We start from the raw sequence: 72,089 nt of genomic DNA, 5'->3' as shown, positions 1-72,089 counted from the left end.
CTAAACTCAAAGACCTGCTGCTGATTCCGACTCCAGCCATGCCTGCCCCTGCCTCCCACCTATTTCATAATTTATCATTTCACTGGCATGCCTGTGAGAAGTTTACAGAAAATCGGCAGTGTCATGATTCTGTAATACATTAAAATGTTGCTGGTTGAAACCAGCCAATGTTGGATTAGTGTTGTTGTATCATTGCATTATTAAAGTTAATGATTTATTGTGGCCTTACAGTAGTTCATTTTAGTTGGCCTATGAGCTGTTCTTCTCCCCACTTTCATTGTTTTTTCTTTAATAGCTGTAGGACACATAATACAATCTTTTAAAAAATGGTGCTATCTAGAACCTAAAATGGTTCTTCAGCTATCCCCATAGGAGGAACCTTTGAAGAACCATTTTTGGTTCCAGGTAGAACACCTTTGGGTTCCATGAAAAAACCTTTCCACAGAGGGTTCTACGTGGAACCCAAAAGGGTTCTACAGTACCTAAAACCAAAAATGGTTCTACCTGGAACCAAAAAGGGTCATCCCATGGGGCCAGCCAAAGAACCCTTTTAGAACCCTTTTACCTAAGAGTGTAGTAACGAGAGAGAAAGTCTTCAGATCTCATGTCGCCAAGAAAATGTACCTTTTAGGCAGTTCTCTGATGTCATTGTCCTATTGTGACAAAGGCACCCTAAATAGGCTACTTTGCTTCAGATGTTTATTGGGAGAAAAAAGACAGTTGTGAGTGGTCCATTGACTGACTGCGCGCCTGGCTGCATGGCTGGCTGCTTGGTCGTACAGTATGTGCTCTTCAGTGGAAAGCTGTTGTTTAACCAAGATATACTGAGAAAGTCCCTCACAGGGCACCATTTATCATTGTTCAGCCACTGAATGAGGAAGTGAGGAACTGAAGGGTGTCAATCCAACTTGAGCAATAGTTCATTTAGGAAAATTAATTCAGAGCGTGTATGCAACGTTTGTCCATTTGACAGTATGCCAAAATAGCTCAAGCTTAGCAGGTGATGTCTTGTCTTGTTCACAACATAGAAACATATCCATCATAAATGGTACATTGTCCTCCTCACAAAGTTGATATAGAGATAGCTAGAATCATGTAGTGATTTACAAATCTGTGGCAAGGAGGTAAAGCGCGTGCCTAAGTGTTGTCCATGTGCGTTTGAGAACCATGGCTGACGTCTATGAGTGAGAAGATGACAGACAGGATTCTCAGGGAGAGTATATAGTATACTCTGCCATGGGTATTATGGTACTTGGAAACAGGGGAGCGCTTCTTGGTGAAAGCTAGCTTAATTCAGTGTTTTTTTAGCTCGCTTTGGGTATTGTCTTCCATTATTTGCTTCAGTGGCAGAGTCCAACGGCAGATACTGCTCAGGTGCATTACAAATAATAGTTTGCTCTGTGAAGGAAATTATCCCCACAGGCATCACACACTTACTCTACATGTATGAAATCCTCCGTGTCATGCAGTACTCTATTTTAGCCTACATTAGCATGTCACTCATACAGTAACTGATTTGCCATAACTTGTTTTTTAAGTAATTTGTCATCCGTGAAGGAGTTAATCTTTCTTGGGGAGGAAGAGGGGATTTCCCAGCTCTAGTTCCTTCTAAACTATCAATATGAACATCCTCCTCAGTGTCCTCTCGTTGGGCATCATGACCATATAACACATTACAGAACACCTACTGATTAACTGTTGATCAAAAAGAATGCAGGTCTCAGACAGCCACACAGAGATTCAAACTGGTTTATCGAGCAATTAAACAAACCATAAACTCTATGTCTAAAAACAGCTCTCACTTTTAAGTAAGCAAGGCAAAAAGGTAGTGCATTACAGTGAATATCAAAACGTAGTGGGAAACTAGAATTTTTTTTGCAGTTAATGTATTTGGCATAGTGTGGAGCAATTTATGTAATTCATGTCATTTGGTTAAAGTCCACTGTTACCTGTCTTGTATAGCTACTTGTAGGAGTAGTTTTACAGCTGTGTTTCTGTATTATCAGTACAATTTGGTTATCAGAATATGTACTGTATATTGATTGATATCAGCTTACTTCCTGCAGAACCGGTTCCTTTGAACCCTTTTTTCGGTATTTGCAAAGTATTTACTCACTCAGACCGAGTGTATAGCCTTCCCACACTGGGAAGAACCAGGACAGTTGAAGACCAAAACTCTACAGATCTATTAACATATTCCACCCCAAATCTCCTGTTGCTGACCATTATATGAAGACTAACAGCTGTGCAAGCCTTTTTACAAACATTACTAAGTGATTCATTCAAAATCTCCAAAGTAACCCAAGTTTTACTTCTGGAGATGGGGCTATATAGTGTCTTATATCCTTACCCGTGTTAGACCCTAGACTTGTTGATCTCGTGGCAGTGGGATTGAGTGGGGAGTAGAAGTGCAAGGGAAGTGCACAGCCACTGGAGCAGGCAGCTCATGTTTGTTTTAGCAGGTCCTGGCCTGCTGCTGTTCTCTGGAAAGGTGGCATGTACACACAGGCCGTAGGAACTAGCACAGCCCTCACTTGGCCTGGCACACACACACACACACACCACACACACACACACACACACACACACACACACACACACACACACACACACACACACACACACACACACACACACACACACACACACACACACACACACACACACACACTGCTCCGGGTAATCTCATGATACTGCCCTCACACCTCACAAACATGTGCACACACACACTCACTCACACTTACACACACACACACACACTCCGTCCCATCTAGAACATATGTTAATATTATCACATTCATTACCTCCTGTCTAGACAGAGGTACTATCTTGATCAGATATGTTCATCAATGTCTGAGGAAAACTTGACTGAATCCTGATGTACACATTGAATTCTGATGCCACTGAATTTGGGAATGTTTCCTCATACAGTATTTAGATACAGAATGATAAGGTAGAGACAGTCAATCATTTTTGTTTCAACGACTGCTTGTCCATTTTGATATTAGCTTTTTGATCTAAGTGTGCTGGCTTCTCATGGTGCTTTGGTTGCCTCCTTGTGGTCGTACGGAGAAAATAGATCATACTGATGTTGCTTGCCAAATTTAGATTGGCTCAACCACCTGATATTGTATGTTTAAAGCCCCTTATACAATTTACACTTCCACTAATGGCATTGACTACAACCTTTGGGCTGAAACAGATACATTAGCTTTACCTTGTGGCAGTGGCGGTTCTAGACCATTTCAACTGGGGGGGCCAAGTTGTACTGTTAGAGGGGACAGTTACATAAGACGTTATTGTTGTCATATCGTTTTCTTCACTGCATTGCAGGCATCAGCAGGCAGAAGACCATGTTCATAATCATTAGTGTTCCGCGTTGCCACTGTCTAATAACGGATGTAAAAAAAGAACCATAGCAAAAATGAGTTATATAAAAATTATTTCATACTCCACATTTAGGGGGCCCAAAATTGTTGTCACAGAACGCCTCTCCAGCAAGTGTGTGCATGTGACATGGAGACAGGGGCTGAAAGCGGGATTAAGATGGTGGATGAGAGAGAGAGAGAGAGAGAGAGAGAGAGAGAGAGAGTGCACACGCACCCACCAGTTCATGTCTGTGTAATTGACATAGTAAATTACGATGTTAAGAGTTACATTTTTCTCACGGTTCGTACTTTTCCCATGTCATCCTCATTTCTGATACCATCACAAAAAAAATCTGTGCTGTCCAAATTTCATTTATATTTCTCTCTCAGAAATTATATTAATCTGTTGTTCATATCTTGAACCATCCGTTCCAGTAAACTCCTCTGCTTTGTTGAGGGTGTAAGGATTTCTAAATGGAGATTTTACATGTGAGAGAGGAATAAAGCACATTGTCCTAGACCTACAGAGTGATTCTAATGAGGTGTCATGTTAAATGGACTTGACATTGACTAGTAGAGATACAGGAAGATAAGTATCACATTCTTTGTTTTTTCCAGTCATCAGTATCCCTACACAGGAGCAGTGCCTTCAGAAAGTATTAATCATCCTTAACTTATTCTACATGTTACAGCCTGAATTCAAAATGGATTAAATAGATTTTGTTTTCAACCATCTACACACTATACCCCATAATGACAAAGTGAAAACATGTTTTTATACATTTTAGCAAATTTATTGAAAATTAAATCAATAAATATCTAATTCATATAAGTATTCACATGCCTGAGTCAATTCTTTGTAAAAGCACCATTGACAGCGATTACAGCTGTGAGTCTTTCTGGGTAAGACTCTAAGAGCTTTCCACTCCTGGATTGTGCAATATTTGCCCATTATTATTCTTTTTTTTTATCAAGCTCTGTTAAATTGGTTGTTGATCATTGCCATAGATTTTCAAGCGGATTTAAGTCAAAACTTGAATTCAGCCACTCAGGAACGTTCACTGTCTTCTTGGTAAGCAAGTCCAGTGTAGATTTGGCCTTGTGTTTTCGGTTATTGTCCTGCTGAAAGGTGAATTCATTTACCAGTGTCAGATGGAAAGCAGACTGAACCAGGTTTTCCTCTAGGATTTGCTGTGCTTAGTTCCATTCTATTTATTTTTTATCCTGAAAAACTCCCCAGTCCTTAACTATTACAAGCATACCCATAACATGACGCAGCCACCACTATGCTTGAAAATATGGAGAGTGGTCCTCAGTAATGTGTTGTATTGGATTTGCCCCAAACATAAAATGTTGTATTCAGGACAAAAAGTGAATTGCTTGCCACATTTAGTTTTTTATTATTTTAGTGCCTTGTTGCAAATAGGATGCATGTTTTCAAATATATTTGTTCTGTACAGGCGTCCTTCTTTTCACTCTGTCAGTTTCTTTATAGTTACTGGGTTCATTGATACACCACCCAAAGTGTAATTAATTTCTTCACCATGCTCAAAGGGGTATTCCATTTGTTTACATTTTTTTTACCCTTCTAGCAATAGGAGCCCTTCTTTGCAAGGTATTGGAAAACTTCCCTTTGTGGTTGGATCTGTGTTTAAAATGCACTGCTCGATGCAGGGACCTTACCACACACTCTGTTCCACACACATACACTCTTTGTGGACAACAGTATCACACCAATATCACCTGCTGAATGCTTTTCTTTTTTAAAACATAATTCTTGCTTAGGCCTTATTCGTAAAGCTGTGTTCTTAAACGTGTGTGTGCCTGTACATAGTTTTTACCTTATGTGTGTGGAACAGAGATAAGGTAGTCATTAAAAAATGTTATGTTAAACACTATTATTGCACACAGAATGAGTCCATGCAACTTATGTGATTTGATAAGCACATTTTTACTCCTGAACTTATTTAGGCTTGCCATAACAAAGGGGTTGCATACTTACTGACTCAAGACATTTCAACTTTTTATTTTTATTAATTTGTAAACATTTTGAAAATGTGTGTGTGCATGCGTGTGTTTGTGTGTGTGTGTATGTGTGTGCATCTGTGTGTGCGTGTCTGGGTATGTATGTCCATGTGTCAGTCTAAGAGGCCAATGAGCATCTTCCTTAGTGAAAACAGAAAGCTACTTCTGAGAGACACAACCTCAGTGTTACAATACAGTTATACTCAAAATACATAATGGTGAATATAAATGTTCATTGTAATCAAAGCGCCTCATTTTGCTTAAAGCCACAGAACACCTCTGTGATCATTTGAAATCCCCTCTACAACAGCGTCTTTGCATCAGCTATCTAAATGAAGCCATACTTTGCATCAGTCAGTGCACTCATTCAAAAGCCATGGGAAGAAAAGAAAATGAACAGTGATAACTTTTAGACAAGAGCGTAGTAGTAGCTGGAACTACATAATTATCCCACCATGACAATGTAAGTTAAAACGTATTCATTATGTTCTAGTTCTGGTAAACAATAATAGCTATAGGTAACATATCAGGAAGATTACAATGGATATCTCAAAGCCTGGAAATGTTGATTATATGTGTCTTTTAGACACTATTGCATGTGTAGCCTATTGATCTGTCTGCCTTTGCAGGCAGAAAGGCAAAGTGTTAGTCATAACTTTCTACTACAAATTACAGATAATTGAAAATGTGTTTACTCTGTTGTTTTCATCAGTCTAGCTAGCGATGGAATTTAATTGTATTTAAATAGAAAAAATAAGAACTCCCAAATTAAGGTAATGCTGATGGATGCAGACATTATACGATTGATCATCACATTTTTAAGAGAACAAAGTGCTAAGAAAAGGAACATGAGGTCTCGTACTGCATTAGTGGTCAGTCAACCTCTAAGTATATGCAGGTGTTTCCTATGCATTTCCTGATATATCTAGTAGACTTGCTTAGTTCAGTTTCAGGGTTGGTTTTGAAAGGCCTAATTTAGGAATCAGATTTGTTCAGATTTGCTTTATGCTATTTTGGTGTGACGGCTGCAAAGAAGAAATCTTTACTTGTCAGTGTTCCAAACGGGAAATTATTTGGCTTTTTACCTAAACCTGCAAACACCATCAGATAGAATTCATAACAAGCAGTGCACTGGGTTAGTCAGATTTTATGAAATATGAAATAGAACAGATTAACTTGAATGACATTCACTCTCATGGGATGGGTTGCCAAAAATAACTAACTGAATGCCACACTCTAATAAGCCACGAGTATGTCAAAATGTGTAGAATTGCAGGAAATTAGCTTTAGAACAGCAACAGTTTCTCTCAGCCTCATGGCAAAATGTGTACAATAGCATGAGATTAGCAGTAAAACTGCACATTTTTATCTTTGCCCCATGCATTAACATTTCTACAGGCTTTACGAGGGGAAGAACTGTTTCATGTTCAATATTGTGCAGCAATACTTACTCTGTTGTAATCTTGTTTGAATATAAAGAATGTAAAAAAAATAGTAACTATTAATAGTTACTATTTGAATTGTGTGGATAATAAAACATTTATCGCAAATTCTCATAGTCCTTATGTAGGTACCATTCAAGTAAAATACATCTCATCTAATGGATCTTGGTGAACACTGACATGTTTAGAGTGTAAAAGAGTGTAGTAATCAAGCTCTCAGTCAATGTCAGTGGAGCGTTGGTGACACTGGGACCACTCAGGGAAACCTGTGGATGGAAGAGATGTGACATCACTTGAGGTTTTGTTGCGGCTGTTATAAAGCAAGTCACTGAAGTCCATCACTCACTATGGTCCTGTTTCAAACTCAGATCCTATTAAGAAAAGTCAAGTAATTCAGCAAATGACTCAGAGCTTGAGATATCTGACAGGCGTAGAGCATGCCCTGGGAGAAATGTAAGTACATGATCCTTTCAAAAATCGAATCGAAATTGAAATTAGAAATGTTGACACATCAACTCATGAATGAATGAATTTATCTGACCAAACGTTGTGCTATATTCCAAAACATGATATTGTACTTTTTATCAATTTATCAAATGTTGCCTAACAGAATAATTTCATTTTTTTTTACTACAGCATGCTAACATACTATTGCATGGAAAGTAATAGCAAGTGACTCAGTGTCAATTAGCCTACCTCCTCCAACTGACCAGCCATCATACAGTACGTACTGAATGTGGGCGCTGTGGAAATGTGCACAGTGTTGAACAAGTCCATATGATTACTACAAGATAACAGCACTGAGAACTATGGCATGAGAATGAGCATTTTGCACATTGTCATTGAGGGTCAAAAGTTGGGGTCAGAGGTTGAGGGTCATAATTGATACAACATGCCCTACAGAAAAAAGGATTTTCTGCTTAGTTGCTGAGTCAACTGTTCAGGTCGTGTGGCGACATGTTTCAGGTCAGTCTTGATGGATAGTTTTCTCCAAGCTTCCTCACCGTTTTGCACTCTAGTGTCATGGTTAAGATGATTTACAGTGGTTTTCGACTAAGAAAGTCTTTATAAAGCAGCAATACGTTAGGAGATGTAATACTTCGGCCAGTATAAAAGGAACAGAAGGATTTTTACATTATTTAATGAGAGACAGGGATGGTGTTTAAGTAGCACTTCAAACTTAAATCCTAATTTGAGATCCACAATTTTAACTAGAGTAACTGTCTACTTCAGCATATTGACGTGTGGTAAAAGTGCTAAAATCAATGTTGTCAGAATCACTGGAGAAAGTGTTATGTTGAAGCCCCTTTGGAAACAGGAAGGCAATCATTTGGAGGTTGGTCTTCATGTTGCCTACAATCTTGATATCCAAACGGCACAAGTGCCACACCACTGTAAAACACATCCCAGCTGCGTTGCTTCCTCTTTTGTACAGCTCAGAATTGTGTGTGTGCATGCGTGTCTGAGTGCGTTTGGCGTGCGTGCATGCGTTTGAGTGTTTGTGTTTATGAGGAATAGGACTGCATTCATGAAGTTTTTTATGTTCTCTTAGATCGCTGTATTTCATATCAATTAAATATATAATTACAACTGCTCTTTTTCATATTAAATGTGGACACCCCCTCACACACTCACACAATCTAATTTCCATTTGTACAGTTTCTGGTTGCTCCAGTTACATTGAGAATTTATATTCACCAATAGGTAGTGCAATATTATAATGCATTATTGAAAAAAAGAATGAAGGTCCTCCAAACGTATCAAACGCAGCATTTTACAGTGCATTCGGAAAGTATTCAGACCCCTTGACTTTTTCAACATTTTGTTTCGTTACAGCCTTATTCTAAAACGGATTAAATCGTTTTTTCCCTCATTAATCTACACACAGTCCACCAATACTGTCAAAGCAAAAACAGTTTTTTAGACGTTTTTACAAATGTATATTAAAAAAAACTATTGGCAGGGATTACATTCTCGAGTCTTCATGGGTATGACACTACAAGTTTGGCACACCTGTATTTGGGGAGTTTCTCCCATTCTTCTCTGCAGATTCTCTCAAGCTCTGTCAGGTTTGATGGGGAGCGTTCCTGCACAGCTATTTTCAGTTTCTCCCCAGAGATTTTCAATCAGGTACAAGTCTGGGCTCTGGCTGGGCCACTCAAGGACATTCAAAGACTTGTCCCGAAGCCACTCCTCTGGAGCAGGTTTTCATCAAGGGTCTCTCTGTACTTTGCTCCATTCATCTTTCCCCCGATCCTGACTAGTCTCCTAGTCCCTGCCACCACCATGCTTCACCATAGAGATGGTGCTAGGTTTCCTCCAGACATGGCACTTGGCATTCAGGCCAAAGAGTTCAATCTTGTTTCATCAGACCAGAGAATCTTGTTTCTCATGGACTGAGAGTCCTTTAGGTCCCTTTTGGCTAACTCCAAACGGGCTGTCATGTGCCTTTTACTGCAGAGTTGCTACAGTAAAGGCCTGATTGGTGGAGTGCTGCAGAGATGGTTGTCCTTCTGGAAGGTTTTCCCATCTCCACAGAGGAACTCGGGTTCTTGGTCACCTCCCCGACCCTTCTCCCCTGATTGCTCAGTTTGGCCAGGCGGCCAGCTCTAGGTGGTTCCAAACTTCTTCTATTTAATAATGATGGAGGCCACTGTGTTCTCGGGGACCTTCAATGATTCAGATTTTTTTTTTGTACCCTTCCCTAGATCACACAATCCTGTCTCTGAGTTCTACGGACAATTCCTTCGACCTCATGGCTTGGTTTTTGATCTGACGTGCAATGTCAACTGTGGGACCTTATATAGACAGGTGTGTACCTTTCCAAATCATGTCCAATCAATTGAATTTACCACAGGTGGACTCCAATCAAGATGTAGAAACAATTCAAGGATGATCAATGGAAACAGGATGCACCTGAGCTCAATTTAGTCTCATAGCAAAGGGTCTGAATACTTATGAAAAGAAGGTATTTCTGTTTTCTTTTTTTTAATACACTGCAAAAACTTCTAAAAACCTGTTTTCGCATTGTCATTATGGGCTATTGTGTGTAGATTGATGAGTGAAAAACATAATTGTATCAATTTTAGAATAATTTTACGAATGCACTGTATTCTGTTTCACAGCTTTAATGCTTAACCTTCTGTTGGTTGGTTCTAACGGTTTGACCACTGAGTAATGCTGCATGCCGTAGCTTCCTTTCCCACTGACAAGCATGCTATACATGTGGTTACTGCTTGTCAGAGCCCACAGCTTTCTCGGGGGCTGCATGAGGGCTGTTTGACTACAGTACAGACACACTTAGTGTAATTGAAGTGATAGTTCACTTTTTAAGTTTATGCTTATCATTTGACTTGCCTAAGGTTTTACTGTAAGTTAATTAGCTGGTTATTTAGTATAGTTTCACTGTTTGGATGAAACAATAACTCCATACTGTAATTAATGTGGAAAATAATCAACAATTCAGTAATATGAAGTTACTCATTGATCCTACTCCAGGTGAAACAACACATTCAGAATTATCTACTACAATGGGATGTGTTAGAGTCTTTTGCACCACAGTAAGTTAAGTGTAAAAAATATATAATTTAACTAGGCAAGTCAGTTAAGAACAAATTCTTATTTACAATGACAGCCTCCCGGGGAACAGTGGTTTAAATGCCTGACAGATTTTTCCCTTGTCAGCTCAGGAATTAGATCCAGCAACCTTTTGATTACTGGGCCAACGCTCTAACCACACTGCTACCTGCCGCCCCTTGGTAGATATAGGAGGACATTTAGTGCAGGGTTGATGGGCTCATTGAGTGATATGTAGGAATGCGGCAGGGGTAGGGGGGGGGTGGGGGGGGGGTGGTAATTGGTATTACAGTATTGTCTGCTAGTAATTGGGCCTTATAGAGTTGAATGATAATGTGAATGTAATTTAAAATTGTTATTTGGTTAAAAAGTTAAATCAGCTGACTGCTCCTGGAGTCAGTGTAATTTACTGTGCTGGGGGGTAAATCAATAATGTTTTGATTTAGATTTGGAGAGGAAAGTGGCAGGACTCGATCCAGCTAACAACACAGGCCAAGTGCTTACAGTATACAGCCAGATCTGAAACCATAGGGCCTTCCTCTCTGCATTATAGATCATCATCAGTCTCTAGACACTTGAAAACAGGAAAAGGGTTCCCACGGTTTCACACACCTTGGTCACACACGTGCACAGACAAACAGTGTCTTATTGTATGTGACGGTGATTTTTAAAGGCACAGTGTAAAAAATATATTCAAACCTGGGGAAATGTATAAGTCAAAGGCAAGGTATGATATTCCTTTCCGGTGTCAACCAAATTTGTATTAAATAAGTTACATTTTTATGGACCAATTTCCTGAGCCTAAAGACCATGATTTTTCATCTGCAGATGCCTTGCCTTAGTTGAGTGATGTCTAACTTTTGAACCTTTGATTAATTATGTCACTGAGAAAGATCAGGGAGTGTGTCTGATAGTGAGTCAAAGTTATCATAAATGTGAATTAAATATCTACTGGTTCATATCATTAAGAGAAGAGTATTCATTAAAAACAAATTCATTAAGTGGGAGTTGATGAAGGGAATAGATGTGAACTGGTAACATTTAAACTTCCAAAATATCCTTTTCAACAATGACAACAGACCTGCTCACAATTTATGACTCATAAGTATTTTTCATTCACGCTTAGTCCATCAATCAAATTCTGAATAGGTTGTCATTAATGACATGCCTATGGGAAAATGCCTCCCTCTATTTACAATGTCTCAACATTAAATTCTCTATAGCCTATTCTAGTCTATCTAATTGACAAGTAAATTGTTTGTAAAAAGATTACAGTTTATATAGCAAGTGAGTATGTGCTGTTCTCATGTTGTTGAAAATATTTGTTTCATAATAGAAGTGCGTTTCAAATTCCAACTTGGCCTACTTAAAGAGGCCACCACACTAATTTCAAGCTAATACATGTAGAATGTCTGAGGTAGCATGCGTTTCGGTCTGTCTTAGTGCCAACAGACATACGGTTTTCTGGGTGTAGCACACTTGAGCTTGAGTTTCAACTTTTGTTTCTATTATGTTCCTTCCTGTTCACTTACCCAATCAGAACCACTATCAGTGGAGCAAATCACATCTATGACACCTCTTATTAAAGAGTTTTTACATAATGTTTGTTTCTAGGGGTGCTCTTGAGTCAAAAGCTGTCTCCTAAATGGACAAAAATACTGTCTTGAAATTACCTCAGGACAGAAAGGGGCACACCTCCCCACCACACCCATGAAGCAAGCAATAAAATATTGAACCTTAATATTGCATTTTTAAAGAGCAATCAATTAATAATATTTTATGTTTTATTTATAGGGGACAATGCACATTAATCAACATCAATATTACAGTAACGCACCATCCATGTAAATGTGCCGGTGTTAGCTAAAAGCTAATTTGCACCCGTAGTACCAGGGCAGCTAACTACAGGTCTGTAGTTGCAGACTCAACCCTTTGCTGCCCTGATGACACACCAATATAAGCTAACTGCCAGTTTCTCCTTTCTGTAATCGGCTCTATAGCTCCGTCCTCAGGGCTGCCTGATGAAAAAGCCATACCAAGGGGTGTGAGTCTGAGACCCAGTCAAAGAGTTGCTGACGAGGAAACAAGGACTTTATCTCCACAATGCCAAGACAGTGCCCCCTAGAGTGGAGGGGGAAACATAACATAACATGGACTCTGACAGCATATCCCCAGCTAGCCATGTTTCCATGAAACAGAGTATGTTACAATCCCGGATGTCTCTTTGGAAAGCAAAATCAGTTCAAATGCACTGGGAGGTGCAGGCAAAGGATCCGCTTTGGGAATGTCGTATTCCTGGTCGTAGCGCTGGTTGTGCTGGTAAGTTGACGTCTCTCTGATATCCAATACTTCTTCCCGGTTGTATGTAATAACACTTAAGGTGTTCTGGGCTAACAATGTAATAAATAATACATAAAAAAACTAAATACTGCACAGTTTCCTAAGGACTAGAAGTGAAGCTGCCATCTCTATCGGTGCCATCTTGTCCAGGTACGACCAAACTAGGGCCTGCAGGACCTGCCTTGTTGATAGTGCTGTTAAGAAGGCAGAGCAACGCTTTATTATGGACAGACTTCTCCCCGTCTTAGCTACTGTTGTATCAATGTTATGACCATGACAATTTACAATCTAGGTTTATTCCAAGCTGTTTAGTCACCTCAACTTGCTCAATTTCCACATTATTCATCACAAGATTTAGTTGAGGTTTAGGGTTTAGTGAAGGATTTGTCCCCAATACAATGCTTTAAGTTTTTTTTATATTTAGGACTAATTTATTCCTTGCCACCCGTTTTGAAACTAACTGCAGCTCTTTGTTAAGTGTTGCTGTCATTTCACTAGCTGTAGTAGCTGATGTGTATACTGTTGAGTCATCCGCATACAAAGACACACTGGCTTTACTGAGTGGCATGTCGTTAGTAAAGTTTAAAAAAGTAAGGGTCCTAGACAGCTTCCCTGGGGAATTCCTGATTCTACCTGGAATACGTTGGAGAGGCTTCCATTAAAGAACACCCTCTGTGTTCTGTTGGACAGGTAACTCTTTATCCACAATATAGCTGGGTGTGTAAAGCCATAACACATACGTTCTTCCAGCAGCAGACTATGATCGATTATGTCAAAAACCGCACTGAAGTCTAACAAGACAGACCCCACAATCTTTTTTTCATCAGTTACTCTCAGCGAATCATCGGTCATTTGTGTAAGTGCTGTGCTTGTTAAATTTCCTTCCCTATAAGCGTGCTGAAAGTCTGTTGTCAATTTGTTTACTGTAAAGTAGCGTTGTATCTAGCCAAACATCGTTTTTTCCAAAAGTTTACTAAGGGTTTGTAACAGGATGATTGGTCGGCTATTTGAGGTAGTAAAGTTTTTTTTTTTTTACTATTCTTAGGTAGCGGAATGATTTTTGCTTCCCTCCATGCCTGAGGGCACACACTTTCTAGTAGGCTTAAATTGAAGATATGGCAAATAGGAGTGGCAATATAATCCGCTATTAACCTAAGTCATTTTCCATCCAAGTTGTCAGACCCCGGTGGCTTGTCATTGTTGATAGATAGTAATAATTGTTTCACGTTTTCCACACTCACTTTACGGATTTCAAAATTACAACGCTTTTGAGCCTGTCATTCTATAATAGAGGATTGAACAAGACAGAGCAGGAGACAAAAGAGAACAGAGGCCGAGCCACAGGAATGCAATTGGAAACATTTTAGATAAGTGTCAACCTGTCAACCTGAAGCGTCAAAACAGAATCTTCAGAATTTCTTCTTATCTTTACAACATGCCCTAAAAAATGGGAGAGATGGCCTTTCGTTTGGCTGGACATGCAGAACGTCAACTGAAAGGAGCCTGGAGAAGATCAGATCAGATTCCTACAGCAAGGTAGAAAAGGGGGATTTTCTCCTTATATAATGCAGGTGTTTTTCCATGACAGTTACTACCTGGCTGCAAGGCTGGGCACAGGGCCTATGCAAATCAGCTCAGCTCAGCCATGCCAACGAGCCCTCTTACCAACCTCTCAACCTATTACAGTTTTTTCCAACTGCTTACACACAAAATCTTTTCATGTCACACGATTTTTGAAACCTCTCACTCAAAGTGCAAAACCTCACACCAAATATCCAAAACCATAAGCTATTTCTCAGCCTTTGACTCAGTTGTCAATTGCATAAAACACTTTTTTCAAAACACTACACACAATTCTCTACCTAAAACTCAAAAATCTAACAGGAAGTGACTTGCTTTCCTTTTCCAAACACAACCAATCAAAATGCTACACTTATTCACCAGGTCACACACATACTCCTCACATGTGCAAACACTAATTGCTTAACTGATCACTAACCAATCACTGCTTTACTGTAGTATAGGCCTATAAATAGGTCAAAGGTCAGATTACCTGTTTTGAACAATGGATGCCAACAATGGACAGAGAGCAAGAGGAATAGGAGGGAGAGGCAGGGGACAACAACGAGGACAAATTCAAAGACGAATAGTTGGAAGAGGAAGAGTAGGAGGAAGAGGAAGAAGAGGACGAGGGCAAAGAAGAGAAGGAAGGAGAGCCATCTCTGATGAGATTAGGGCAACACTTGTTGATCATATGATCAACCACGGTTTGACCATGAGAGAGGCTGGACTGAGAGTCAACCTCACCCAAACCAGGCACTGCGGAAGAAATGTAATAGGACAGAGGGCAATTACCAATGTCCCTGGACAGCGTGGGGGTAATATAACTATGTGTGCTGCCATCACTCAAAACGGGGTCCTCCATCACAATGCCACACTGGGTCCGTACAACACCGGCCATATGCTCACTTTTCTGGGACAATGTTAGTTTTCACCAGGCTGTTCTGGTCCAAAACTGGTTTGCCACCCATCCACAATTTGTAGTTTTGTACCTACCCCCATATTCACCTTTTCTAAATCCCATAGAGGAATTCTTCTCAGCCCGGCGCTGGAAAGTGTATGATCGCCAACACTATGCCCGCATGCCGCTTCTCCAGGCAATGGAGGACACATGTGGGGACATAGAGGCTGCCTCTGTCCAAGGTTGGATACGCCATGCTAGAGAAAATGTATCTTGTGATGTGGACGAAGTATTGTGGCCAGACCCAGCCCGGAGAAGAGATGAAGCGTAGCTTAGCACTGGTGACTCCCCCCCCCCCCCTGGGACCCCACACACACAATTGTGTTCTTTACTGTATTCTAAAGAATATACTTTTGGTTTAAATATGTTTATGGTTTTGTTGTATGCTACTGTATACAACAGTAATGTTTGGCCTAATAAATATTTGATGTTCCTACATTGCATTGGTGTTCACAGTGTACTTGTTACCCCTCTCAGCAGATTACTTTCACTGTAGAACATTGTATTGAAATGTAGATATAAGCCTATGAAAGACCAAATTGCTTTAGAACAAGTGTTTACATGGTATATCCAAAAATGTACTATTATGAAAGCAGTGTTTGCCATTTGATGCAAATGCTTCATTCTGACATGTGTTTATGGCATTTTGAATGCAGTGTTACATTTTGAAGGAGATGTGAGGCATTTTGCATTTTGTGTGTGCAGTTTTGGGAATTGTGTGTAGAGTTTTGAAAAAAGGAGACAGTTTTGAAAACGTGTGTAAGCAGTTGGAAAAAACTGTAATACATTGTTCTACACACAGGGAACATGCCTATATAAACCAGTGGATTTGTAGCTACTGTTGAAATTATGTTGGCATTTAAAAGGATTAAAATCACTCACCACGTGGGGTTCACCATTGATAATGCACATACAGCATTTGAATGTAAACTCCTGAGCTTTAAAGCTCAAATACCATTGTAACTCAGCTTAAATAATAAATACTTTGAGTGAATTTAGATTCCCTTCAGGTAGATTTCTCAGTACATATTTTTCACAGGTTGGGATCACAAACAACAACTTGCCTTCATATGCACATCTTGGTAAGTGAATTGGAGTATATATTCCCATCATTTATTTGGATAAGTTAAAACTTTACGTTACTATTGTAACTAGTGCTAACCCAGTATGGTATATCCATAGAGACTTCCAGGTTTGAAGTGGCTAGTAGCCTATCCGATGACTCCTCCACAGTCAATGACGTCGGCCTCTGTGCAGGTTGGATAGCCCAGACTGCAGCTACTGCTCTCTAGCCCATGAACCATTGGTCCAAACCAGAGTACCTCCAACAACATGACCCCACCACCACCACCCTGCCCCTCACCACTGACATGTACATGGTGGGCCCATCCTTCATGCTCACCTACATTTTACCAACTTTGGGGTCAGTGAAAGAGCAACAAATATTGATGCCAACTGAATTAGTGTCTTAACGACCGTTCCACAGGTGCATTTTTCATTTATTTAACCAGGTAGGCAAGTTGAGAACAAGTTCTCATTTACAATTGCGACCTGGCCAAGATAAAGCAAAGCAGTTCGACAACCACAGAGTTTCACATGGAGTAAAACAAATATACAGTCAATAATACAGTAGAAAAATAAGTCTATATACAATGTGAGCAAATGAGGTGAGATAAGGGAGGTAAAGGCAAAAAAAAGTCCATGGTGGCAAAGTAAATACAATATAGCAAGTAAAACACTGGAATGGTAGATTTGTAGAAGAAAGTGCAAAGTAGAAAAAGAGTTAATGGGGTGCAAAGGAGCAAAATAAAATAAATAAATACAGTAGGGGAAGCGGTAGTTGTTTGGGCTAAATTATAGATGGGCTATGTACAGGTGCAGTGATCTGTGAGCTGATCTGACAGCTGGTGCTTAAAGCTAGTGAGGGAGATAAGTGTTTCCAGTTTCAGAGATTTTTGTAATTCGTTCCAGTCATTGGCAGTAGAGAACTGGAAAGAGAGACGGCCAAAGGAGGAATTGGCTTTGGGGGTAACCAGAGAGATATACCTGCTGGAGCGCGTGCTACAGGTGGGTGCTGCTATGGTGACCAGTGAGCGGAGATAAGGGGGGACTTTACCTAGCAGGGTCTTGTAGATGACCTGGAGCCAGTGGGTTTGGCGACGATTATGAAGCGAAGGCCAGCCAACGAGAGCGTACAGGTCGCAGTGGTGGGTAGTATATGGGGCTTTGGTGACAAAACGGATGGCACTGTGATAGACTGCATCCAGTTTGTTGAGTAGGGTATTGGAGGCTATTTTGTAAATGACATCGCCAAAGTCGAGGATCGGTAGGATGGTCAGTTTTACGAGGGTATGTTTGGCAGCATGAGTGAAGGATGCTTTGTTGCAAAATAGGAAGCCAATTCTTGATTTAACTTTGGATTGGAGATGTTTGATGTGAGTCTGGAAGGAGAGTTTACAGTCTATCCAGACACCTAGGTATTTGTAGTTGTCCACATATTCTAAGTCAGAACCGTCCAGAGTAGTGATGCAGGACAGGCGGGCAGGTGCAGGCAGCGATCGGTTGAAGAGCATGCATTTAGTTTTACTTGTATTTAGGAGCAGTTGGAGGCCACGGAAGGAGAGTTGTATGGCATTGAAGCTCGTCTGGAGGGTTGTTAACACAGTGTCCAAAGAAGGGCCAGAAGTATACAGAATGGTGTCGTCTGCGTAGAGGTGGATCAGAGACATGTTCATTAATTGTTTATGGTTCATTGAACAAGCATGGGAAACAGTGTTTAAACCCTTTACAATGAAGATCTGTGAAGTTACTTGGATTTTACGAATTATCTTTGAAAGACAGGGTCCTGAAAAAGGGACGTTTCTTTTTTTGCTGAGTTTAGATGTGTGGAAGTTAGTGTAGAAGCTAATGATCCATCATGTATGACATTCCTGAGAGTGTGTAAACTTACTGTAACGACTGTCGGGAGCGAGAGTAGACCAAGGCGCAGCGGAGTTAGTGTTCATCATAGTTATTTAATTAACGTAAGAACACGATACAAGAAAACCGACAGCCAAAACAGTCCTGTCAGGTGCAATACGTAACAGAAACAATCCCCCACAAAACCCAAAGGCAAAACAGGCTCCTTATGTGTGACTCCCAATCAGCAACAACGAACTACAGCTGTGCCTGATTGGGAGCCACACATGGCCCAAAACAAAGAAATACAAAAACATAGAAAAATGAACATAGAACGCCCACCCAATGTAACACCCTGGTCTAACCAAAATAAAGAACAAAAACCCCTCTCTATGGCCAGGGCGTTACACTTACATGTTAAATGAAAATGTATAAATTGACCAATTAGGCACATTTGGGCAACCTCTTGGCAGACTTGATACAAAATATTGTGCAGTAATGTAATTCTTCACTTGATCAGTCTGAAACGTTGCACACACACTGCTGGAATCTGTTTACACAATCTTCAAAGTGTTTCCTTTCAAATGGTATCAAGAATATGCATATCCTTGCTTCAGGTCCTGAGCTACAGGCAGTTCGATTTGGGTATGTCATTTCAGGTGAAATTTTTAAAAAAAGGGTACGATCTTTAAGAGGTTTAAAGCGTAAACTCTGTAAACATTTCATCACATCCACAGAGCATAATAATATACACCTTCACCTGTAGAAAATAGTTGTAACACAGCTGGGTTTTGACTACAAACACATCCACTGTTGTCAGTGCAGACCCTAGCATCTACGTCCACAGTCCTACCACAAGTGGACCTCCAGGACTCAGTGCTGACTTATATCCCGTGGACCCAACCGCTAACCACCATCCTTACATCGGGCGTGCAGTTTGCCTCTCACCCTGCCACTCTGGCTGGGTCTTAGCTGCTTCCCATGTCCATGACAGTGACCCCCACCATGCCCCAGCAGGACCCCCAGCCCCTGGAGCAGAGCCCTGCTGGGGCTGAAGAACCCAACCCTCTGGAGAAGCTTCTGGAGGACCAGGATCAGGATGACAAATACACATACGTGAACAGTTCCGCAATCTTCATCCCCAGTGTCTAAGATATATCGGTGTTGCAGCCAGTCATAAGCATTATTGAAATGTTTACAGAATGCTTATGAATGTTTTATCTATGGGTTATAAATGAATATATTATGTCGGTAACCCCTGTATTTCTATTGCTCAGAATTCAGGTTAATATACATAGTGTTTGTAGTTATTCTTTCCTTTATGTTGTAATGTACATTGAAGTACTGTGAATTGCTTTTTTTATGACGTAAAAGTAACAGTTTTGTAGTTTGACTAGTTCTGTTATTTACTAAACAAGTGTTTTGCTGAAAGGTAACTGCTGTCATGTATTATAGATGCTGTAACTGAAAGACAGGCCTTGAATGATTTGTCCCGAATCATGCTAGAAGTTTAAATGTATTTTTATTTAAATTACTTGTAAGATGTTTATTTGTTATGAAAGAAATACCTCCTTTCTGACAGCCATAATCGAATACAGTTGTTTTAAAAGTAATTACTCTGAGACGTCATTCAATTGTTAAATTAACCCATATTGATATTTATCCAGGGTCTGCTTTGAAGAGTATTTGATATAGAACATGAAAACCTCATCTTGCTTCCTGTAGCCTTGCATTCTCTTGTTGTTATCTTTTGAAATCAGAAGTGGGAAGTTATGGCTGTCAGTTAACTATGGTCCAGGAGTGGGAAAGGCCATGGTTCGCTGTTTATCTGGCTGTCCCATCTGTGGCTCCCCTGTAGGGTTTTTATGTCGACCCCCCCCCCACCCTGGGGGAAACCATCAGAGAAGGGGTTCTGAAGCACACCTGCCACACCCACCTGAAGAAAACCAACTACTACAGGTCTGAAGTCCAGCAAGACTGTGCTCTTGTGTTCTTTCAGTTTATTGGTTTGCGCTTGAAGAAATGTTACGTTACAGTATGTTACATTACAGTATTTAGAGATCCTGAAGACTGTGTGAGGCTTCAAAATGTATTATGTCAAACATATTATGTAAATAATTGTCAAACCTCTACTCTTTCTGTATGTTTTTAATGAAAGTTAACTTATAAATTCATTTTAATGCCATTACTCAATTTAAGACTTTAATAGGATTATAATAAGTCTCAGAGTGGACAGAACAGACAGTTCTAAGTCCTCATACGATATGTGCTAAACACAACTATTACAGAAAATGATTTTCAGTTGAGGATAAAACAGAAAATGCTATCTTTATCTTATCAAAATTAAGTATGAAATGAAACACAGCTAACAGTGTGGCATAATAAAAGTGTTTTAAACTCCAAATAAATCATCAAGGGAACCACAATCAGTCTTATCTCTCAAAGAAACCAATTATTTTGCACATCTTGAAAATCTATCACCAATGACAACGTCCTCCAACAGGCCCTCAACCTTTTATTCCTGTTATAACATGTATTAACGCCCTTAGGATGAAGGTCCTGACCTACCTTGTAGCCTCTTTCTGTTTGTGTTTGCATTGCTTGATAGTACTTAAGAAGAAAGATGACAGCTATGTTGAGATGATACAGTGCATTCGGAAAGTATTCAGACCTCTTGATATTTTCCACATTTAGTTACGTTACAGTCTTATTCTAAAATTGATTAAATTGTTTTTTTCCCTCATCAATCTACACACAATAACACAGATTTTTTGAACGTTTTGCAAAAAATAATTCACATTTATACATAAGTGTTCAGAACCTTTACTCAATACTTTTTTGAAGCACCTTTGACAGGGATTACAGCCTCGAATCTTCTTGGATATGATGCTACAACCTTGAAACACCTGTATTTGGGGAGTTTCTCTCATTCTTCTCTGCAGATCCTCTCAAGCTCTGTCAGGTTGGATGGGGAGTGCATCCCTTCACTGCATCCCTTTGATGCGGTGAAGTTGTCCTGTCCCCTTAGCAGAAAAACACCCCCAAAGCATGATGTTTCCACCTCCATGTTTGACGGTGGGGATGGTGTTCTTGGGGTCATAGGCAGCATTCCTCCTCCTCCTAACATGGCGAGTTGAGTTGATGCCAAAGAGCTCCATTTTGGTCTCATCTGACCACAATCACATGGGTCTTCCAAATGGACAATGAGCCCAAGCTTACTTCCAAAGTTGTGGCAAAGTAGCTTAAGGACAACAAAGTCAAGGTATTGGAGGGGGCATCACAAAGCCCTGACCTCAATCCTATAGAAAATGTGTAGGCAGAACTGAAAAAGTGTGTGCGAGCAAAGAGGCCTACAAACCTGACACAGTTACACCAGCTCTGTCAGGAGGAATGGGCCAAAATTCTCCCAACTTATTGTGGGAAGCTTGTGGAAGTCTACCCAAAATGTTTGACCCAAGTTAAACAATTTAAAGGCAATGCTACCAAATACTAATTGAGTGTATGTAAACGTCTGACCCACTGGGAATATGATGAAAAAAATAAAAGCTGAAATAAATCATTCTCTCTACTATTATTCTGACATTTCACATTCTTAAAATAAAGTGGTGATCCTAATTGACCTAAGACCTAACATTGTTACTCGGATTAAGTGTCAGAAATTGTGAAAAACTGAAAAACATAATTTTCCTGCCTCATGACGCCATCTATTTTGTGAAGTGCACCAGTCCCTCCTGCAGCAAAGCACCCCCACAACACGATGCTGCCACCCCCGTGCTTCACGGTTGGGATGGTGTTCTTCAGCTTGCAAGCATCCCTCTTTTTCCTCCAAACATAATGATGGTCATTATGGCCAAACAGTTCTATTTTTGTTTCATCAGACCAGAGGACATTTCTCCAAAAAGTACGATCTTTGTCCCCATGTGCAGTTGTAAACCATAATCTGGCTTTTTATGGCGGTTTTGGAGCAGTGGCTTCTTCCTTGCTGAGCGGCCTTTCAGGTTTTGTCGATATAGGACTCGTTTTACTGTGGATATATATACTTTTGTGCCTGTTTCCTCCAGCATCTTCACAAGGTCCTTTGCTGTTGTTCTGGGATTGATTTGCACTTTTCACACCAAAGTACATTCATCTCTAGGAGACAGAATGCGTCTCCTTCCTGAGCGGTATGATGGCTGCGTGGTCCCATGGTGTTTACACTTGCATACTATTGTTTGTATAGATGAACGTGGTACCTTCAGGCGTTTGGAAATTGCTCCCAAGGATGAACCAGACTTGTGGAGGTCAACACATTTTTTTCTGAGGTCTTGCATGATTTCTTTTGAATTTTCCCATGATGTCAAGCAAAGAGGCACTGAGTTTGAAGGTAGGCCTTGAAATACATCCACAGGTACACCTCCAATTGACTCAAATTATGTCAATTAGCCTATCAGAAGCTTAGCCTATCAGCCTATTAGCCTATCAGAAGCCATGCCATCATTTTCTGAAATTTTCCAAGCTGTTTAAAGGCACAGTCAATTTAGTGTATGTAAACTTCTGACCCACTGGAATTGTGATACAGTGAATTATAAGTTAAATAATCTGTCTGTAAATAATTGTTGGAAAAATTACTTTTGTCATGCACAAAGTAGATGTGCTAACCGATTTGCCAAAACTATAGTTTGTCAACAAGAAATTTGTGGAGTGGTTGAAAAACAAGTTTTAATTTTTCTAACCTAAGTGTATGCAAATTTCCAACTTCAACTGTATGTAAATAAGGTATTTCGGTTTTTTACTGTTAATAAATCTGCAAAGAAATTCAAAAAAACGGTTTTCACTTCGTCGTTATGGGGTATTGTATGTAGATTGATGAGGATTTTTTTTTTATTTAAGCAATTTTATAATAAGGCTGTAACTTAACGAAATGTGGAAAAAGGCAAAGGACCTGAGTACTTTCCAAATGCACTGTATGTCATTAGCTCTGAAATATGTGATTCTTATCATGGCTCTCAACTAACGCAGCCAGTGTATCTCCTGTATCCTTTTAAGAATACAGCACCTTCATTCTGGCTAAGGAGATGCTCCAACATGCCTGCACAGCTGCCCTGTGACTGAGGGCGGGACATGTGCTATGGCTGCCAAGAAGCATCACGGAAAGGCAGCGCTCGGGTGGGCACTCTCCATGATCTAACAGGTTTCAGGAGACAAGGATTAGTTAGGCATTGTGTGAAATCCTTCACATTTAATTCCTGTGATATTGGTTTTGAGTAGCACTTTAAATCAAAGGGGTTCTTCGATGACAGGTATCCCTGTAGCTCAGTTGGTAGAGCATGGTGTTTGCAATGCATGGTGTTTGCAACGCCAGGGTTGTGGGTTTGATTCCCAGTGGGGGCCAGTATGAGAAAAAAAATATAGAAAAAATAGAAATATTATGAAATGTATGCATTCACTACTGTAAGTTGCAGATGAAAAATCATTCAATGAAAAGGTTCTAACTGGAACCAAAAACGGTTCTGCTACTGGGACAAATCAAAGAACCCTTTATGGCTTCAGTTAACAACATTTTTCTAAGAGTGTACATTTGCTTGTCTCTAGCTGATGTGACAGATGATCTCTCCATGTTTTAATGGTTGTGATTTCAGATGCTCTTTTTTTTAGCACCATTAGATGCAGTTAACCAAAGCGCACTACATTTTATTGCATGTGAAAGGTTCAGTACACACCACTGAATTCTTTACCAGAAAGTAGGCTGGCCCCGTTTGAAATCACATAGGTTGATCCATTGCTCTCTTTTAATCTATATAGCTCTCTTTAAAAAATCTGAACATAATGCTCTCTTTAAAAAATCTGAACATAATGAATAACCTTGCGAGTATGAGTTACCATACCCGGTCTCAGGGATGGTAAATTCTGGAAACCCCTTCGGTCTCCTCAGAGTTAGGTAAATCTGCTTTTAGTTTATTTTCACCCCATATATTGAACAACCAGAGTTCCCTACAACTGCAGGTTCTGGTGCCTCTCGGGCAGTTCAAAATGTTGTTTCGGTACCTCCTTGCTGAGGAATGTGATTGTTTTTCTTGAATATTTATATTATATTGTATTTTATTTTACATTATATTTTATTTTATAACTTGTGTATATGCAGGGTTCCCTTGTAAAATATATCTTGGTCTCAATGGTGATTCACTGTTAAAAAAATAAAAATAACGTTTCTGTAAATTTTATGAACTCAGAAGCTAGACCATATAATTGTGGTTCTGGTAAATGGTACTGTATGCATAAACAGGTATTTTTCTTATCTCATAGCTTTGAGAGATGGGGGGGAAAACCCAAATCCAATCTCTGCCATGAAAGGTGCCATGGGTGAGATTACTATTGGCCTGATATCAGGTAAATCCATCATCTCCTTCAGTTAGCGTTTGTATTCCAGCACATGCCAGATGCTTCTATAGGCTAGTTTGCCCCTTAGGGCCATCGTACATAGCCTACAGAGTCACATTTTGTGGTTTTACTGTAACATTCAACTTGCTGTAAAACTTTGTTTAATAAACTTTTACTGCAGTGGGCTAAATCAAGGTCACACAGAGTGATTCTTGGTAGTCTTAAACAACTCTACTTTGAAACAAAAGTATACACCTCACACACATGCTTATGGTGTAATGAATACTCAGGGAGAAAAAGGTCTAGATTCACACGTAGATCGTGGCAGGTGTTTATTTCACCTTCACAGAAGGCAGGAATCGTGGTCACAGGCAGGCAATGGTCATACACAGGTAGGCAAACAGACAGGTGAATCAAAACTAGGACTGAAGGCTATTACTGGTTCTCACAAATGAGCTAGGAAAAGGAGAGTCAAAACGAACAATACCTCACAAAGGCACGAACAGAATGAACTGAACTAAATAAGGAGCTGATGAGACCAGGTGAGTAACTAACACAGGTGAAATCAATGAACAAAAATGAAAGACAGGGCTACGTTCAAGAACACAAAGAAACAGAACACAAGGTTGACTAAGAAAATAAATACAGAACCATACATATGGGCTTAATTTTTTTTAAAGAAGACAACTGTACCATGTCAGATATAGAGTTGAAATATATTACATTTTGAGTTTGCATTCCAATATTACACTTTATATACAGCACAGAAGACTGAAATATATATATTTTGAAATGTTTGACATAGAAACACCGGATATTTGGAAATAATCTTTATTCATTAAAATTATAACACATATTAATAACATTCCACCCATGAGGCCAGAGGGAGCTTTTGGTCATTGACTGCAGGAAAGCTATCTTACATTCACCACTCTTTTTCAGGAGTAATTCTTTCCCCCCAAGTGATCTTGGAAGTAATAATTATATAATGCAAAGTCTCCAGTGTAGCAATGTAATTCTATGCATTGGATTTCATATGCTTGAAATAAATGAGTTTATAGTTGTGGAGTAATAAATTACAATTTTATACAGGTGTAAAAGCATACATTTTGCAGGGTGCGTTGTGCATAATTTAAGTAATTGATGCATTCTGCAACTTATTTGGGCCTAAAAAAAAGTGAATTGCATCAACAAGTCTGTTGATTTACAACTTCTTTGACCTGGATTGAAGAGGTCATATTTATGTATATTTTTGTTATTATTTTATATTAATACAATTGCTCAGAGAACGAGAATGGTTGAACAAATAATACAAAAAAATCGTGAAAATTATTGGCACCCCTGTTTTCAATACTCTAGCACCCTCCCCCTTGGGTAGTTTTCTTCACATGCTTCTGTTTTTCAACGCCAAACCCACCATTGGTGTGCGTGGACAAAGCTCTTTTTTATGGCATCTGATCATAGCACCGGTTCCAATCCAAGTGCCAATTCTGTTTATCAAACTTGAACCAGTGCAATGGTCAGATGCCATGAAAATATAGCCTTTTGTCACGCACACCAGTGGTGGGTTTGGAGTTGAAAAACAGAAGCATATGCAGAAAGTACCTCATACCTATGGTAAAATATGCTGGTGGATCTTTGATGTTACGGAGCTATTTTGCTTCCACTGGTCCTGGGGCCTTTGTTAAAGCGACAATCAGCAGTTGAGACAATAACAAAGCGACCTCCTCACCCCAGTTTTGGTAAAAAGCTTAGGAATAGGGCTGGAGAAATGTAACCACTCTCAAATTCATAGACAGAGCTATGGATGTAAGGACTGACCATCCATTACATAAAAATGATAGTTTTAACCATATTTTGAGGCTATTTGTTCACATTTACTTTGTTTATCAACACTGGATTGAAACAAGCTTATATTTGGGGTTCTGATATAGTATGATGGTTTAACTAAGCTCAGAAGGCATGTATAAGTTATATTCTTCAAGAATCAATACGAATATTTCATTAATTCAGAAGTCCAAAAATGGATGATGCAACTGCGCATTGCCCCTTTAAGGTCAACGGCATTATGAACTTTACAAAGTACCAGGTAATCTTTGCCAAAAACCTGGTTCCCTTTGCTTGGAGGCTGACACTTGGCCACAAGTGGATCTTCCAGCAAGACAATAACCCCAAGCACTAATCAAAATCCACAATGAAATGGTTAATTGACCACAAAATCAACATTTTCCCAATGGCCATCTCAGTCTCCGGACTTGAACCCCATGGAAAACTTGTGGATTGAAAAGGGCAGTCCATAAGAGCAGATGAAGGATATGAAGGATCTGGAAAGATTTGGTTTGGAGGAATAGTCTAAGATCCCTCCTTAGACTCTGAGTTTTACTATCTCATTAAACATTTTAGAAAAAGGTTTAGTGTCCTTATCCTCATAAGGGGAGGGTGCTAGAGTATTGAAAACACGGGAGCCAATCATTTTGACCTGTATCTTTTTTAGTTTTTTTTATTACTTTTTAAACAAAATCTCTTTCTCTCAGCAATTGTATTAGTATAAAATAATAACATTTCCCTATTTTTTTTGCATACAATATAGCTAAGAACGTGTATTATATATTTTATACAGTATTTTTTGCTCAGCTTTATCAAGGGTGCCAATAATTATGGACCTGACTCTATATTCATGAGGTACAAATGCACAAGCAATCAACCTTTGCTTTGAGATGCATTCAGACAGGTTCAGACCAATCTGAGTTTTCATCTACTGGGAGAAAGTCTGTGTGAAAAAAATGCTACATCAACACAGTATATTGGTAATACAATAGCTATGAGCAGAGTTCATGCTCAGACTTGCCCTCTTGCAACACTGGGAATGTAAAAGTTGCCCTCAAACATCCCTTGTCTTCAAAGAGCAAAAACACATTTCAACTGGGACTTATATGAACTGAGGGTAATTAGGTCTAATGGCAAATGGAAAAGACCTCTACTGAACCCATGAACATACAAGGGAACACATACAGCGACAAAACATCTCATCATTGCAAAGATCAGACTTAAGATGAGAAAAACCCAAGACCAAAAAACAGGACCAAAAAAGTTCCACACCGCATTCCCTAAAACTCAGGAGTAAATTACACATTACATTTGGAAATTTGGACCAGGCCAAAATAAAAATGTCTCAACAATAAATCAGCAGGGATTTAGGAGAAGGAGAAGGGACAAGTCAAATTAAAATCATTGGACAAAGTAGTGAAGATTTGTGGCACTATGACACCTTTTTTTCTGGAGGTCAGGTACTCTCTTCCCAAGACCAAGCACGTTATTGGCCTGAAGCTTAAAAGGTCTATAAGGACTAAATAGAACTGGGTAGTAGCTCTGGAACAAAAACAACAGTGTAGGAAAATAGAGATTTTTTTACACAATGCAATAACAATAGTAAGAGAGTTTGAAGTTTGCAGCCCCAAAGTGTAGGGGAGCTCTCAAAACAGAATTAGAATTGCAGGTGTCATTGTGGCGTGTATGGTGCAGCACCTCTCTTCTCTCCCTGCTCTGGCTTCCTGGTGCTAGAGGGCACACTTTCTGAAAGGTAGAGCACAGGCGTGCTAGTCAGGCCAATTTGTTGGGACAAACATGTATGGCCCTGCTAACCCACACATTTCCCAAAAGGAACAAACACTGTTCGGAACAGACCCTGTTTGAAAACATCTAGGAATTCATCTAGGGACAATCATCCCTTTTTTATATATATATTTGTACATTCTTAATTACAATGATGACTTGTCAATCCCTAAGGACTGGTCAAAAGGCAAGGCATTGACACTATCCATGCTGAGATGGTCAAGAACGACCCCTGAAATTGCATCGAAATGCACTGATAGACCTGTTTGAAAACATATGGGAGTTCATTTAGGAATTGTCACACTCCTCTCTGGCTTGTTTTTTTTCACAAAAAAGGGAGTGGCTGCATGGACCACACATTCACTATACGTGACATCATACAACAATGCCTGGAATGGAAAGCCGCTTTATACCTCAACTTGATCTAATTCAGAAATGCTTTCGACAGTGTGCTCAGAAACAGCATTTGGAAAGTCCTCTCATGGCATCCCCCACAAACGTATTACTTGTTAGCTGCCTCTAGAGGGAAATTGAATTTGCCATCCTTGTTAACAACTCTAAAAGACTGGTTCTCGATCATCTGTGGCGTACCCCAAGGATGCATTCTCTCACCCATTCTTTTCATGGTTGCTACTGACTGATTCATCAGGAACACCGTAAAAGACCGACCTAGAGGGCCACATCCAGTGGACTCCCTTCTCAGTGTTTGAGGATCTTGAATTTGCAGAGGACATTGCTCTGCATGCTCTTTTCCTAACAATCCTGCATGCAGATGGTCACAACTAGATTGAGCCAGTTTGCTGATCAACTGGGCCTGCAGATAAATGTGGAAAAAGACCCAAGAGCTGAGAAACAACACACCATGTGTATTGAATCACATATTGTATTATGTGAGGATAGACTGACCCTCAATTTTTAGAGGTAGCTAACAATTTTTTTCTGTTTTCAAAAACAGAACTGCTAATATAAAATTCATAATAATATTGCTTTGGCAAACACTGGAAATAAAAAAAACTGTCTATAAATGTGGTACATGTAATTATAGAAAGGAAATCTACATATTAAAATAAAATCTGTAGACATACTGTCTCTCTTTTTGTCAGGAATGGATCTCTCCTTACCCATTGTACACTTTAATCACTTAGCAGAAGACACTCTTATCCAGAGCAATTAGGGTTAAGTGCCTTGCTCATGTGTACATCAACAGATTTTTCACCTAGTCGGCTCCAGGACTCTTAACCGCAAAGCTACCTGCCACCTACCCCAGGCATGGGTGTGAAGGTGTTATCACAGCAATAAATGAATGTGTTCCTCTAGTTGGTCAGTAATAAAAGGCCTTATGGTTCAAACAGAAGGAGCGTATTTTACAGCTTGTACCGATATCAAACCTTGTGAAATGCTTTTATCGGGCCCGCCTTCCTTACACACAAGTAAGGACTTGATAGGAAACATCAACACAATCCTTTGAAGTGACATTGTGCCAAGTCAGCAAACATTCCAACCCGAAGACAAATAAGAAAATGCTGTGAATGAGTATGAATCAGTGCCTGTGACTTTCAAATATACACATATGTACACATACTGGAGTATGTTTGATCCTCAAATACCACAAGTTATTTTCTATGAAGTAATATAGCTGTTTGATAAGTGGTACTTCAGGGATTCATATTCCATGCACTCATGTTGGAATGAGATTCACTAATAAAGATCGAATGTAGCAAACAGTTATTTTTCTTTTCAATCCTTCAATGGTGCCCCAGGAGGAATATTACTCATTCATCACAATCACATCCCACTTACCGATCACTTTGTTAAGACACAATGGTTAGCAACTTATTTTCCCACATTTAGTAATCAATTATTGCAGCTGTTTGAAATTACCGGTACTGCAAGGGCAATTACTGTCAAATGACCAGCTCCAGGGTATAACGTTACAGTTAAGTTATGTTTTAAATGTCATGCTCAACTCTTCCGAAGGTGTATGTGTAGCTCAATAAATGTAGTTTAGGATGATTTGTAACACATACATTTTGAATGAAGTTTTGGCTATGATGACACAGGCTCTATATACAAACAACACTTCCACAGAGTAAACAATCTCTTAGCTTCCCATAAATGCCAAAGTGTTAAAAAATGCCTAACCATACTACACATTTGGCATGGTTAATAGATAAATTATACTAAAAATAAAGGCTCAATAGCAGTGTTCTGTCATTTTGCGGGTGGCTCATGAGTCTTAGCAGGTGAAAGTGCAGATTGATCTAGGGTGGACAAGATTTTCACTACACCCGCAATAACATCTGCTAAATATTGTGCATGTGAACAATACCATTTGATTTGATTTGATTAGACAAGGTGTAACAGGGGATTTCCACAGAGGATTGTTAATCAGGCTCTTGGCATGAGAGTAGGGGGACTTTGGAACCCTGAACACACCCTAGTATTTATTTGATTTTGACACATTGCTTTTCAGCACTGAGTGAGTGCTGACTGTCAGTTCATCTGGACAGCATAAAACCCTTTATTTTTTTTATATATTTTTTTTACATTTAAGTTGAAAAGTTGTATGGAACAAATGGTGTGGTACTTGGTAATTGTTTCCTTATCCTTTTCATTGTGTCTTTATGTTGCACACTCTTGCAAATCCAGACTGTCTAGACAAAAGAAGAAGGAAAATATTATGCTCAGAATGAAAGACCTGTAAAAAGGGAGCTGTAAGGAGGCAAGGTTGCAATATAATAAAAAATAAATGTTAATCAGGTGCATAACACAGCATAACTCATTATATAAAATGGAGGGTGGTTCCTTATCCCTAAGAGCTCAATATCCCCAATATCATTCTAATGCATGGAGTTCCTCCAGCCCATAGAGACCTAACTAAATAGAAAAGACTGAGAGACCAGACAGACTAATTTCTAAGTATGATTAAGGTAAGGAATTCAATAAGTAAATTTGTAATTTGACTGAACTATCCCTTTTATGTTAGTGGGACCACTTTCAGTTGCTTATGAATGATTTGTGAAGCATTCATGGGCCTTATAAAGGGTTATGAAGGGGGAACACTCACTTTAGGGCTTGAGACAATTAAATGAGCTGAATGTGATAGTCGATGAGGCTGGGGTTCTATATTAGGGACAATGCCTGCTTTGTTTTTGAAATGCTACACAGTGTTCTTGTTGAGATATTTTTTCATACAATTGATATCCTTTGTTTTTACCCAAAACCCTGCCTTGCCTCCACTCCCACCAATGGTAGAAGCCAAAACAGTACCAAACCGCCTTGTCACATTTGTCAATCAAGTTATAAGACAACTAATGTAGGCCTTTGAGCACCACAGCTAACTTTTCCAATTGGCTGGAATAGAAACCCAGGAACCTATGAACTGCCAGTAAGAGTTTTAAATATCAGCGATGAAATCTGGGCCCAACATTTAATAGTAGCTCATAATGTAGGCCCTATAGATTTCTTTCATTTCATATGTTCAACATCAACTAGAGGTCAGGAGAAAGGAACATACTTGAAGGCTCCTCTTTCAACTATTGTACTCTCCTTGTGTGCAGTGTATGCAATTGCATCCCTCCTCCTCCCATTCTTTGCCTTCAGTCTAGTACCTCATAGGTTCTTCTGAGGATCTTCTGATGACACGACAAACACTAGCATTACCTGCAGCCCTTGGCTTCCTCTCTTCCAGAATCCTCATTATTAATTCCATCCTGATGAATGAGAGCACACCCAGACATGCTTCAGCTCAGATTGTATAAAAAGAGAAAAAGGTGCTCTACTGAGGATTTAGAAATCCAAAAAGAAACATCTTACCCCAGGACCCTTCACAGGATCACTATCCCAGAAAACTGGTTGGTTAATGAGTTGAGGTCAAGGATCACAGCAGGTATGTGCTGCATTATGCTTGCAGCCTGCATACATGAGAAGGTTATCATTTTGGATGTGGGGTTATGCTACAATAATCATGGCTGCTACTGCTGCTCCAACATAATGTTCATAATAGAAGACAGGAGAGTGACAGTAAACTACTGGGGTAAAAATAGTCATAGTTATAAGCAGCTGTAACAAATGTACATGAACACATTCTGATTTGCGCGCGCATTTGGCAGGCACTGGATTATGCTTTCCATTACACAAAACTCGTGCGCGATTATCAAACCCCCTTTGACCTGTTGTGTGTCATAAAAACATGAAATCCTTATCCAAGTAGTTATCTTTTATTGGTGCGTGTTTTTGGTAATATGTAACAATATGATCATTTTGGACAGGCAGGCCTACTTCTATCCCTGCTCAACCCCGCTTTATCTCGGCCTCGGAGGAGACTTGGATCCCGAGGCAGAGGATGGTGTGCAAGGAGGGTAGAGTGGAGACAGGCGTCTCTTGAGTTGGATGTGACCTGATGCGACGTGCACTTGCGTCTGCCTCCATGGAAGATCATTTTTCCACATCAAGAGCGGTCAATGTTAACCTTATTGTTTTGTTTTTCTTCTTTTGTCAGTGGGTTTTGAGATTATTTTTGCAATGACAAGCACTATAAAAAATTCTAGATCATTACCGTTTGTCTATTGTAATTTATCTTGGTTTATTAGACACTTTTATTTGAATGATTGATCTATTTAAGTTAATGTTTCTAACTAAGCATCGGTGTGCATCTGCACAGGGAAACTAAATAGTGAGTTGAAGGGGATGATGCTGCTAATTTCCTTTGGGTAGGCTTTTCAATTCATTTACAAAATGAATGCATCCATAAGAAAAAATATGCTGAAAAAATATACTGTCTTGTAAAAAAGCAGGATGACATCATTAGAATTGTATATATATATTTATAAACTTGGTTCAAGCCCTGAATGCTGCTTGGCTGACAGCCGTGGTATATCAGACCCTATACCATTGGTATGACAAAACATTTATTTTTACTGCTCTAATTATGTTGGTAACCAGTTCATAATAGCATGAAGGCACCTAGGGCATTTGTGGTATATGGCCAATATCCAGGCACTCCGCGTTGCATCGAGATTAGAACAGCCCTTGGCCGTGGTATTTTGACCATAAACCACACCCCCTCGTGCCTTATTGCTTAAATATCAAAGTCAATAACTAAGAAGATAGCACTAAGCCCACACATATCCAACATTTATCCAATCTCGGGAATTCTAAAACCATTATTCCAATCATATCAAAAACAGACACTCGGAGGAAACTTCGACCGCAAACACTCTGAAATGCAAAGCAGGCCTACATCTCAAAACAAGTGCCACAAGTGTCAACGTTTGACATCGAGTTACAGACATTGTTTTGACTGTACACTATACTGTATTTACACAGACAACAAAGACCGAATAAATATTCAAAGGTAGCACATCTCTGAATTTGACAAATCACGCCTGAAGTAGCTGTCCTCCGCAGGCAAGGCGTATACATAGTCTGATGTGCCATAAGGTGCGTATTCTGGAGTGGAGACGCTCTCCTGGAGGTTGCAGTTCTGGTAGTGGTAGTGCTCTGGAACAAACCCATAACTCAAGTCCAGCCTCGTCGGAGAGTTGTAACACGACGAAGAGTAAGACTCCTGTGGCGAATAACTATTGTAATCGACCGGACTTGACATATTCAGGGAACCTGATGGTGAGCTGGGAGCCTGAAAAACAAGCCAGATGAGATGTGCATTACTATTGTAGTACAGTATAACGAAACCATTTCCTATTCCAAGCCAAATCTCTGAATGAACAAACAGCCTGAGCTTTGACAAATATTTCATATGACCGTGCGTAATTGCAAAGACAGGAGATTGCACAACTGAATTTGAATAAAGCATACCATGCCATGGCCGTAATAGCCCATATTCGGGGAGTGATTTTCCTGGCGCCAAAGTGTTGTTGAGGTAGCGGGATGCAGAATACCACTGCTGTAGGTCTCGTTGGGGATCATCATGCTTATCAAGTGTTGATTATCGAAGCTGTCCTTCTGGACGTTGCTCTCTGGAATGGACCGCGGCTGAAAGATGCAGTTGGAATTCATCTCTTCAGGGAAATAATCAAAGTAATGGCCTTTAGGAATGAACGAGAAGGATCAGTCAGAGGGTGCATACATAAACACATGCAGGGAGACATGTAAATAAGTGAAGACTCCAGAAGTGATGTCACAGCACCACCAGCCAACAGCTAAAAAACACATTTGAATGCAAGTTTATAAAAAGGTCCCAGTACACTGCACTTTAGGAATGTGGGTCAGTGTCAATTGTATACAAAGATATATGTTCCAACTATTCTGCTGTGGTCGTTGATTCTCCATGTAAGTGTCAATCTAGATATTTTACCTGACCGAATCTGATGTGCAATTCAGACTCTCCGAATATATTTTATAATAGGCTTATGTGATGGATTTTACAGCTATTTTACTATTTGCATGTATGATGCATAATGCATTACCTTCTGTCTTTTGCATCAAAGCTTGTTTATTTGATGATGGTTTACTACAACGCCCCCACTGGACATTTAAAATTGCATTTACTGCACTTTACTGTAGGCTACATGTATTTTCGTTAGCAGGTTTGGATACAGTCAAGATAAAAAACATTTTTTACGATAGAACATTGATTCTGGACCTTCCATGGTGATGCTTTGTCGTACAACGATTTTGGGATCAAGAGAATGTCAGACAATGGAACGCTGTAGCGAAATTCTGATTTATTTGGACATATTTGAACTTACCTGACAAGGAGGAGGAGACGCAGACATCCTGACTCACCAAGCTTTGGGATTTCTATTCATTTAGGAAAATAAATAAGAAAGAGAGACAGAGAGAAAATATAAGTCCCCATTCATTTGCAACAGTTCGATTTTTTGGCTGGTTATTTTTCATCCCCTTGAAAGCTACTTGTTACCTTCAAATAACAAGTAGTCTACCACCCACTGTATAGCACAATAATGGCATTTGTTTTTTAGTTTTTTTTCTTCTTCTTCATTTTGGAGGGTTGTGTGTGTGTGTGTGTGTGTGTGTGTGTGTGTGTGTGTGTGTGTGTGTGTGTGTGTGTGTGTGTGTGTGTGTGTGTGTGTGTGTGTGTGTGTGTGTGTGTGTGTGTGTGTGTGTGTGTGTGTGAGAGAGAGAGAGAGAGAGAGAGAGAGAGAGAGAGAGAGAGAGAGAGAGAGAGATCTATTTCACTTGCTTTGGCAATGTAAACATGTGTTTCCCATGCCAATAAAGCCCTGGAATTGAACATTTAGAGCGAGAGAGAACAAGATAGTGAGACAGAAAGAGAGAGAGAGAGGGGAGAGCGAGAGAGACAGAGAGAGAGACAGAGAGAGAGAGAGAGAGAGAGAGAGAGAGAGAGAGAGAGAGAGAGAGAAATAGATAACTACTAGCCTACAGTAAGTGTGATCAATTAAGGGAGTGGCTCCAATAATCAGCGTCATCTTTGCCATATGTTCAGCATTATTGTTCTGATTGTAATATTGCCAATGGACATAAGAACATCTTTTCTGAATCTGAATTTGCTGTAAAATATCACATAAAACAGCTGGAACAGTCCCTACATGAAAAAATGTCCCACTGTTACTGTTAAACGATCATTGCTAGGCTACTAGAGAGTAGACCTGGTGGTCAATCATTAATGAGACATGCAACTTCGTGTTTGGGGTAAGGTTGGTAGCTGTTGCGGCAATTGAGGAAGTTATTGCAATGGGGATTTCATGGAGAGTGCAACACTTCCAATTATATTGTGTGTGTGTGTGTGTGTGTGTGTGTGTGTGTGTGTGTGTGTGTGTGTGTGTGTGTGTGTGTGTGTGTGTGTGTGTGTGTGTGTGTGTGCGTGCGTGCGTGCGTGCGTGTGTGTGTGTGTGTGTGTGTGTGTGTGTGTGTGTGTGGAGGGGGGGGGTAATTACCATTCTAACCGTTTTAGTTGATGTCTGGAGAGCTCTTTTCTGTTGCAGCAACTGTTTAACCGTTGTCTTCACCCGCACGCCCTGGTACACCTTTGGCTTATCTGTCAAAAGAGAAAAACATGGTGTCGATATTTACTGTAAACAAACTTGAATGGTCCTAACCCTGCCACTCTCGAGCACTTTCACTGCCTGCTGCATACCTTCACGCAACAATTGAATTAGGCCTACTTAATAATTTAAAACATTGGAATATTATTAAAAACACATTTCAATATTACTATAAGATTATTTTGATCAGGGTGTTTAAGGCAATGTATTACATCTAGATTTATTTGTGAATTTCAAATGAATTATGCAATATAGTATGAACAAACGGCTGTCCTTATGCATCGCTGAAATGATGCCAAATTTATTGTATCAAAGTTGCCCATGCGAAAGCCAGAAGTGTCCTAATATTGTCCTACATAGGTCTATATCCTCTGTAGCCTGCCTCTGCGAGAACCTCGCACGACAGAGACTGGGTTTCGAATTTCACAGTCAATACAGTGGGCTTGCCTTCACACTCATTTCAAGCACAAAGGAAAGCTGTGCAAAAATGATATTGTAAATGTAACTTTTCGATTTAATGTAGGTAATATGTTTATTTTTATTCTATACATAGGCCTAAAACACAGGTTAAGCGTTGCGATCCATGAAAGGGGGCTGATAGCGGCATATTCCGTGAAAGTAGGGAAGTAAAGTTAGGCTACAGATAAAGCGGGCAAACAATAGCCTAGTAAGAGTCAATAACAAAGACCGAAAGGACTCTACAAATCCGGCAAAAAATAAGGTGAAAATGGAAGACTTCGCTTGAGAAATTGTCCGATTATAAAAGTAAGTTACTTTTACGCTCCGTACTTAGCCAACATATCATTGGTAGACAATGGGAGAACAATATGAGCTTTAGCCTACCCGACGATAAAATAAAAGTTGTTTTGGTTTTGATGATCATTCCCGTTAGCCTATAGAACCCCCATACCTGACAATTACGCAATAAAACCATTTCGTTTTCTGTCAAATTCATCCATTGAAGCAGGACTGCATTTGAAATGAAATTGAATACTAATTTACGCTATCAAAACAAAGCCTACTGTCAATGATCGGGTAATTGAACTGTAATAGGCAGATAGGTTAGAGTCGTTGCCTATACCCACTCTAAACACATGTTCATTGTTTTAGTGCAGTAGCCTAGCTTTTTGATTTTTATGGTAAAATTAACGGTACTCATATATGTATGCCTTCGATTGAAAGTCATGGCTTCACTTCTAACGATACGGGGGTATAACGTTCTCTCCAATGACTAAAGTCATTACAGAAACGACGCCACACAATGGTAGAACTCATTAAGGCAGTCAGAGACTGTCTCAGGAGTGGAAAGTTGGCGGTAAAGGTGATTCGATAATAGCAGCTGCCGGCAGAATCTAAAGAGGTGTGCTTGGCTGTCAAACCCATCCTTTTAAATATTCATATACTGAAATGTCAGATCATGATTTGTCTTAAATGTGGCAAATATTAAAGCTACCCAAAAGACACATCCCACTGATTACTGCTTAAAATGACCATTTGTAAATTTACATATTAAAGTGTGATTAGAATGACTACAATTACAGTTGAATCGACAAGAATAATGCAAATAAAACCGCATTGGAGTTAAGTTATCCTTACGCCCTAACGTGGACGAAGTGGCCAAAAGTAGTGATGTTTAAGAAATAAGCAAAATACTATTTTAAAAACGTTGTTCAATTAAATTGCAAATTATTGCAATAGAAAATAGCATACATCATGCAGGTAATAGGCATTAATCCACATGAGGCCATTGTTGAAGATTAGTTTACATTACTCTTTAGTTAAAACACGAGTTACATACTTTATCTCTAAGGTTTTCATCATAACCTCGCAGTTCCCATAGAAGTGAAACATTATGTTGTGCAATGTCAATTATTTCCAATCGTTTTGTTCTAACATTTCTATTTCTTTCTTTCTTTCTTTCTTTCTTTCAGGAGGAACGTAAAAAAGAACCATGATCCGAAGAAAAAATAATGATAAACTTACCAGACATGTTGTACAAATTAAGAAGGAGTGCTGGAAGAAGAGCAGTTATGAGATTCCACAATGTCCTTTTCTGGCTCAGTTATATGGGCTATAACGAAATATTCATAAAAGTCACACAAATTCTCAACACACAAGTCTTAAAACTGTCTCAGAGCATACAATAATATCCTAATATAGCTAGGGATATATTAGTTTGTGAAATTTTCTCTCCATGCCTACTTTTTAAAACCCCTAGAACTCAATGATTTGACAATGATTTGATTGCGCGTTACTTTCAATTTGAATATTCAAAGGCTACTCAAAAATACAGATTTTTCAGTATAAATCAATACATATGCACTTAAAATAACATTTAATTTAATAGATTTTAATAATATTTTATACCCAAACCAAAAAGAAATGGACATTTTAAACATTTTATCCATGTTTTGCCAATCTGCCATCAGGCCCTCTTCATAATGAGGCACTACAGGAAAGTAACGGTTAGATGTTCTATCTAAACATGACCAACAATTAAACATCGCAGATCATATGTATATCAGGATGGATGAGCACATTAACACGTTATTACCATATATTTTTAGTCTTATTTTAAACAATAAACTATTAAATGTCTAGGTTGTGGGCGTGGCATATGGTAGCAGCCATTTCTGCCATCACTGACTCCGTTGCTCCCTCAGCAATTCCATGCTCCCCATCACTGGAACTCACATCACCCACGTCTTATTATAGTTGTTTTAGCATTATTTAGTTTAGTTACATTAATTATATAATATAAAGACTGAACGTTTTAGCCATTCACATGTCAAACCTGATTTGACATCCCAGGGCTAGGCTATTATATACGAATCGAGAAAACTATTTACAAATGAATTGCAATGCAAAAAAATCGGTTTACAAACGTCTGATATATTTTCAATTCAATGACAAGACTCTCGGATTAGTCTACTTGTGTAGCCTTGGCCTACTTAGATGTGGGCAAAGTCATTTCAATTGATTATTGGAATAGGGTTACTGTCCATACCTGTTTAAATGTATAAGAGTTCACAACTTAATACATATGATGTGAGAAAACAGCACATTGCTTTAGAGAAAACCATTTCCTATAAATGTTCTTCCATTGCCATTGTGAGCCTACATTACATTTGAATAACAATTTACAAACATATCAAACAATGAACTCGAACTTATTTTTATATAATTGGTTTATTTTACCTTTATTTAACCAGGTAGACAAGTTGAGAACAAGTTCTCATTTACAACTGCGACCTGGCCAAGATAAAGCAAAGCAGTTCGACACATACAGAGTTACACATGGAATAAAACAAACATACAGTCAATAATACAGTAGAAAAATAAGTCTATATACAATGTGAGCAAATGAGGTGAGATAAGGGAGGGAAGGGCAATAGTTTTAATTAAAATAGCTTAGATTTCAGTTTTGGGGTATCGATCTATCATTATCCTCACTCATATATTGAGAAAATGCACGTACACTATCTGCCCAACACAATCTATGGCCTTTCCTGATTTGTACTGGTAGGGGCCTATACAATGATCCCTATTATGTAGGCCTAAATCCCATCATCTCCACTGGGTAGTTGTATTGACAAACTTCCATAAAGTAGGACCTGGGTCCATTATCCTAACTACCAAGAATATTATGCTAGTGCTCTCATAGAATATCTAACGTTTGGCTTTTTTTATTGATTTATTGCTGCCGTTGCAATTCCCCCCATGAATTACGCTGATATCATAAGAGAAGAGGTAACATGAAACAACCGCGCCATCTAGTGTAGGATATACGTTAGTAGGTTCTCCCTCAGTCTTAATTCGATGTAGTGGTGACAGAACAAAATATAACTCAACAAACGGAAAAGTCATGTTTTTTTCATGTGTCATTTTAGCAAAAAATATGTTTCATTTTCATGCATTTATTGCAGTGTCTTTTATTATAATGGATTTATAATAAAGAATTCTACTGCCCTATACATTATCTATGTTTTTTATTTCTTGAAATGTATAAATGAAACGCCAAACACAGGAAGCATTGATTAATCAGGGAAACTGGGAGTATGGTAAATCACATGCACCCATTGACCAATTCAGATCCCTGCATTGTCTTTGAAAGTAAAATATTCAGGTGTAGATTCCCATTCACTTCTTGAAGTATTCTGTGGATGGTCATCTCTGATTGTCTTTCATTATATTCAAGACTTTTCATTGAGATGTCACCTCTGCCTATTACTACTAATGAATGTTTTGCAACAAAATCCTAAAAGATACGAAAGATAAAAAAATAAAAAAAACTACATATTCATTACCACAGCGTCATCGAGTAAAGGCTAACATAAAGCAGATACAGTTTGACAAACTCTGATTTGGCTATTAAAGCAGACAACAAGATGACATTAAGTAAAGAAGAACGCTAAAGTAAAACAACCTTTAGCAAAAATAAAGATCGTTGTCACATGTTCATCGTAATTGTCGCCATGGCAGTATATAAATAAAAATGATGTTTTACTAATATAATGACGGTATAGAAACACATCTATTTCAAACACTTGAACACAGGCAAAGTCATTCTAGGTCTAACCACTGAATCATAAATGTCAATTCAATGTCTATTCCATGTTGGCTCAAGGTAATTTCATTGAAATGCCGTGTAAACAAAGTTGATGCAACCAGTGTGCGCCCAGCTCTTACTGTATGTCACCAGGGGACTTAGGAGGGTCAAATAAGTAAAAGTTCTACTTTGTACTTCTATAAAGTGATAAGCAAAGTCTACAAAGTCAAATATTTGGATCAAAAGGAGCTGAATCGCTTGCATCAGCATTGTTTCGGTTTTCTGTGAAGGACAGGTCGTTTCCAAATTGACTTAATAAGTCCTCCGAATCTCATATGGTGACCAAGAGCTTCCGACATCTTCTTTCACCCACGAGTGAGTGTCACTATGTGTGGTGAGGGTACTGTCAGAGTCCTCATTAGCTAGAGGGGCCTTGGAGGCTAGGTCGTTGGAGACAGTCATATAGGAAGGACATGTGAAAGTGGAGGCAGCAGGGTAAGAGGTGTGATAGTGTATTTCTTCCAGAGGGTGAAGGGCATAGGGCTGTGCTGAGGCCATGGAGGAGCTGCGGGTGGAGCAGCGGTACTGTGAGGGGCTCCCAGGAGGGTCGGGGCTGGGCAGGGAGACTGGAACAGAGTTCAGGCTGTCTGCACACAAGCCCTCTCCCTGGGTCACTGGGTCTGCCACTGACTGCTCCCATGAATCTCTCTGCAGGAGAAACAGACAGAGGAAAGGATAGAGATGTGTTAGAGATGATGGAAAAATGTGTCTTTTTTGTTGGCTTTGCGGATTGCGGAATGCCCTAAGATGTATGTGTAATGGAGTTGGGTTGGAACCACGCTCGTGTGATGATTGGCTCCCGAGTGGCGCAGTGGTCTAAGGCAGTGCATCTCAGTGCTAGAGGCATTACTACAGACACCCTGGTTTGAATCCAGGCTGTATCACAACCAGCTGTGATTGGGAGTCCCATTCGCGACACACAATTGGCCCAGCGTCGTCTGGGTTTGGCCGGTGTAGGCCATCATTGTAAATAAGAATTTGTTGTTAACTGACTTGCCTAGATAAATAAAGGTTAAATATAAAATACAATTAACCTTGCTGAAGAGGTGTTGGCTCCCTGAGCTAATGTCTAGGCTTTATCTCAGTGGGCTAACAAAGCCTTGTGTAGCTCACAGATCTGGGTTCGAACCGCAATCAGTAACATAGGAAAACACTTTCACTTGTGGAATTTGATTTATTTTTTCCTTCATGCTTGTGTGAAATATGTGCTCATTTGGATGTACCATACCCGCTCCAGCCTCCAGCGCTATTTACATGCTTTGCACCTTTTCACATCACATAAAACACAAATACACATACGGCCTGTTTCCTGCATTTAGCCTAGCCTTGAACTCACTTCTTAGTCCAGGACTAGAATTGAAACCATATTTAAGAAACGGGCCCATAATGTAAAGCCGTATCTCAACAGTCCCATTCTACTACCAGCAGTAATCACTGACAGAGTGCCTTACCAGGAGGAAGTGGGGGGACTCTCCGGAGAAAGGTGGTAGCAGACTGGACAGGGCGGAGCTGGGGAAGATGGAGCTCCCTCCGGTGGTGAAGGCTGCACTGCGGTAGTCTCCGAACGTTTCCTGGTAGTAGCTGTCTATGAAGGAGGAGTATCCCGACATGGCCGATGAGTCACAACCCAGAGGCTTGACCCCAAGGGATGAGGAGTAGACATCGGCTGAAAACTGCTTGGGGGAGAAGTCCGAGTCAGAGATGAAGGGTCGCCTCATGCTGTAGTAGCCAGGGATCATGTGAGACCCTGTTGTAAAGGGAACCAGGTAGAAAACATTCGTAACAAGTGGTCTTGTGTGGCTCGGTTGGTAGAGCATGGAGCTTGCAACGTCGGGATCATGGGGTGCGATTTTGGCTGGGGCCACCCAAAATGTATGCACACACTACTGTAAGTTGCTTTGGATAAAAGTGTCTGCTAAATGGGAAATATATATACACTACCGGTGACATTTTTTAGAACACCTACTCATTCAAGGGTTTTTCTTTATTTTTACTATTTTTTACATTGTAAAATAATAGTGAAGACATCAAAACTATGAAATAACACATATAACACACATTCTTCAAATAGCCACCCTTTCCCTTGATGACAACTTTGCACACTTTTGGCATTCTCTCAACCAGCTTCAACTGTAATGCTTTTCCAACAGTCTTGAAGGAGTTTCCACATATGCTGAGCACCTGTTGGCTGCTTTTCCTTCATTCTGCGGTTCGACTCATCCCAAACCATCTCAATTTGTTTGAGGTCGGGGGATTGTGGAGGCAAGGTCATCTGATGCAGCACTCCATCACTCTCCTTCTTGGTAAAATAGCCCTTACACAGCCTGGAGGTGTGTTGGGTCATTGTCCTGTTGAAAAACAGATGATAGTCCCACTAAGCGCAAACCAGATGGGATGGCGTATCGCTGCAGAATGCTGCAGTAGCCATGCTGGTTAAGTGTGCCTTGAATTCTAAATAAATCACAGACAGTGTCACCAGCAAAGCACCCCCACACCATAACACCTCCTCCTCCATGCTTTACGGTGGGAAATACACATGCGGAGATCATCCATTCACCCACACCGCGTCTCACAAAGACACGGCAGCTGGAACCAAAAATCTCAAATTTGAACTTCAGACCAAAGGACAAATTTCCACTGGTCTAATGCCCATTGCTTGTGTTTCTTGGCCCAAGCAAGTCTCTTCTTCTTATTGGTGTCCTTTGGTAATGGTTTCTTTGCAGCAATTCGACCATGAAGGCCTGATTCACACAGTCTCCACTGAACAGTTGATGTTGAGATGTGTCTGTTACTTGAACTCTGTGAAGCATTTATTTGGGCTGCATTTTCTGAGGTTGGTAACTCTAATGAACTTATCCTCTGCAGCAGAGGTAACTCTGGGTCTTCCATTCCTCTGGCGGTCCTCATGAGAGCCAGTTTCATCATAGCACTTGATTGTTTTTGCGACTGCACTTGAAGAAACTTTCAAAGTTCTTCAAATTTTCCATATTGACTGACCTTCATCTCTTAAAGTAATGATGGACTGTTGTTTCTCTTTGCTTATTTGAGCTGTCCTTGCCATAATATGGACTTGGTCTTTTACCAAATAGGGCTATCTTCTGTATACCCCCCTACCTTGTCACAACACAACTGATTGCCTCAAACGCATTAAGAAGGAAATACATTCCACAAATTAACTTTTAACATGGCACACCTGTTAATTGAAATGCATTCCAGGTGACTACCTCATGAAGCTGGTTGAGAGAATGCCAAGAGTGTGCAAAGCTGTCATCAATGCAAAGGGTGGCTATTTGAAGAATCTCAAATATAAAATATATTTTCATTTGTTTAACACTTTTTTGGTAACTACATGATTCCATATGTGTTATTTCATAGTTTTGATTTCTTCACTATTATAGTGAAAATAAAGAAAAACCCTTGAATGTGTAGGTGTTCTAAAACTTTTGACCTGTAGTGTATATGAATGGTTTGTACGCTTTACTTACAGCCTGCAGGTAGATCGATACCTACTCAGTTGCTCAACTGAATGCATTCAATGGAAATGTGTGTTCTGCATTTAGCCCAACACCTCAGTATCAGAGAGGTGCTGGGGGCTGCCTTAATTAAAATGTTCAGCCCCAGGGGAACAGTTGTGGGGGTTAACTGCCTTGCTCAAGGGCAGAACATCAGATTTTTTCACCTTGCCAGGTCGGGAATTAGAACAAGCAACCTTTCAGTTATTGTCCCAACGCTTTAACCGCTAGGCGACCTGCTGTCCCATCTAGCAGGTCCCGTCTAGGCGACCCGCCGCCCCATCTAGGTGACCCGTCGCCCCATCTAGGCGACCCGCCGCCCCATCTATGCGACCCGTCGCCCCATCTAGGTGACCTGCCGCCCCATCTATGCTACCCGTCGTCCCATCTAGGCGACCCGCCGCCCAGGTACAATGCATTATGGTGTTTTTAATCATTGTAAGATTTATCCTAAATATATATGACGCCCTTATATTGTGATTTTATAATCTCATAAAATCCTGACTAAATAACAACAATTTTGAGTCAGTAAAACATGTCCTACATAGAGAGACATAACATATTAGAAATCTCATGAAGGCTCATAAATGCTTAGAACTAATAAGTAATACAGCCTTATACCTGCAGGAAAACATTTCAAGTGGGCAGTAGCTATCAGAACAAAGCATATAGTATAAGTGTGGAGTGCACGTTCAAAGCTCTGGTGGTTACTTGAAAATCTTGTGCCTTGAGTTTTATTCTACTTTTTCAGAACTTTGCTAGTGAATGTGACATTTGAAAGTTTTTGTCTATAATACTGTTCTTCCCTTACCTCAAACACTATTAGCAGAGTTGATAGGTCAGTGGGACTCATCAATAATTACTTAAATTACCCAGAGATTTTTCTCACCTGGCATTTGGACAAATGACGATTGACTGGATGTTCCTCCCTAGAAATAAAAAAACAGACAAACATTAAAGCCTGGATCCATGGCATTATAAAAACAGGTCTGATTCTGGTAACACATAACATGCCACCACACATGTGCTGAGGAAGGCACAAGCTAATATATAAAGAAAATTCAAACAAAGCTTCAAGAAATGCTACTCACATCCAAGTGAGGGTAACACTTTATTTGGATAGTTCATCTGTAGATCCATTACAGACTACCTACACTTAGGAAAAAAGGTGCTAAGTAGAACTATATAGGGTTCTTTGGTTTGTCCTCGTAGACGTAGGGGAACCCTATGAATGGGTATGCTGACTACAGGAATGTCCACCAGAGCTGTTTCCAGAAAATATTATGTTAATTTCTCTACCATAAGCCGCCTCCAACGTAATTTTAGAGAATTTGGAAGTATGTCCAACCGTCCTCACAACCACAGACCACATGTATGACATCTTGTGGGAGAACTGTTTGCTGATGTCAACGTTGTGAACAGAGTACCCAATGGGGTTATGGTATTGGCAGGCATAAGCTATGGACAACGAATACAATTGAATTGTATCGATGGCAATTAGAATACACAGAGATACCATGACGAGATCATTGTCGTGCCATTCATCCGCCACCATCCCCTCATGTTTCAGAATGATAATGCACAGCCCCATGTCGCAAGGATCTGTACACAATTTCTGGAAGATGAAAATGTCCCAGTTCTTCCATGTCCTGCATACTCACAAGACATGTTTGCCATTGAGCACGTTTGGGATGCTCTGGATCGACATGTACGAAAGCGTGTTCCCGCCAATATCCAGAAACTTCACACAGCCATTGAAGGGGAGTGGGACAACAATCCACAGGCCACAGTCAACAGCCTGATCAACTCTATGCAAAGTAAATGTATCACTCTGCATGAGGCAAATGGTGGTCACACCAGACAGTGACTGTTTTTTTATCCATGCCCCTACCTTTTTCTTAAGGGTATCTGTGACCAACAGATTGATATCTGTATTCCCAGTCATGTGAAATCCATAGATTAGGGCCTAATTTATTTATTTCAATTTACTGATTTCCTTATATGAACTGTAACTCAGTCAAATCAGTGCTTAATTTATGCTGGATCCTGCCGGAACAGGATCCGGCACCTCTCATTTGTAGACTGTTTCGTTCTGGGACCTATTTGGCCAGATCCGACACCTCTCATAGCATTCAAAATCATTTTTACTTTTTGCAATGTAAAAATCGGAATAAAAGCTACCTCGAGTTGATTCTTTTTTAGTTATCCTACCCCCCCCCCCTTCCCCTTCCCCCAGCCCAGGCCTGATATTTTAGGAGCTGTTTCAGGTTGGACCGGCCCGGGTTTATGGTTTACGCAACATTGCAACCTATGTTTGAGACCAACGCGTGACTGTGGCTTTATGAGAAGCATGCCTGTGTCTCTCACAGAACTGGAACGAGATTTACTTTCTATGATCTCTCTCCCTCTCTCTGCTCTGACAGACATGAATGAGCCTGCTACTCTCATCTCTCCAGCGTTGCACTTCATCATTTATTTCCTTAAAGAATCATAGCCGTGCAAAGGGTTCTGGAGGATCTACAGTACCCCAGATATGTTGAAATACATTTGCTAAAGTTACTGCTGTCTGTTCAGATATAAGTGAAATACTTCAGAATAGCCAGCTACACCATGAGAAAGAATATAATTTAGCCACAGAGGATCAACAGCTTCTTTAAAAAAAATGTTTCCTAGCTGTGGAGTGTAGCCCAATAACAAGGCCAAGCCTACAGTCAGGAACGTGCTGCAAATCTGTCATTGAACAAACAGCGTGCAGACAAAACAGGGCTTTCGCAATACTTAAAATACAATTGCTGGAAAACACAGGTTGGAAAGCAAATGTCTTCTGCTGAAAAGAGAATTCTCTAATCTGTCTGCTGTTTGCTACCAAAATACACTGCTCCAAAAAATAAAGGGAACACTTAAACAACACAGTGTAACTCCAAGTCAATCACACTTCTGTGAAATCAAACTGTCCACTTAGGAAGCAACACTGATTGACAATAAATTTCACATGCTGTTGTGCAAATGGAATAGACAACAGGTGGAAATTATAGGCAATTAGCAAGACACCCCCAATAAAGGAGTGCTTCTGCAGGTGGGGACCACAGACCACTTCTCAGTTCCTATGCTTCCTGGCTGATGTTTTGGTCACTTTTGAATGCTGGCGGTGCTTTCACTCTAGTGGTAGCATGAGACGGAGTCTACAACCCACACAAGTGGCTCAGGTAGTGCAGCTCATCCAGGATGGCACATCAATGCGAGCTGTGGCAAGAAGGTTTGCTGTGTCTGTCAGCGTAGTGTCCAGAGCATGGAGGCGCTACCAGGAGACAGGCCAGTACATCAGGAGACGTGGAGGAGGCAGTAGGAGGGCAACAACCCAGCAGCAGGATCGCTACCTCTGCCTTTGTGCAAGGAGGAGCAGGAGAAGCACTGCCAGAGCCCTGCAAAATGACCTCCAGCAGGCCACAAATGTTCATGTGTCTGCTCAAACGTTCAGAAACAGACTCCATGAGGGTGGTATGAGGGCCCCTTGTGAGAACATATGCTGGTGCGGTTGGCCCTGGGTTCCTCCTAATGCAAGACAATGCTAGACCTCATGTGGCTGGAGTGTGTCAGCAGTTCCTGCAAGAGGAAGGCATTGATGCTATGGACTGGCTCGCCCGTTCCCCAGACCTGAATCCAATTGAGCACATCTGGGACATCATGTCTCGCTCCATCCACCAACGCCACGTTGCACCACAGGAGTTGGCGGATGCTTTAGTCCAGGTCTGGGAGGAGATCCCTCAGGAGACCATCCGCCACCTCATCAGGAGCATGCCCAGGCGTTGTTGGGAGGTCATACAGGCACGTGGAGGCCACACACACTACTGAGCCTCATTTTGACTTGTTTTAAGGACATTACATCAAAGTTGGATCAGCCTGTAGTGTGGTTTTCCACTTCAATTTTGAGTGTGACTCCAAATCCAGACCTCGATGGGTTGATAAATTGGATTTCTATTGAATATTTTTGTGTGATTTTTGTTGTCAGCACATTCAACTATGTAAAGAAAAAAGTATTTAAGAAGATTATTTCTTTCATTCAGATCTAGGATGTGTTGTTTAAGTGTTCCCTTTATTTTTTTGAGCAGTATATTTGTTCAACTTCCTAATAGGCCTATTGTTTTACAAAGTAAAACAAGAGAGAGAGGCTTTTGGCACGAGCGCATTGGCCATCACCAGCAAGTGAGCTGCAGCATCATTGGGTGACACTGTAATCTCCTCATAATTTCCTCATATTGTAGTCTACAATATGTGTCTCCACACCTAGGCCTAGGCTATTGATGGATTCAAGACAAGTTCGTTTATATTGATCTCAAATTCTCAGTTTGTCAGTGTCAAAGTAGTGCTTTCATGACAACTGGGAACTCGAAAAAAACAAGGTTGAATCATCACGTAAGTGATCTTCAGGTCAGAATTTCAGAGCTCTATAAAGAGGCCTGAGTTCCCGACTTGGAATTCCGAGTTTGATGACCTTTCAAAACTAATTTTTCCAGTCGGAACTCGTTTTTTCCCGACTTCCCAGACTTTTTTGAACGCACTGAAGTCGGAAGTCTGAGATTTCCCAGTTCCGTGCTCCCATGCATTTAAAACAAATATTTCAAAGTCTTCAGTCATGTAAAATGATGTAGAATTGCGTGAAATCCGTTTATAAAAGGCCACATTTTTCCCGGACCTTAGGCCACTAAAAATGTTCTCCATGTGTGCAACTTCTGTTAGTGCATCTAGTCTACTGCTCTATGCCACTACGCAAATGCAATTATATGCATGCAATGATTAGGGGAGAGCGAGGTAAGTTGTCACACGGGTAAGATGTCAAACTGTTCATACCTCCAACACTAGAGGCGCTATCTCAAAAATCAAATAGCTACTTTGTGTGACTACATGTTCTATGGTCCACTTCCTGTTCAGATGTGGTCAAGGCCATTCTAATCTGAGGTGAGCACAAGTTTCTTATTTTTCCACTTCAAAAAAAATGTATTGGCACCTTACATTTTATGCAATAAAACTTTGTTAGGTATGAATGTTCAAAATTATAATTTTGCACTGAGTAGAGGAGACAATAATGTGTCTTTTGATACTTTAGCTACAGTCCTATGTTGAGCTAACCTTGAGATTTAGCCAACATTAGCACACATGTCAGTTTGGGGCAAGTTGTCTCACATGTGACAACTTTCCCCAGTATACATAGACACATGAAACATGCTCAAAAAACATTGTGATACTGTGTAATCAGCTCTGATAATAGTATTAAATGTTACTGTAAATGGATTATTATATATGTATAGTTTAAAGCAGCAGACATATCCCTGGACTACACAAGACAGGCTCTGGCTTGTATGTGTGTGTGTGTGTCTACTAACACACTACATGTCTACTGTATGAGACAGTATATCCATACACACACACTACTTCATACAGTGTCATGCATTTAGGATTGTAGACAGGGAGGTGGGCATAATAAGCCTGTAATGGATATGTAATTGCAATGAGGAAATTTGTTTTTGAAAGAAAGAAGAAAGGAAGGAAGGAAGAAAGAAAGAAAGATGGTTAGAAATGATAAAAGAAAGACAGAGAATGGCAGCACACCACCTGCCATAATGTTGAAGGCAGTGAGGCAGGTGAAGTTGCAGAACAAATCAATCATGAGTACAGCAAAGGATTTTGACATAAATTACCGTACTCTGACTCGGTATTGTCAAAAGGTTTCCAGAGAAGAAGTTGAAATTCAGACAGCCATACCAACAACAGTGGTTGGCTATACAAAGCCACGGGAGGTTTTTTCTCCTGATTTGGAGATGCAGCTTGTTCAGTATATTACTAGGTCAGCTGACATTTGTTTTGGTATGTCGCCAAATGAGGTCAGAAGACTTGCCTACCAGTTTGCTGTGGCACACCAGCTGAAGTTCGCGCCAATATGGGCAGAAAAAGAAAAGGCCAGCTCGGAGTGGTTTACAGGCTTCTTAAAGCGGTACCCAACGCTGTCGCTGAGGAAGCCAGAGGCAACTAGCCTTGCCAGGGCAAGTAGCTTCAACAGAGAAAATGTTCATTATTTCTTTGACAATGTAGCAGAAGTGCTACAGAGATATCAATTTAGACCAGGAGACACATGGAATGTCGATGGAACTGGGCTGACCACTGTACATAAACCTGACAAAGTGGTGTGCAGACATGGATTCAAACAAGTAGGGTCACTGACCTCCGCTGAAAGGAGAACCCTTGTCACGCTGGCTTGTCCTGTCTCAGCCACAGGAAATAGTATGCCTCCATATTTTATATTCCCCTGTGTCAAATTCCGCAATCAATACCTGCCAGGCCCCAGCACCATTCCAGCCCTGCCTAGCATGAGCTAAGACACAGACCTGCCCAGTTCTTATGCTAGCAACAGCTCACCCTTGCCCAGCAATGCCATTGCTGACAGCGGATTACCAACTCCAGAGGACAACTGGCCATATCAAAAAGCTAGCCCCCAAAAACCAGCTTGCAACGAAGAAAACAGCGCAAAACAGCATCCCTAGCCGCGTCCTCAGAGCATGCGCAGACCAGCTGGCTGGTGCGTTGACGAACATATTCAATCAATCCTTATCCCAGTCTGCTGTTCCCACATGCTTCAAGAGGGCCACCATTGTTCCTGTTCCCAAGAAAGCTAAGGTAACGGAGTTAAATGACTATCGCCCAGTAGCTCTCGCTTCCGTCATCATGAAGTGCTTTGAGAGACTAGTCAAGGACCATATCACCTCCACCCTACCTGACACCCTAGACCCACTTTGCTTACCGCCCCAATAGGTCCACAGACGACGCAATCGCAATCACACTGCACACTGCCCTAACCCATCTGGACAAGAGGAATATGAGGTCAGTACAGGTGCATCAAAGCTGGGACCGAGAGACTGAAAAACAATTTCTATCGCAAGGCCATCAGACTGTTAAACAGCCATCACTAACATTGAGTGGCTGCTGCCAACATACTGACTCATCTCTAGCCACTTTAATAATTAAAAATTGGATGTAATAAATGTATCACTAGTCACTTTAAACAATGTCACTTTATATAATGTTTACATACCCTACATTACTCATCCCATATGTATATACTGTACTCTATATCATCTACTGCATCTTGCCTATGCCGTTCGGCCATCGCTCATCCATATATTTTTATGTACATATTCTTATTCATTCCTTTACACTTGAGTGTATAAGGTAGTTATTGTGAAATTGTTAGATTACTTGTTAGATATTACTGCATGGTCGGAACTAGGAGCACAAGCATTTTTGCAACACTTGCATTAACATCTGCTAACCATGTGTATGTGACCAATAAACTATCTACTAACCCTAACCCTTATCCTAACCCTAACCCTAAACCTAACCCTAACCTTAACTCTTACCCTTATTCTAAGCCTTACCTTAACCCTAACCCTAACCCTAACCTTAACCCTTACCCTTATTCTAAACCTTACCCTAACCCTAACCTTAACCCTTACTCGTATTCTAAACCTTACCCTAACCCTAACCTTAAGCCTTACCCGTATTCTAAACCTTACCCTGACCCTAACCTTAACCCTTACCCTTATTCTAAACCTTACCCTGACCCTAACCTTAACCCTTACCCTTATTCTAAACCTTACCCCGACCCTAACCTTAACCCTTACCCTTATTCTAAACCTTACCCTAACCCTAACCTTAACCCTTACACTGATTCTAAACCTTACCCTAACCCTAACTTTAACCCATACCCTTATTCTAACCTTACCCTAACTCTAACCCTAACCTTAACCTTACCATAACCCTAACCCTTATTCTAAACCTTACCCTAACCCTAACCTTAACCGTTATCCTAACCCTAACCCTAATCTTAACTCTTACCCTTATTCGAAACCTTATCCTAACCCCAACCCTAACCTTAACCCTTACCCTTATTCTAAACCTTACCCTAACCCTAACCTTAACCCTTACCCTTATTCTATACCTTACCCTAACCCTAACCTTAAGCCTTACCCTACCCTAACCCTAACCTTAACCCTTACCCTTATTTTAAACCTTTACCCTTAACCTAACCCTAACCTTAACCCTCACCCTTACCCTAACCCTAACCTTAACACTTATTTTAAACCTTACCCTAAACCTAACCTTAACCCTAACCTTAACCCCCAGCCTTATTCTAAACTTTACCCTAACCTAAACCCTAACCTTAACCCTTACCCTTATTCTAAACCTTACCCTAACGGTAACCTTAACTCTTAACCTTATTCTAAACTCTACCCTTATTCTAAACCTTACCCTAACCCTAAACCTAAGCCTAACTTTAACCTTAACCCTTACCCTTACCCTAACCCCTAACCCTAATCTTAACTCTTACCCATATTCAAAACCTTACTCTAACCCTAACCTTAACCCTTACCCTTATTCTATACCTTACCCTAACCCTAACCCTAACCTTAACCCCTACCCTAACCTCAACCCTTACCCTTATTTTAAATCTTACCCTTAACCTAACCCTAACCCTTACCATAATTTTAAACCTTACCTTAACCCTAACCTTAACCCTAACCTTAACCCTTAGCCTTATTCTAAACCTTACACCTAAACCTAACTGCAACCTTAGCACACAGTTGCTTATCAGTAGATAGTGTGTTGATAGTATTGCAATGCATAGAGCAGCTACAGATGGACTATCCAAAAAAAGTATGACCCAAGTGAGTGCTGGCCTTTTTTCATGTTTGATGTGAACATAACATGGACAGTAACAAAGCATACAGTGACATTCTGTGAAATAAAAAAACAGATCAGGTCATGATCATTATCATTATAGACTGAAAAACATTAACCGCCATGAACTTTTATAGCAGGCATGGTGTCACATTTATGATAGCATTACGAAGAGCTTATAATGCAGAAGTCAGTTAAACGATTAATTATGGGGTTTAATACACTTCTTAATGGCTTTATTATCCTCTTGGGTGCCGTGGAGTCTGAAGTAAAATATAGAAATGACAAGTCTCCATTCTGTCTATGGTTATTGAAGACACTTTTTGCATTACATTTATAGCAAGCTTATTATAATGTATAGTGAAAATGTTTGTATGTGGGTTAGAAAGGGAGATATACTGTACACTTACAGGGATAAAAAAAAAGAGAGAGACACACATACACACACAGCGAGGGTTAAAAAGGAGGACAAGCTCTCTTTTGTTTGCATATAAGCTGTGTTGGCTGGAAGGCAAGCAAATTTTGAGGGTTGGATTTGAATGCAATTTGCCCATACCAAGACTTCCCTATGTGGACCAGGTCTATGCCTCAGTGCTTCTCTGAAGGCTGCCTATGGAAATCATGTTGTTAAAGCATCATGGTCTCCCAGTTCACAGCAAAGCACCTGATGGAGAGACACAATAAAGCTGCATGGGGAGGCTAACAACTACCCAGGGCTGTTTCTAGCATTTTGGGGGCTCTATGCTAGACACCACATAAGAGGAAAACTGCTGATGCACTAGCAAAAAAATACAATTGGGGTGTCGCTAATGCCTTGAAACGGTACTGCAACTACCAGCCAACATCACCAGCCACAGGTCTTCATAAGGAGCTGATCTGTGAAGAATGTTGGGCTGCAATGTGTTGTATGACAGTTGTTAAAGAAAAGTTGATGGTCTCTACAAGGATGCTGAAAATAATGTTGGCTGTCTTTAAGTTTTTATATGCAGGCGTATTTGGTGAAAAGGCTGTCCTAATGGAAAACCAGTTACCAGTCAAAATGTTGTCCATATATGACCGAGCATTTGGGAGCATACTAGTGTGCACATATTTTAGTTCTACATGACTATTTACTCTGATTCATTATTTGAAGTATGTGTGGATACCCAAGTGTTTACAAATAAACAAAAACAGACCCTTGAAAAGTACTCTTTCCTCCACAATAACACAACAGTGAAGATACACTGAATGGCCAGCTGGCCCTAATAATGTCCAAACCTCAGTCAGTTCTGCATATAGTATAGGCTACTGTAATTGAGTAAGGAAGAGCTGGCTAATGCCATTTCTCTCTCAGCATTCCTTGATGCTGAAAGTCAGAGGTCTTACTTGTGTCACGAGTCTTATAATGCACAAATGAATAGAGCAGAGTATCTATGGTTATATCTCTTTAATATTCTTCTTTATAAAACTTGAAGTTTGTTATTACTTGAGATTATGTAAGACGGTCTATGTCCTATCATTGAGGCAGCATGACTGTTGTCAAATACATTTCCCTTTGATTTCTATGGGTCCATGTTGCAACTTGAATTAAATCACTTTGTGGCTAAAGTTTGCCAACGTCTATCAATAGCCTTTCTTTCTAGGATAAAAGACTGCAAACTAGAATGAGAGAGAGAGAGCATCAGAGAAAGTCTAGGCAACCTTTAGATAGTGTGGCCCATTACCCTGTTATCTGTATGTGTCTTTAGTCTGTATTGTTCACCCCATGAACCTGGGAACACACCTCTCATGTTTACAAAGGAAGACAGTGAATCTACTAGTGTCACGTCCTGACCATAGTAAGTTGTTTTTTTCTATGGTAGAGTAGGTCAGGGCGTGACGGGGGGGGTCTACGAGCCACACGGTCCCGTGTGGCGCAGTTGGTAGAGCATGGTGTTTGCAATGCCAGGGTTGTGGGTTCGATTCCCACGGGGGACCAGTACGGAGAAAAGTGTATGAAATGTATGCATTCACTACTGTAAGTCGCTCTGGATAAGAGCGTCTGCTAAATGACGTAAATGTAAATGTCTATGTTTTGTATTTCTATGTTCAGTTTCTAGTTTTGTATTTCTATGTTGGTTTTGTTTGGTATGATCTCCAATTAGAGGCAGCTGGTTGTCGTTGTCTCTAATTGGAGGTTATATTTAAGCTGATGTTTGTCCCACCTGTTTTTGTGGGTGATTATCTTTTGTGTAGTGTTTGTTTCTCTCTGCGTCACGGTTTGTTGTTTTTGTAAATTCAGTTATTTTGTGTATTGCAAAAGTTTCACGGATTTAATAAAATGTGGAACTACAACCACGCTGCACTTTGGTCCGATCCTTTGAACAGCCGTGACAACTAGAATAAAACATAAACACACAGTATCATTGGATATTGAGTATAATCCAATCTAATTTAGCGTTAAGTTAAAAACTGTTGATGGCTTGGTAAAACTGGGGTCTTACCAATCCATCCACAATATGATATCTGTAACTCTGAGTTAATAGTATTCCCTTAATATAAATACTGACAGAGCCCAAGTATATTACATGTTCGCTTTCAAGCAGAGGTTTCGGTGGTGGCGTTGACAACATCAATCTAGTTTTGTTTAGGAAAATAGTGACTCAAATCAGTATTAAGCAATAAGAGCAGTACTTCCTGGTGTTGTGATCTTTGCTGCTGTTTGCTTTGGACCCATTGACCTCTGAGAGAAGTAATTTGGCAAACCTCTGACATTTTTGCATAACATTATTATGAATTTATCATTCAAGTGTTTTTTGGCCACAAATGAAATATCACTTATAACCCAATCTTCCGATTCAACATCACATTTAGTTTTGTTCTGCCACAAAGGTTGTTTCTTTATATTCAAAACAAATTTTAGTCTGTGGAGATTCAACATGAATTTAACTGTTTGATATTTCTGCATAGATATTGATGTTTCAAAAGTACCATACAGTCCAGGCATAAGAGGTTGGTCACAGAGTGTGAAAGCATGTCTTATGGTTTACGATGTTGAAACTAATGGCATCTACCTCATAGTTTGTTCATCCCTCATCAGGATCTCTCCATGTAGAGTGTAGTTAGTGTCTAGCGAGTGGACATGCCAATGGTAACAGAAAACAAATGGAGTCCTGTAAAGGGCATTGACAGGCAGCTTGGGAGATGAAAAGCTTTTCCTGTTTGCTCAGGCAGATGTCTCGTAGGCCGATTTCGCTATGTCTGAGGAAACAATGACGGGCTTGTCTGTGGCCTGCATGGAGAACATTATCAGTCGGCAGGTGTGCGAGAATCTGACTTTGCATAGACCAACCTGGCAGACCAAAAAGGGTTTGTGTTAGCTATCCTCCTCACAACTTCTAGAGGTCATGACCATTAGCCATTGTCTCTTATTGTTGTCCTGCTCATGGTAGGGTTTTCATGCGTCTGCTTGGCTTTGTTTTTCTCTCTTAAACCCTGTGTTCTGTTATTTACCCATAGGCTTATCTTTCACTCATGGCTGAGAAGTGGAGAAATAAAGGCACACTGCCGAGGGACTTATAGGTAGGCATTATGGTCATGAAAAGAAATAAATCATTCATTTAAAAAAATAATAATAATGCAAAAGCGAGTCATACAAGATTTACTTTGAGTACTCACACTATATCTTGGTCCATTTGTTTGTCTTTGTCGTTTCTCTGCCAGTAAATCTTTCACTGTGTGCTTGACCCTAACCCCTTGATAGGCCCTTTTAGAATAATCTGGAGGAGAAAAAGAGAGAAATATTTTGCACACATACACACACACACACACACACACACACACACACACACACACACACACACACACACACACACACACACACACACACACACACACACACACACACACACACGCACACACACAGATAGAATTTACACATTATTCAAGATAAATCATTTTCTAGATAAATATTTTGCACACATACACACACACACACACAGAGATATAATTTACTCTTTATTTCGAGTGTGAAGTAATACAAGTTAATACATTATTCTACACTCATTACTCTGCGGTGGTTATTGAAAATTATCTCCATACACACCTAACACAAGGATAGCCTCAAATTGTAGTTATTTTGATACAAGGTTTAACATTTTGTATGCTTCAAGTGCATTGCTAGAACAAATTCTATGAACCTCTTGAAGTACAGTTGAAGTTGGAAGTTTACATACACCTTAGCCAAATACATTTAAACTCAGTTTTTCACAATTCCTGACATTTAATCCTAGTAACAATTCCCTGTCTTAGGTCAGTTAGGATAACCCCGTTATTTTAAGAATGTGAAATGTCAGAATAATACTAGAGAGAATTATTTATTTCAGCTTCTATTTCTTTCATCACATTCCCAGTGGGTCAGAAGCTTACATACACTAAATTAGTATTTGGTAGCATTGCCTTTAAATTGTTCACTTCGGTCAAACATTTCGGGTAGCCTTCCACAAGCGTCCCACAATAAGTTGGATGAATTTTGGTCCATTCCTCCTGACAGAGCTGGTGTAACAGTCAGGTTTGTAGGCCTCCTTGCTCACACACACTTTTTCAGTTCTGCCCACAGATTTTTTATAAAATTGAGGTCATGGCTTTGTGATGGCCACTCCAATACCTTGACTTTATTGTCCTTAAGCTACTTTGCCACAACTTTGGAAGTAAGCTTGGGGTCATTGTCCATTTGGAAGACCCATTTGCGACCAAGCTTTAACTTCCTGACTGATGTCTTGAGATGTTGCTTCAATATATCCACATAATTTTCCATCCTCCTGATGATGCCATCTATTTTGTGAAGTGCACCGGTCCCTCCTGCAGCAAGCACCCCCACAACATGATGCTGCCAACCCCGCGCTTCACGGTTGGGATGGTGTTCTTCGGCTTGCAAGACTCCCCCTTTTTCCTCCAAACATAACGATGGTCATTATGGCCAAACAGTTCTATTTTTGTTTCATCAGACCAGAGGACATTTCTCCAAAAAGTACGATCTTTGTCCCCATGTGCAGTTGCAAACCGTAATCTGTCTTTTTTATGGCGGTTTTGGAGCAGTGGCTTCTTCCTTGCTGAGCGGCCTTTCAGGTTATGTCGATATAGGACTCGTTTTACTGTGGATATAGATCTTTTGTACCTGTTTCCTCCAGCATCTTCACAAGGTCCTTTGCTGTTGTTCTGGGATTGATTTGCACTTTTCACACCAAAGTACATTCATCTCTATGAGACAGAGCGCGTCTTCTTCCTGAGCGGTATGATGGCTGCATGGTCCCATGGTGTTTATACTTGCGTACTATTGTTTGTACAGATGAACGTGGTACCTTCAGGCATCTGGAAATTGCTCCCAAGGATGAACCAGACTTGTGGAGGTCTACAATTTTTTTTCTGAGGTCTTGGCTGATTTCTTTTGATTTTCCCATGATGTCAAGCATGGAGGCATTGAGTTTGAAGGTAGACCTTGAAATACATCCACAGGTACACCTCCAATTGACTCAAATTATGTTAATTAGCCTATCAGAAGCTTCTAAAGCCGTGATATCATTTTCTGGAATTTTCCAAGCTGTTTAAAGGCACTGGAATTGTGATACAGTGAATTATAAGTTAAATAATCTGTCTGTAAACAATTGTTGGAAAAATGACTTGTGTCATGCACAAAGTAGATGTCCTAACTGACTTGCCAAAACTATAGTTATTAACAAGACATTTGTGGAGTGGTTGAAAAACAAGTTTTAATGACTCCAACCTATGTGTATGTAAACTTCAACTGTATATGAAAAACTATTATTTTCAGGAGGCCTACATTAAACATAATATGCGCTTATTGTATTCTGTTTTTGCTCTCTTATATTTTAAGTATTTTAGAAATTAGCTTGAAGTAAGTATTTTCAAATTGTACCTACTCAAAGTAAAATACAAATATAACACAAGTACAATATATTGCTGGTTATGTATTTTACAGATAATCTGCTGCTCCTGCTTAGTGCCTGTCCTCATTCATTCCTTCAAACATGTATTCATTTGAATTTTCACAGTTTTATGCATAGCTGAATTTCCTTTTGGGATACATGTGTAAATGGAATGGAAATTGTCTTTGGGTTTTGTCATTGCAAATTTCCTGTTCAAAAAAGTAATTTTGTACAAACATGCATCATTGTCTAACAGTGATGGCATTTTCATAGACTGGATAGCCCCCCACACATTTTAAGTAGTTGAAATAGGCCAAGTGATAGAAGTATCAAAAGTGTCAATATTTATTCTTATATACGTCATAAATCTCAACAGCAAATATGTCTCCAAACCCCCCCCCAAACATATTCCTAGTGAGCATACTATAGACTATATTTGCACTTTAACATGCAAAAGGAAATCACATGCAAAAAAAACAGTACAGTATGTAAAAGATCTAAGCATTATGAATGGAGTCGTAAGATAGGATCCTATTTTACTATAGCCATGTTGATCATCATATGGCAAAACAGTTTTGAAATTCAGAAATTGATGTTGGAATCGGATGACTATGACATCGTTTTCTAGGTGTTGCTATATTTGATATCCAAATGAATTATTTATTAATTGAAAAGAGGGTTGGGTACCGGACACCCAAGACCAAAACAATATCTGCATTCTATTCAGCATCATCATGTCCTTTATGCTTTGCACTAGTCGCAACTAACTATTGCCATCTTTAGATATAATTAATGAACAATCATATGTATGTTCAAATGACAAACTGTTACCATATTTCCCAATGCAATACTCTACAGTACTATACTTTCAGTTTTAGTATGAAACATATAATCCAATACACCAATCCAATACCTTACAAAGCACAATGTTAGCTTTACAGGTAATTTAATTCATAAACTTTTTAATATTGAAGGATACTAGTAATTTCCAAAAATGACAATGGCATAAATCAGATTGTTATGCTAGTTAAGTATGTCATTATCACCCCCTTAAGGAAATGGCATTCGCTTTTTATGGATGATGATAGTTTTGTCAAAACTATATACTATGGAAGTATCTCATAAATTATTATGAATCAGTGTTATGGTTGCATTTTGCCTTACCGGGTTCCATGATGCAGCAGTTTCAGGTCTGGTACTACAAAGATTGAGGATGCCAGTCCTCTATTCCAATGAAAGTGTATATGTACCTATGATCAAAATCATACTAAAGACAAGCCTTTTCCACCTCTGGAAACTTTTATGGAATCCTTCACACACTCCACTGATGGAGAGTGTACCGAGCTTTTCAAATGCCCTTTTTCCATGCAAATGATTGGTAGGACGTTTATAGACTATTTGCATCTACAGTCTAGATTAGAGGAGAGCACAAGCATCTAAGAGACTCATCGGAAGGCATTCTATTTTGTTACATTGAAACATATTTTCATAATTCTTTAGGCCCATTTGGGCTCCAAGTATTTTTTTACACTGTCAAATTTCCCCTCAAGCTATTAACGTAAAAGCTTGAAATTATATATCGAAAAAGTTTCAGTCACACTAAGTAAAGGCAACAGGTGTAATGCTTTAGTAGCCTATTTTGTTATGAGCATGTTTGAGCCTTTATGAAGTGTCATAATAATACGTTATGTAATAATACATTATATCTGTCAGCTTTAAGTCAAGTGTTACAGGTTTGTCTGTACTTGCAGGATAGTATCACCTAGAAAGTCAGAGGAGAAACAATGTCTAATCAAATCAAATTTTATTGGTCACATACACATGGTTAGCAGATATTAATTAATGCGAGTGTAGCAAAATGCTTGTGCTTCTAGTTCCGACAGTGCAGTAATATCTTTTTTCTTTCTTTTTTTTAACCTTTATTTAACCAGGAAGGGCTCATGGAGATTTAAAATCTATTTTTCAAGAGCGTCCTGGCCAAGATAGGCAGCGCCAAGTCATTACAAAAATTACAGACAAACAACATGAAAAACTACAATTAATCTAGTAAAAACCATAGAATTAACAAAGAATATAACAAAATCAAAAACAGCAAATTAAAAACATTGACATGTCAGGGAATCAGTCTCAAGATCATTCATCAGTGATTTAAAAATACCAATCGGGACAAGTTCTTCCAGTTTAAAAGTATTTTGTAAGGCGTTCCAAGCCGATGGTGCAGAGTACATAAAAGCCCTTTTACCAAATTCAGTTCGGACATTTGGAACAGATAGCAGGATAAAGTCCAGCGAACGAAGAGAGTACCCACCACATTTCTGAACAATAAAAATGCCCAAATAAAAAGGTAGTAAACCCAAAATGGCTTTGTAAATAAAAGTATACCAGTGACTGAGCCTACGAGTGACTAGAGAAGGCCAGCCAACCCTGGTATACAAAGTGCAGTGGTGCGTAAGGGTTTTGCAATTTAAAATAAATCTCAAAGTGCCATGGTAAAGGGTGTTAATTGATCTCAAACACTGAGCGGAAGCATTCATATATAAAATATCCCCATAGTCTAGTAAAGGCATAAATGTAGCTGATACTAGCCTCCTTCTGGCTTCAAAATGAAAAACAAGCCTTATTCCTAAAATAAAATCCTCATTTCAGCTTCAATTTTTTTGTAAGTTGTTGAATATGCATTTTAAAAGAGAGGCCATCATCAATCAAAATTCCAAGATATTTATATGAGGTTACAAACTCAATCTCCTTGCCCTGACTGGTAGTAATAGGTGAAAGGTTCAGAGGTCTATTTCTTGCTTTCAAGAAATCTAACAAGTAATCTAACAAATTCACAACGACTACCTTATACACACAAATGTAAAGGGATGAATTAGAATATGTACATATAAATATATGGATGAGTGATGGCCATGCGGCATAGGCAAGATGCAGTAGATGGTATAGAATACAGTATATACATATGAGATGAGTAATGTAGGATATGTAGACATTATTGAAGTGCCGTTATTTAGTGACTAGTGATACCTTTATTAAATCCATTTATAAAATGTATTAAATTGGCCAGAGATTTGAGTCTGTATGTTGGCAGCAGTCACTCTATGTTAGTGATTGCTGTTTAACAGTCTGATGGTCTTGAGATAGAAGCTGTTTTTCAGTCTCTCGGTCCCAGCTTTGATGCACCTGTACTGACCTCGCCTTCTGGATGATAGCAGGGTGAACAGGCAGTGGCTCGGGTGGTTGTTGTCCGTGATGATCTTTTTGGCCTTCCTGCGACATCGGGTGCTGTAGGTGTCCTGGAGGGCAGGTAGTTTGCCCCCGGTGTTGCGATGTGCAGACCGCACTACCCTCTGCAGAGCCTTGCGGTTGTGGGTGGAGCAGTTGCTTTACCAAACGGTGATACAGCCCGACAGGATGCTCTCGATTGTGCATCTGTAAATGTTTGTGAGTGTTTAGGTGACATGCCAAATTTCTTCAGCCTCCTGAGGTTGAAGAGGTGCTGTTGTGCCTTCTTCACCATGCTGTCTGTGTGGGTGGACCATTTCAGTTTGTCTGTGATGTGTATGCCGAGGAACTTAAAACTTTCCTCCTTCTCCACTACTGTCCCAATGATGTGGATGGGGGGATGCACCCTCTGCAGTTTTCTGAAGTCCACGATCATCTCCTTTGTTTTGTTGACGTTGAGTGAGAGGTTTTTTTCCTGACACCACACTCCGAGGGTCCTCACCTCCTCCTTGTAGGCTGTTTCGTCATTGTTGGTAATCAAGCCTACCACTGTAGTGTTGTCTGCAAACTTGATGATTGAGTTGGAGGCGTGCATGGCCACACAGTCATGGGTGAACAAAGAGTACAGGAGAGAGCTGAGAAGGCACACTTGTGGGGCCCCAGTGTTGAGGATCAGCGGGGTGGAAATGTTGTTTCCTACCCTCACCACCTGGGGCGGCCCGTCAGAAAGTCCAGGACCCAGTTACACATGGCGGGCCGAGACCCAGGGTCTCGAGCTTAATGACGAGTTTGGAGGGTACTGTGGTGTTGAATGCTGAGCTGTAGTCAATGAACAGCATTCTTACATAGCTATTCCTCTTGTCCAGATGGGATAGGGCAGTGTGCAGTGTGATGGCGATTGCGTCGTCTGTGGACCTATTGGGGTGGTAAGCAAATTGGAGGGGGTCTAGTGTATCAGGTAGGGTGGAGGTGATAAGATCCTTGACTAGTCTCTCAAAGTACTTCATGATGACAGAAGTGAGTGCTACAGGGGGGAAAGTCACTTAGTTTAGTTACATTAGCTTTCTTAGGAACAGGAACAATGGTGGCCATCTTGAAGCATGTGGGTACAGCAGACTGGGATAGGGATTGATTGAATATGTCTGTAAACACACCGGCCAGCTGGTCTGCGCATGCTCTGAGGACACGGCTAGAGATGCTGTCTGGGCCGGCAGCCTTCCGAGGGTTAACATGTTGAAATGCTTTACTCACTTTGGCCATGATGAAGGAGAGCCCACAGGCTTTGGTAGCGGGCCGTGTCAGTGGCACTGTATTGTCGTCAAAGCGAGCAAAGAAGTTGTTTAATTTGTCTGGGAGCAAGACGTCGATGTCCGTGACGGGGCTGGTTTTCTTTTTATAATCTGTAATTGACTGTAGACCCTGTCATATACGTCTCATGTTTGAGTCGTGGAATTGCGACTCTACTTTGTCCCTATCCTGACGCTTTGCTTGTTTGATTGCCTTGCGGAGGGAATAGCTACGCTGTTTGTATTCGGTCATGTTTCCAGTCGCCTTGCTGTCACGTATACTCCCTCTCTGGCCTCTAGGTCATCAGGCTGCTGATTATCCTGCACACCTGTCACCATCGTCTTGCGCACCTGCACCTCATGACACTCACCTGGACTAAATCACCTCCTTGATTATCTTCCCTATATCTGTCACTCCCCTTGGTTCTTTCCTCAGGTGTTATTGACTTTGTTTTCATGTCGGTTCATTGTTTCTTTTATTTATTAAAACACTCACTCCGTGAACTTGCTTCCCGACTCTCAGCACACTTGTTACACTTGCCATGATTAAAAGCGGTGGTTTGCGCTTTCAGTTTTGCACAAATGCTGCCATCAATCCACGGTTTCTGGTTATGGAAGGTTTTAATAGTCAGTTAGAGTAGCAATGGTCCAGAATGCTACCAGCTCATGTCGCGCATTCAATATGAAGATAGAATTTAGGAAGCCTTGTTCTCAGATTAGCTTTGTTAAAATCCCCTTCTACAATAAATGTAGCCTCAGGATATATGGTTTCCAGTTTGCATAGAGTCCAGTGAGGGTCTTTCAGGGCCGTCAAGGTATCTGGGGGGGGGGGATATACACAGCTGTGACTATAATCAAAGAGAATTCTCTTGGTAGATAATGCGGTCGGCATTTGATTGTAAGGAATTCTAGGTCAAGTGAACAAAAGGACTTGGGTTCCTGTATGTTGTTATGATTACACCATGAGTCGTTAATCATAAGGTATACACCCTCACCTTTCTTCTTACCAGAGAGATGTTTGTTTCTGTCGGCGCAATGCGTGAAGAAACCGGGTGGCTGTACCGACTCTGACAACATATTCCAATGGAGCCATGTTTCCGTGAAACAGAGAATGTTACAATCTCTGATGTCTCTCTGGAAGGCAACTCGTGCCCTAACTTCATCCACCTTGTTGTCTAGAGATTGGACATTGGCAAGTAATATGCTCGCAAGTGGTGGAAGGTGTGCTGGCCTTTTGAGTCTTACCAGTAGGCCGCTCCGTCTTCCTCTCCTCCGGCGACCGCGTTGTTTTGGGTCAGCCTCTCGCATACCCCTAGAGCATCGAGCCAGCGGGGTGGTGGCACTGGAATCCTCATCTCTCCCAAGTGGACATTCTCTCTTTCTCCCCTGACCCATCTGTCTATCTCCTCATTTGAATTCCATGCTGTCACAGTTACCAGCCCTTTCAAGCTTAACATCCTTATCATTTATCGCCCTCCAGGTTCCCTTGGAGAGTTCATCAATGAGCTTGACGCCTTGATAAGTTCCTTTCCTGAGGATGGCTCACCTCTCACAGTTCTGGGTGACTTTAACCTCCCCACGTCTACCTTCGACTCATTCCTCTCTGCCTCCTTCTTTCCACTCCTCTCCTCTTTCGACCTCACCCTCTCACCTTCCCCCCCTACTCACAAGGCAGGCAATACGCTTGACCTCATCTTTACTAGATGCTGTTCTTCCACTAATCTCATTGCAACTCCCCTCCAAGTCTCCGACCACTACCTTGTATCCTTTTCCCTCTCGCTCTCATCCAACACTTCTCACTCTCCCCCTACTCGGATGGTATTGCGCCGTCCCAACCTTCGCTCTCTCTCTCCCGCTACTCTCTCCTCTTCCATCCTATCATCTCTTCCCTCTGCTCAAACCTTCTCCAACCTATCTCCTGATTCTGCCTCCTCAACCCTCCTCTCCTCCCTCTCTGCATCCTTTGATTTCCTCTGTCCCCTATCCTCCAGGCCGGCTCGGTCCTCCCCTCCTGCTCCGTGGCTCGACGACTCACTGCGAGCTCACAGAACAGGGCTCCGGGCAGCCGAGCGGAAATGGAGGAAAACTCGCCTCCCCTGCGGACCTGGCATCCTTTCACTCCCTCCTCTCTACATTTTCCTCTTCTGTCTCTGCTGCTAAAGCCACTTTCTACCACTCTAAACTCCAAGCATCTGCCTCTAACCCTAGGAAGCTCTTTGCTACCTTCTCCTCCCTCCTGAATCCTCCTCCCCCTCCCCCCCTCCTCCCTCTCTGCGGATGACTTCGTCAACCATTTTGAAAAGAAGGTTGACGACATCCGATCCTCGTTGCTAAGTCAAACGACACTGCTGGTCCTGCTCACATTGCCCTACCCTGTGCTTTGACCTCTTTCTCCCCTCTCTCTCCAGATGAAATCTCGCGTCTTGTGACGGCCGGCCGCCCAACAACCTGCCCACTTGACCCTATCCCCTCCTCTCTTCTCCAGACCATTTCCGGAGACCTTCTCCCCTACCTCACCTCGCTCATCAACGCATCCTTGACCGCTGGCTACGTCCCTTCCGTCTTCAAGAGAGCGAGAGTTGCACCCCTTCTGAAAAAACCTACACTCGATCCCTCCGATGTCAACAACTACAGGCCAGTATCCCTTCTTTCCTTTCTCTCCAAAACTCTTGAACGCGCCGTGCTTGGCCAGCTCTCTTGCTATCTCTCTCAGAATGACCTTCTTGATCCTAATCAGTCAGGTTTCAAGACTGTGCATTCAACTGAGACTGCTCTTCTCTGTGTCACGGAGGCTCTCCGCACTGCTAAAGCTAACTCTCTCTCCTCTGCTCTCATCCTTCTAGACCTATCTGCTGCCTTTGATACCGTGAACCATCAGATCCTCCTCTCCACCCTCTCCGAGCTGGGCATCTCCGGCACCGCGCACGCTTGGATTGCGTCCTACCTGACAGGTCGCTCCTACCAGGTGGCGTGGCGAGAATCTGTCTCCGCACCACGTGCTCTCACCACTGGTGTCCCCCAGGGCTCTGTTCTTGGCCCACTCCTATTCTCGCTATACACCAAGTCACTTGGCTCTGTCATATCCTCACATGGTCTCTCATATCATTGCTATGCAGATGACACACAATTAATCTTCTCCTTTCCCCCTTCTGACAACCAGGTGGCGAATCGCATCTCTGCATGTCTGGCAGACATATCAGTGTGGATGACGGATCACCACCTCAAGCTGAACCTCGGCAAGACGGAGCTGCTCTTCCTCCCGGGGAAGGACTGCCCGTTCCATGATCTCGCCATCACGGTTGACAACTCCCTTGTGTCCTCCTCCCAGAGTGCTAAGAGCCTTGGCGTGACCCTGGACAACACCCTGTCGTTCTCCACCAACATCAAGGCGGTGACCCGATCCTGTAGGTTCATGCTCTACAACATTCGCAGAGTACGACCCTGCCTCACACAGGAAGCGGCGCAGGTCCTAATCCAGGCACTTGTCATCTCCCGTCTGGATTACTGCAACTCGCTGTTGGCTGGGCTCCCTGCCTGTGCCATTAAACCCCTACAACTCATCCAGAACGCCGCAGCCCGTCTGGTGTTCAACCTTCCCAAGTTCTCTCACGTCACCCCGCTCCTCCGCTCTCTCCACTGGCTTCCAGTCGAAGCTCGCATCCGCTACAAGACCATGGTGCTTGCCTACGGAGCTGTGAGGGGAACGGCACCTCCGTACCTTCAGGCTCTGATCAGGCCCTACACCCAAACAAGGGCACTCCGTTCATCCACCTCTGGCCTGCTCGCCTCCCTACCTCTGAGGAAGCACAGTTCCCGCTCAGCCCAGTCAAAACTGTTCGCTGCTCTGGCACCCCAATGGTGGAACAAGCTCCCTCACGACGCCAGGACAGCGGACTCAATCACCACCTTCCGGAGACACCTGAAACCCCACCTCTTCAAGGAATACCTGGGATAGGATAAAGTAATCCTTCTAACCCCCCCCCTTAAAAGATTTAGATGCACTATTGTAAAGTGGTTGTTCCACTGGATATTATAAGGTGAATGCACCAATTTGTAAGTCGCTCTGGATAAGAGCGTCTGCTAAATGACTAAAATGTAAAAATGTAAAAAAATGGATAAGATCCTATGTCCAGGGTGGAAGTCCGAACAAAGGATACGCTTCGGGAAAGTTGTATTCCTGGTCGTAATGTTGGTAAGTTGACGTCGCTTTTATATCCAGTAGTTCTTCCCGGCTGTATGTAATAACATTTGAGATTTTCCTGGCTAACAATGTAAGAAATAATTAATAAAACAATTAATTACTGCATAGTTTCCTAAGGACCTGAAGCGAGGCAACCATCTCTGTTGGCGCCATTGTAGATGTCTGCACAAGCTGCATGATCAGTATAACACGCTATATTCAGGAGGTTGCATATCCTCCACATGGTCCATAATTATTGGCACCCTCGATATAGGTGATCATAAAAAATTATGCAAATAATGAGTTATATTGCAGGCGGCCCAAAAATTTGGTAAATTATATTATTTTATACAATTGCTCAGAGAAAGACAAATTATTTGCGCCCCTATTTTCAATACTCTTGCACTCTCCCCTTACAAGGATAACGACACAACCTTTTTCTAAAATGTTTTATGAGATTGGAGAACACATTAGGAGGGATCTTACACCATTCCTCCATGAAGAATCTTTCCAGATCCTTGATATCCTTCGTCTGCTCTTATGGACTGCCCTCTTCAATTAAAACCACAAGTTTTCAATGGGGTTCAAGTCTGGAGACCGAAATGGCCATTGCAAAATTTCAATTAACCATTTCTTTGTTTATTTTGATTAGTGTTATTTTCTTGCTGGAAGATCCACTTGCAGCCAAGTGTCAGCCTCCTGGCAGAGGCAACTAGGTTTTTGGCTAAAATGTCCTGGTACATAATAAAGTTAATGATGCTGTTGACCTTAACAAGGGCCCCAGGATTAATAAAAACTAATAACATCAAACTACAGGAAAAGTACTTTTCTGCATTTGATTCTGTTTTTCCAACACCAAATCCACCACTTGTGTGGCCATAGAGCTCTATTTTCATGTAATCTGACAATAGCACCGGTTCCAATCCAAGTGCCAATGCCGTTTATCAAACTCCAGACGGTGCTATGCTATACTCTATGGACACAAGGCCTGCATAGCTGCGTAGGGGAAACAAGTTGAGTTGCACAAAATGGAATATACCGTTGTGAATGAAGTTCAGAATTTCACAATTTCATGTGTAGACCTACAACATCTAAAGACCTGCACTGTACTGAGAGCTTTGCCGTTTCTAAAAATATGTATTTTGGTGTCAGAGGAGGCTGGTGGGAGGCACTATAGGAGTACATGCTCATTGTAATGGCTGAAAAGGAATACAGTCGAGGCCAAAAGTTTTGAGAATGACACAAATATTAATTTCCACAAAGTTTTCTGCTTCAGTGTCTTTAGATATTTTTGTCAATGTTACTATGGAATACTGAAGTATAATTACAAGCATTTCATAAGTGTCAAAGGCTTTTATTGACAATTACATGAAGTTGATGCAAAGAGTCAATATTTGCAGTGTTGACCCTTCTTTTTCAAGATCTCTGCAATCCGCCCTGGCATGCTGTCAATTAACTTCTGGGCCACATCCTGACTGATGGCAGCCCATTCTTGCATAATCAATGCTTGGAGTTTGTCAGAATATGTGGGTTTTTGTTTGTTCACCCGCCTCTTGAGGATTGACTACAAGTTCTCAATGGGATTAAGGTCTGGGGAGTTTCCTGGCTATGGACACAAAGTATCAATGTTTTGTTCCCTGAGCCACTTAGTTATCACTTTTGCCTCAAGGCAAGGTGCTTCATCATGCTGGAAAAGGCATTGTTCGTCACCAAACTGTTCCTGGATGGTTGGGAGAAGTTGCTCTTGGAGGATGTGTTGGTACCATTCTTTATTCATGGCTGTGTTCTTAGGCAAAATTGTGAGTGAGCCCACTCCCTTGGCTGAGAAGCAACCCCACACATGTATGGTCTCAGGATACTTTACTGTTGGCATGACACAGGACTGATGGTAGCGCTTACCTTGTCTTCTACGGACAAGCTTTTTTCCGGATGCCCCAAACAATCAGAAAGGGGATTCATCAGAGAAAATGACTTTACCCCAGTCCCCAGCAGTCCAATCCCTGTACCTTTTGCAGAATATCAGTCTGTCCCTGATGTTTTTCCTGGAGAGAAGTGGCTTCTTTGCTGCCCTTCTTGACACCAGGCCATCCTCCAAAAGTATTTGCCTCATTGTGCAAGCAGATGCACTCACACCTGCCTGCTGCCATTCCTGAGCAAGCTCTGTACTGGTGGTGCCCCAATCCCGCAGCTGAATCAAATTTAGGAGACGGTCCTGGTGCTTGCTGGACTTTCTTGGGCGCCCTGAAGCCTTCTTCACAACAATTGAACCGCTCTCCTTGAAGTTCTTGATGGTCCGATAAATGGATGATTTAGGTGCAGTCTTACTGGCAGCAATATCCTTGCCTGTGAAGCTCTTTTTGTGCAAAGCAATGATGACGGCATGTGTTTCCTAGCAGGTAACCATGGTTGACTGAGGAAGAACAATGATTCCAAGCACCGCCCTCCTTTTTAAGCTTCCAGTCTGTTATTCCAACTATGTCAGCATGACAGAGTGATCTCCAGCCTTGTCCTCATCAACACTCCCACCTGTGTTAACGAGAGAATCACTGACATGATGTCAGCTGGTCCTTTTGTGGCAGGGCTGAAATGCAGTGGAAATGAGGGACTTTGCCATGCAAATGATTACTCTGATCACTCTTTATAACATTCTGGAGTATATGCAAATTGCCATCATACAAACTGAGGCAGCAGACTTTGTGAAAATTAATATTTGTGTCATTCTCAAAACTTTTTGCCACGACTGTACATGGAACAGAGTCAAACGTGGTTTCCAAATGTTTGATTTGTTTGATACTGTAAAAATAATTCCATTCCAGCCATTTCAAATGAGCCCATCCTCCTATAGCTCCTCCCACCAGCCTCCTCTGTAGGGTGTTTTTGGAGCCTTTGTTTTTTTCAGGTCCCCATACTGCACAATGAGGATGAGGAAGGGATTCGCTGTTTGGGGTAAGTTTATCAAAACAAGTGAAATCACAAAAAAGAGATTTGGTTGTGAAAAAGAAAACTTATCCTTTAACTACCTTGCTGGCTGTCTCCAAATCCACACAGACAACAACTAAAAAGTTATACCTACACTTTGGCACAACATAGAGACTGGTTAAAGGATTTGTCAACCGTGAATGAACATTGGTTTGACTGCTAGGTGTGGTGTGGGAAATCAGCAGCTCTGTCGCTGTCTTTCCCTCTGTCTGGCTAGAAAATGAACCACCATGAACCACCATCTGGAAGGAAATAGATGGAAGTGCATTCCCTATAGCAGAGAGGAAGAGGCGAAGCGAGAGGATTACTCCGCCCAAAATCTGTCCGAGTGAGATCCGCCCTGATACATGTGGATGCACGTGGCATTCTGGCAACTTTGAGAGAAAAAAACGACTTAGTTGTGCATGTTGTTCACACACAGACACACACACACACACACACACACACACACACACACACACACACACACACACACACACACACACACACACACACTACACACACATACACATACACATCTGCACTCTCATTGGCTAGAATGGTTCCACTTGATCCCGCCTGCCTTCAATCGTTGAGGACATGTATTTCCATTGTTAGAGCAGTGACTTGGCTATCTTGTCAATATAATATATAATCTTTGCCTATAGTCACAGCTGCAACCAGTCAGGGAAGACAAACAATTAATTAAAACGGACCAATTAGCTCACACTTCACAATCACATGGCTACCATAATTCACAGAATAGAGGCACCTCCACCCTGTAGGTGGAAACTGGAACATATTCTTATAGAGATGTGAAAAAGCATATTGTGGACATTCTGTCACTGAATGGATTCAGAAGTTCTTCAGTAAAGCTTTACATCACAAATAGCGTATTACTTAATTACTGTAAGCCTAGATACCTGTTACCTGTGTGAGGGTCTGTTAGTCTGTTGGACTACAGTGAAGTGATGATAGGCTATGGCTATGATTCGGTCCTGGTGTCTTTTCAGACCATGAGACCTTAGCAGGAAAAACCACTCTGGGTGATAGATAGGTATTGTACAGTCTTGCTAACCAGTCTGTCTGTAACGAGATAATGCTATGTACCATCACATGCTATGGTGAGACTGTGTTAGCTCAGCTGGTCTTGCTGTGTTGGGATGATGTTATGCTAGTTGACAGTTGTGTGGCGTTATCAGTGACTCATTGCTTCCAGAGAGATAAGCCGTTGGCCTAGTGTACGTCTCTTCTTTGAACACCCAACACCTAATAGGCAACAGGAAGGGATGTGGAATTCCTGCCAGGAATAAGTACTGGCTGACTCATACTCTACTGGGCTCTGGGGTATTAAAGCAAACCCAAAGTAACACAAATCCAGCCTCTCCTTTTTTACACGCTCAAGAAGCACAGGAAATCTGAAGCAGCCAATAGCAACCAATATTGTTTTATTACTTGGTCTTCTTATTATTTGTACACATATCATATTTTCACCTATGTGCGCAAATAAAGTATAACATTTGTCTCTTGAGTCACATTGTTGTATGGTATGTCTACTAAAG

General features: G+C 40.8%; 2 protein-coding genes, 3 long non-coding RNA genes and 1 pseudogene across 7 annotated transcripts; 4 read left to right on the top strand and 2 right to left on the bottom strand.

Moving 5' to 3' along the window:
* Positions 1 to 5,760: 5,760 nt before the first annotated feature.
* On the top strand, positions 5,761 to 9,017 carry LOC123723911 (uncharacterized). The gene is made up of 3 exons (XR_006760987.1): positions 5,761 to 5,856; positions 7,204 to 7,288; positions 7,472 to 9,017. It is a non-coding gene; the product is annotated as an uncharacterized lncRNA (long non-coding RNA).
* Positions 9,018 to 11,833: 2,816 nt separating this feature from the next.
* On the top strand, positions 11,834 to 19,322 carry LOC106580949 (POU domain class 2-associating factor 1-like; annotated as a pseudogene).
* Positions 19,323 to 31,769: 12,447 nt separating this feature from the next.
* Positions 31,770 to 32,693, top strand: LOC106580934 (uncharacterized). Its single transcript, XR_001322996.2, has 2 exons — positions 31,770 to 32,028; positions 32,411 to 32,693. It is a non-coding gene; the product is annotated as an uncharacterized lncRNA (long non-coding RNA).
* On the bottom strand, positions 32,344 to 38,337 carry LOC106580933 (uncharacterized). 3 transcript variants are annotated; one of them, XM_045703675.1, is made up of 5 exons: positions 38,111 to 38,337; positions 36,020 to 36,120; positions 34,850 to 34,901; positions 33,957 to 34,186; positions 32,344 to 33,777 (listed from the first exon to the last, which is right to left on the bottom strand). In XM_045703675.1, the coding sequence occupies exons 1-5, from the start codon at positions 38,115 to 38,117 to the stop codon at positions 33,490 to 33,492; spliced, it is 678 nt and encodes a 225-aa protein (XP_045559631.1). In that variant the 5' UTR covers positions 38,118 to 38,337; the 3' UTR covers positions 32,344 to 33,489. The 3 variants fall into 3 exon arrangements, 2 of the variants coding, with proteins under 2 accessions (XP_045559631.1, XP_045559632.1); XM_045703676.1 differs by having other exon boundaries at positions 36,029 to 36,120; XR_001322995.2 differs by lacking the exons at positions 36,020 to 36,120; positions 38,111 to 38,337 and adding an exon at positions 35,023 to 35,177.
* Positions 36,120 to 40,101, top strand: LOC123729273 (uncharacterized). The gene is made up of 2 exons (XR_006760983.1): positions 36,120 to 36,892; positions 38,059 to 40,101. It is a non-coding gene; the product is annotated as an uncharacterized lncRNA (long non-coding RNA).
* On the bottom strand, positions 39,298 to 60,189 carry LOC106580954 (uncharacterized protein C11orf53 homolog). The gene is made up of 5 exons (XM_014162544.2): positions 60,046 to 60,189; positions 56,615 to 56,715; positions 45,138 to 45,177; positions 42,188 to 42,483; positions 39,298 to 41,384 (listed from the first exon to the last, which is right to left on the bottom strand). The coding sequence occupies exons 1-5, from the start codon at positions 60,053 to 60,055 to the stop codon at positions 40,989 to 40,991; spliced, it is 843 nt and encodes a 280-aa protein (XP_014018019.1). The 5' UTR covers positions 60,056 to 60,189; the 3' UTR covers positions 39,298 to 40,988.
* Positions 60,190 to 72,089: the final 11,900 nt, after the last annotated feature.

The sequence above is a fragment of the Salmo salar genome, chromosome ssa20, assembly GCF_905237065.1.
Source record: "Salmo salar chromosome ssa20, Ssal_v3.1, whole genome shotgun sequence".
Taxonomy (NCBI): domain Eukaryota; kingdom Metazoa; phylum Chordata; class Actinopteri; order Salmoniformes; family Salmonidae; genus Salmo; species Salmo salar.
The sequence above is the reverse complement of the archived record's forward strand: the minus strand, read 5'-3'. Positions and strand labels throughout refer to the sequence as shown.

Bases quoted from the DNA above. Each gene is read 5' to 3' on its own strand.
- LOC106580954 (XM_014162544.2), bottom strand. The intron at 45,178-56,614 runs GTGAGTACTCAA...TTTTATTTCTAG, and splicing joins CAAATGGACCAAGATATAGT to GGAGGAACATCCAGTCAATC. The intron at 41,385-42,187 runs GTAAGGCACTCT...TTTCTCCTGCAG, and splicing joins AGTCCCCCCACTTCCTCCTG to AGAGATTCATGGGAGCAGTC.
- LOC106580933 (XM_045703675.1), bottom strand. The intron at 34,902-36,019 runs GTAATTACCCCC...CTAAATGAATAG, and splicing joins CAACTAAAACGGTTAGAATG to AAATCCCAAAGCTTGGTGAG. The intron at 34,187-34,849 runs GTAAGTTCAAAT...TCATTCCTAAAG, and splicing joins CGTCTCCTCCTCCTTGTCAG to GCCATTACTTTGATTATTTC.